Source organism: Aethalodelphis obliquidens, unplaced genomic scaffold, assembly GCF_003676395.1.
Source record: "Aethalodelphis obliquidens isolate GAN/ISIS:26980383/991018 unplaced genomic scaffold, ASM367639v1 scaffold93, whole genome shotgun sequence".
Taxonomy (NCBI): Eukaryota; Metazoa; Chordata; class Mammalia; order Artiodactyla; family Delphinidae; genus Aethalodelphis; species Aethalodelphis obliquidens.
Genome location: NW_020838037.1, coordinates 5200501 through 5272589, shown reverse-complemented (window position 1 = coordinate 5272589; position 72089 = coordinate 5200501). Strand labels below are relative to the sequence as shown.

The 72089-nt window shown below is 39.0% G+C and overlaps 1 protein-coding gene and 2 pseudogenes across 1 annotated transcript; all 3 read right to left on the bottom strand.

Moving 5' to 3' along the window:
- Positions 1-6582: 6582 nt before the first annotated feature.
- Positions 6583-7602, bottom strand: LOC113614315 (putative palmitoyltransferase ZDHHC4 pseudogene; annotated as a pseudogene).
- A 10415-nt stretch (positions 7603-18017) lies between these two features.
- On the bottom strand, positions 18018-69027 carry MMP20 (matrix metallopeptidase 20). Its single transcript, XM_027095691.1, has 10 exons — positions 68902-69027; positions 62345-62592; positions 58562-58710; positions 56283-56408; positions 55325-55486; positions 52888-53029; positions 33772-33908; positions 32633-32789; positions 19617-19720; positions 18018-18608 (listed from the first exon to the last, which is right to left on the bottom strand). Exons 1-10 carry the CDS (start codon positions 69025-69027, stop codon positions 18508-18510), a joined length of 1452 nt encoding a protein of 483 aa, XP_026951492.1. The 3' UTR covers positions 18018-18507.
- Positions 36104-37729, bottom strand: LOC113614299 (heterogeneous nuclear ribonucleoprotein K pseudogene; annotated as a pseudogene).
- Positions 69028-72089: the final 3062 nt, after the last annotated feature.

Genomic DNA, 72089 nt, shown 5'->3' with positions numbered 1-72089 from the left:
AGACATTTTCCAAAGTAGATATACAGACTGCCAACCAACACATTAAAGAATGCTCAACATCATTCATCATTAGAGAAATGCAAATCAAAACTACAATGAGATATCATCTCACACCAGTCAGAATGGCCATCATCAAAAAATCTAGAAACAATAAATGCTGGAGAGGATGTGGAGAAAAGGGAACACTCTTGCACTGCTGGTGGGAATGTGAATTGGTTCAGCCACTATGGAGAACAGTATGGAGGTTCCTTAAAAAACTACAAATAGAACTACCATATGACCCAGCAATCCCACTACTGGGCATATACCCTGAGAAAACCATAATTCAGAAAGAGTCATGTACCAAAATGTTCATTGCAGCTCTATTTACAATAGCCCAGACATGGAAAGAACTTAAGTGTCCATTATTGGCTGAATGGATAAAGAAGATGTGGCACATATATACAATGGAATATTACTCAGCCATAAAAGGAAACAAAATTGAGCTATTTGTAATGAGGTGGATGGACCTAGAGTCTGTCATACAGAGTGAAGTAAGTCAGAAAGAGAAAGACAAATACCGTATGCTAACACATATATATGGAATTTAAGAAAAAAATGTTATGAAGAACTTAGGGGTAAGACAGGAATAAAAACGCAGATCTACTAGTGAATGGACTTGAGGATATGGGGAGGGGGAAGTGTAAGCTGTGACAAAGTGAGAGAGTGGCATGTGTATATATACACTCCCAAATGTAAAATAGATGGCTAGTGGGAAGCAGCCACATAGCACAGGGAGATCAGGTCGGTGCTTTGTGACCACCTAGAGGTGTGGGATAGGGAGGGGGGGAGGGAGGGAGACGCAAGAGGGAAGAGATATGGGAACATATGTATATGTATAGCTTATTCACTTTGTTATAAGCAGAAACCAACACACCAGTGTAAAGCAATTATACTCCAATAAAGATGTAAAAAAGTCACCTTAGGGGATAAAAAAAAAAAAAGACAAGAAAGGACACTACACAATGTTAAGGGAACATTCCTAGAAAGAGATATAACAATTATAAACATTTGTGTACCCAACATAGGAGCACCTCAGTACATAAGGCAACTGCTAACAGCTATAAAAGAGGAAATCGACAGTAACACAATAATAGTGGGGGATTTTAATACCTCACTTACACCAATGGACAGATCATCCAAACAGAAAATTATTAAGGAAACACAAGCTTTAAATGTCATAATCGACCAGATAGATTTAATCGATATTTATAGGATGTTACATCCAAAAACAGCAGATTACACTTTCTTCTCAAGGGCATATGTAACATTCTCCAGGATAGATCACATATGGGGTCACAAAGCAGGCTTCAGTAAAATGAATAAAATTGAAATCATATCAAGCATCTTTTCTGACCACATCGCTATGAGACTAGAAATCAATTACAGGGGAAAGAAACGTAAAACACACAAACACGTGGAGGCTAAACAATACGTTACTAAATAACCAAGAGATCACTGAAGAAATCAAAGAGGAAATCAAAAAATGCCTAGAGACAAATTACAACAAAAACAAAATGATGCAAGACCTATGGGATGCAGCAAAAACAATTCTAAGAGGGAAGCTTATAGCAATACAAGCCTACCTCAAGAAACAAGAAAAATCTCAAATAAACAATCTAACCTTACACATAAAGGAACTAGAGAAAGAAGAACAAACAAAACGCAAAGTTAGTAGAAGGAAAGAAATCATAAAGATCAGAGCAGAAATAAGTGAAATAGAAATAAAGAAAACAATAGCAAAATCAGTAAAACTAAAAGCTGGTTCTTTGAGAAGATGATAAATAAAATTGATAAACCATTAAACAGACTCATCAAGAAAAAGAGGGAGAGGACTCAAGTCAATAAAATTAGACATGGGGCTTCCCTGCTGGCACAGTGGTTGAGAGTCCGCCTGCCGATGCAGGGGACACAGGTTCGTGCCCCGGCCCAGGAAGATCACACATGCCATGGAGCAGCTGGGCCCGTGAGCCATGGCTGCTGAGTCTGCGCGTCTGGAGCCTGTGCTCTGCAACGGTAAAGGCCACAAGAGTGAGAGGCCCGCGTACCGCAAAACATAAAAAATAAAAAATAAAAAAATTTAATAAAATTAAATAAAAATAAAATTAGACATGAGAAAGGAGAAGTTACAACAGACACCACAGAAATACAAAGCATCCTAAGAGACTACTACAAGCAATTCTATGCCAATAGAATGGACAACCTGGAAGAAATGGACTAATTCTTAGGTATATCCTTCCAAGACTAAACCAGGAAGAAATAGAATATAAGAACAGACCAATCACAAGTAGTGAAATTGAAACTGTGATTAAAAATCTTGCAACAAACAAAAGTCCAGGACCAGATGGATTCACAGGTGAATTCTATCAAATATTTAGAGAAGAGCTAACACCCATCCTTCTCAAATCCTTCCAAAAAATTGCAGAGGAAGGCAAACTCCCAAATTCATTCTATGAGGTCACCATCACCCTGATACTAAAAAAAAAAAAAAAAATTACAGGCCAATATCACTGATGAATATAGATGTGAAAATCCTCAACAAAATACTAGCAATCAGAATCCAACAACACATTAAAAGGATCATACACCATGATCAAGTGGGATTTATCCCAGGGGTGCAAGGATTCTTCAATACATGCATGTCAATCAATGTGATACACCATATTAAGAAATTAAAAATAAAAACCATATGATCATCTTAATTGATACAGAAAAAGGTTTGACAAAATTCAACACCCATTTATGATAAAAACTCTCCAGAATGTGGGCATTGAGGGAACCTACCTCAACATAATAAAGGCCATATACGACCAATCCACAGCAAATACCACTCTCAATGGTGGAAAACTGAAACCATTTCCTCTAAGATTAGGAACAAGGCAAGGATGTCCACTTTAGCCACTATTATTCAGAACAGTTTTGGAAGTCCTAGCCATAGCAATCAGAGAAGAAAAAAAATAAAGGGAATTCAAATTGGAAAAGAAGAAGTAAAACTGTCACTGTTTGTAGATGACATGATACTATACATAAAGAATCCTAAAGATGCCACCAGGAATCTGGTGCCACCAGGAATTCATAGAGCTAATTAATGAATTTGGTAAAGTTGCAGGATACAAAATTAATGCACAGAAACCTCTTGCATTCCTATATTTTAAGGATGAAAAATCTGAAAAGAAATTAAGGAAACACTCCCATTTACCATTGCTATACAAAGAATAAAATACGTAGGAAGAAAGCTACCTAGGGAGACAAAGAACCTTTATACAGAAAACTATAAGACACTGATGAAAGAAATTAAAGATGATACCCATAGATTGAGAGATATACCATGTTCTTGGATTGGAAGAATCAATATTGTGAAAATGACTATCCTACCCAAAGCAATCTACAGATTCAATTCAATCCCTATCAAATTACCAATGGCATTTTTTACAGAACTAGAACAAAAATTTTCACAGTTTGTATGGAAACACAAAAGACCCCAATGGCCAAAGTAATCTTGAGAAAGAAAAACGGAGCTGGAGGAATCAGGTTCCCGGACTTCAGACTATACTACAAAGCTACAGTAATCCGGACTATATGGTACTGACACAAAAACAGAAATATAGATTAGTGGAACAGGGTAGATAACCCAGAGATAAACCCAAGCACATATGTTCACCTTATCTTTTATAAAAGAGGCAAGAATATACAATGGAGAAAAAACAGTCTCTTCAATAAGTGATGCTGCAAAAACTGGACAGCTACATGTAAAAGAATGAAATTAGAACACTCCCTAACAGCATACACAAAAATAAACTCAAAATGGATTAAAGATCTAAATCCAAGTCCAGACACTATAAAACTCTTAGAGGAAAACATAGGCAGGACATTGTGACATAAATCACAGCAAGATTCTTTTGATCCACCTCCTAGAGAAATGGAAATAAAACCAAAAATATACAAATGGGACCTAATGAAGCTTAAAAGCTTTTGCACAACAAAGGAAACTATAAACAAGATGAAAGACAACCCTCAGAATGGGAGAAAATATTTGCAAATGAATCAATGGACAAAGGATTAATCTCCAAAATATTTAAACAGGTCATGCAGCTCAATATCAAAAAAACAAACAACCCAATCCAAAAATGGGCAGAAGACGTAAATGTACATTTCTTCAAAGAAGACTTAGAGGTGGCCAAGAAGCACATGAAAAGCTGCTCAACATCACTAATTATTAGAGAAATACAAATCAAAACTACAGTGAGGTATCACCTCACACCAGTTAGAATGGGCATCATCAGAAATCTACAAACAACAAATGCTGGTGAGGGTGTGGAGAAAAGGGAACCCTCTTGCACTGTTGGTGGAGTTCTCCACTGTTGGTGGAGAACTGTTCTCCACTATGGAGAACAGTATGGAGGTTCTTTAAAAAACTTAAAATAGAATTACCATATGACCCAGCAATCCCACTACTGGGCATATACCTAGAGAAAACTGTAATTCAAAAAGACACATGCACCCCAATGTTCATTGCAGCACTATTTACAATAGCCAGGAAGCAACCTAAATGCCCAATGACAGATGAATGAATAAAGAAGGTGTGGTACACATATACAGTGGAATATTACTCAGCCATAAAAAGGAATGAAATTGGGTTATTTGTAGAGACGTGGATGGATCTAGAGATTGTCATACGGAGTGAAATAAGTCAGAAAGAGAAAAACAAGTATCATATATTAACGCATATATGTGAATCCTAGAAAAATGGTACAGATGAACCGGTTTGCTGTTCAGAAATAGAGACACAGATGTAGAGAACAAACTTATGGACCCCAAGGGGGGGAAGTGGCAGGGGGTGGGGGGTTGTGGTGTGAAAAAAAAAGAATTAATTATATAGGCCTTAATAAATTGATATTGGAAACTTTTTTTCATTATTTATTTTAAATTTCAAGAACAATTATGAGACTTGAAAAATCGAGAAAAAAGAGAGCACTAACTGTTCTTTCAGTGGAGTAGTCCTTAGTGTTATCTAGCTGATCCTCCAGAGATTATTTGGTTGTATTTGATTATTTCACTGTCTGGTTGACTAATCTATTTCATAGCTGTTTAGGGATAGAAACTAAGTTGTAGAAAACCAATAACAATCTAAGTTTTTCCAGTCCACAGTAATGCAAACAGTCTTGTCCATAGAAATGCAAAGACTCTAAAAAACAAAACAAATGAAGAGGGACTTCCCTGGTAGCACAGTGGTTGAGAGTCCGCCTGCCGATGCAGGGGACATGGGTTCGTGCCCCGGTCTGGGAAGATCCCACATGCCACGGAGCGGCTAAGCCCGTGAGCCATGGCCGCTGAGCCTGCGCGTCCGGAGCCTGTGCTCTGCAACAGGAGAGGCCACAACAGTGAGAGGCCCGCGTACCGCAAAAAAAAAAAAAAAAAAAAAAAAAATGAAGAAAGAGTCTCATAGAAACAGTGAATAAACTGGTGGTTGCCAGAGAGGAGGGGGAGGGGCTTTGGACAAAATAGGTGCAGGGGATTAAGAGGTACAAAACTTCCAGATAGAAAATAAATGTCAAGGGGATACAATGTACAGCATATGAATTATAGCCAATAATATTTTAATAACTTTGTATGGTGACAGATGGTTACTAGACTTATCATGGTGATCAATTCATAGTGTATATAAATGTCAAATCATTATGTTATACACCTGAAACTAATATAATATTATATGTCAACCATACTTCAATTAAAAAAATTTAAAAAAGGAATGCAATGGCATATTGTCTCAGAGATAAAACTTTTAAATGTAAAATTTATATTTAATTGACCTATAAAATTTTAACCAGTTTTGCGTTTATTAGCAAAATCACTTCAATGTTCCTATTTGCACATATATATTCTCCAAAATCTCTTACTAGTACACTCATTAATTAATTGAATAAACAAATTCTTTGACATATGTTTATTTTATGTTTGTTTGAGAGTCATAATTTTACCTTTTAGAAAATTATAGTTTGGCAGTTTGGGAGGTTACACTGAGAAGCCCAAGTGGGCTGTCTTGGCAAAGTAGCAAGTAAACTGCATTTCTGGAGAAGTTCACTAATGTTTATATAACCTGGACACATCCTTTCTTGGCCTCCAGAGTGAATTCCAAGTAACGATAGAATTTTAGCTTTGCTTACTCTGTTTCTCTAGTTTTTCTTCTCTGTCTACTGATTTTTTTTTTCTGACTTTCCCATAGTCAACAATATATTCCCAAGTGGTTGCAACAGTGACTGGAAATTTGGTTTTATAGCATAACCATTTGATGATGTTTCTAGATGATGCAGATGAATTCTCTGTTGTGTGAGAAACAACAGAGAAACTGATTGGTTAGTCTTTTTTGTTTGTTTTTCTGTTCATCTATATTTTCATGAGCTCACATCAATTCAGAATTTTGTGCCCCCTGGGAAAGAGGATAACTCTTTAAGATCGAGACCAGTTTGTCTTTGTATTTCTGTGTTTATCCTCGACTGGGCTGAGGTGTGAGACTGAAGCCATAAGTTCACATTCTTCCCATCCTTATTTCTTCTTTCTTTCATAATGTGCAGCAGCAGGTAGAGAGATCTCTTGAAGGTTACTCCAAAGCCCATGGAAGTGAATGTTGTGGTAAACCTCGGGCTCTGCTGATGGGGGCCAGGCCATCTAGGAGCAATGTTGGCACCAGGCTCGGTCACCTCTCTACCACTTGTGGCGGCTAAGTACAGACAGAACACGGGTAGCTCCCCAGAGGAAGCTCAGCACCACAACAAACCCCAACAAGAAGACAATCCTTGGGAAGGTCAGGAACAGGTGCTGAATAAGAAAGACAGTGTCAACAACCTGCAAGTGTCCAAGGTCATCGACGTAAGTCTCCAGGTACAAGTCAGACACCACCAACTGGTCCAGAAACAGTGCTCTCCACAGCCGTGGTGGCAGCTTAGGCTGTCACCATCAAGAGGAAGAAGAGGAAGTACCTGGTGTTCCAGGCCCCAATGCAGTTGTTCACCCACACACAGTGATGGTCAAACTGATGTACACACCAGTTATACATGCTGCAGTGCTTGGATCATGCTGGTTTCCTTAAATCACATGTGGAGCGCTTCACGTTCTTTGGGAACATCACTTCATCGAATTCATAAACTTGAAGAAACAGTAATTCGTTTGCTTTTGTTATGGTACCGGGGTTGGTTACACAACTTAGGGCAAAAACAAACAAAAAAAACAGGTTTACAACCAGCAGCAGATAAGGCAGAAAAAGGTAATACAAGGAGAACTCCAGCTCTTGACAAAGGCAAAATATTTCCCAGGTGTATTTGGCATAAACTATCCCTTGCAAGATGAGATGCAGGATAACGAAGGTGTGGTTCCATGTATGAAAGTGGTAATGAAGCAATCTTACTATGGCTGTCCAAAAGCATTCTGGAATCATACAGGAAAAAGAATCTGTGCTCCTCCTCTGACCAGGCCTTTCAAGCAATGGGTTTTTGAGCAGATGCAGATTGTAACAACACCAATCAGCACCAAAGCCAGGTAGAACAAGAAGAGAACCAGAAAGTCCATCCTGCGGGAGGTGATTCAGGGTCCCCAGCCTACATATATCTTTTGTTTGGATAGTTTTCAGCTGGTAGCTCTGGCATTCCTCCTCCAAACATTCACAGAGAATTCAAATGGCGTCTCCTCTTGTGCAGTGGCATCCTCCTGGCACAACAGGTGGCACCCAAAGCTGCAGGACATGGTTCCTCTAAGACAGCGGTCCCTAACTTTTTGGCACCAGGGGTCAGTTTCGTGGAAGACAATTTTTCCACCGAAGGTGGGGGAGTGGTTCAGGAGGTAATGCGAGTGATGGTTCAGGTGGTGATGTGAGCAATGGGGAGAGGCAGATGAAGCTCCACTCACTCGCCCACTGCTCACCTCCTGCTGTCCGGCCTGGTTCCTAACAGGCCACGGCCTGGTACTGGTCTGCGGCCCAAGGGTTGGGGAACTCTGCTCTCGGATGCTGGATCTGGCACCGGGATCCTTACATAATCTTAATATGTCCCAAATTCACAGAAAATGAGAAAAGTAGTTTTAATATAGAAAATGTATTATTTTTTTAAATTCTTTTTTACAGATACTATTAACTCAGAAACATCTTAAGAATTTAAGTTCACATAATAACGGTAAGTCTCTGGCAAATCAGAATGGTTTAATAATCTTGGTTTTATGAAAAAAGCTAAGTCTTCTCTGATTTATTAGTGTTAAGTATAATACAAGAATACACTTTATTTTAAAATAAGAAGTGAGTTTGTTTTCTCATGAACATACTAGTTAATTTGTACTTTCTCAGTGAGTCCTTCCCTGACTTAGAACACTTCAAGTTAAGAACTACACCTTAACCCCTGATTCCCAATTGCCTGACACTGCCTTACAAGTATTTTTCCTATAGAACTTATCATCTTCTAACATACTATATAATTTAATCACTTATTATGTCTACTGTTTATTGCCTGTCTTTCTCAGGCACATGGGAAGCTCCATGAGGGCAAGGGCTTTTGTTTCATTTGCTGACATAATCCAAGAGCCAAGTAGATGCTCAATAAATATTTTTGAATAAATTAATATGGAATTGAGGCTGAATGCCAGCAAAGATGGGAAGTCAGTAACAGGATATATAGTCAGCCTGACCAGTTCCTGAAAAATAACTTCTCTCACTCCTCCCCAGACTAGACATTAGAAAATTACAGAAATAGCAGCAGCCCTCAGAAATTCTCAGAACCTGATGTTGAATTTCTGAGGTGTCCCTGAGGGGAGGATCCACTGATCAGGTTGAGATATGAGAGTGGCTGAGTCCAGACTTCCAACACCAAGCTTCCTGTCCTGAGGTGCTTCAATTTCTTCCTGGCCCCTAAACTAGGCAAGAAGGCACAAACTAAGATGAAGGCCCTCATCCCTCCCCCAGCTAGGGACACTGATAATCCATGAAAATATGAACTCACAGAGCAAATAAGTGAGGCATCTGAGGAGAGAAAAGATGTCCAAAAGAAAGTTCACATGCTAAAAACCTATGTCTGTGAGATAGGCTGGGACCTGGGAACTGGGACCTTTACTGGAGTGCTTGCACCTGGGAAAATGTCTCCTCCAGCAACAGAATACAAAGAAACCTATAAGGGACTAAAAATAATTGCTTGCATGTGCAGTTGGGGCAAATTATGAACAATAAGATACAAAAAGGCCAAAACCCAACTGCCACTTCTGAGGTGTCGGGAGCAAAAGCAGGGTACTGTGCATGATCCCTGCACACAGCACCACCAAGACCACATAGAGAAATATTGAAAGACCCCAGAATCAGATTGCTAGAGTTTTTCATGTGATATACTTTCCGGAACAGCCTTTACTTTCTGTAGTAGTTTGAAGCCTGCTTCAAATACAGTGAAATTTCCGTTCATATGCATGTAACCTATTTAGGTTTCAGGCTTTCAAACTAAATTTGATCTGGCTGAAACTTATTCACATATTTTTGTGACTAGCCTATAATTAGCAAAGAGCGAGAGTAGGGGGAGAGAGGGAAGGAGAGAGAGATACAGAGAAGGAGATTGATTATGTAGTTGTGTTTATGGGACGTGAAAGTCCTGGCAGTTAAACCTAACCACTTTCGAGTATTAATATTATGAAAATAACAGAATTGAACTTCAGGTTCACTTGTAGGAAGGAAAATCTGAGACTCCTTTTCTCCTTTTTTTTTTTTTTTTCCGGTACGCGGGTCTCTCACCACTGTGGCCCCTCCCGTTGCGGAGCACAGGCTCCGGACGCGCAGGCTCAGCAGCCGTGGCCCACGGGCCCAGCCGCTCCGCGGCATGTGGGATCCTCCCGGACTGGGGCATGAACCCCGTGTCCCCTGCATCGGCAGGCGGACTCTCAACCGCTGTGCCACCTGGGAAGCCCCTCCTCTTTCCTTCTTTCTTGCCACCTTTTCCTTATTTGGGTTTCTGTAGCATGTGTGGTTCGTGCTACTTGCTTGGCAATTAGTTAGCATTGATCTTACTCTCTGTACACATTCATGTACATTTCTAGTCTTACCCTTGTGACCGTGGAAGTAATAATACCTCTCAGGGTTACTGTAAGTCTCAAAGCAGATTAGGTATGTAATGATGCTTGAAAAACTATGGTACTAAATATAATTCTAGGACACCAGCCAAGGGATCTGGGGGTTCAGCCAAAGTAGGGTTATGAATCTGTGTACTGGGAACAAACACTGAGGCAAGGGCCTGTTTGCACACACTGGGTTAGGCAGAAGAAGGTGTACATCTCTGGATTCATCCTAACCCTTAGTATACTGGTCCACTGGAGAGCAAGACTGGCCCTTCTGATATGAGCGCCACTGATGGCTGGACTGAGGTTCCAGGCATAATGGTTGTTTTGAAGATTGACTTGGGTACTGGGGAAGGCCTTGACTGAGGTAAAGACAAATTGACTCTGGCTTTCAGGCAAAGACAGAAGAATGTTGTAGAGAACTTGCTAGTCACTTTCTCTGTAAGGCTTGGTAAGATTAAAAATAGAAGTGTTTTCACTATAAGAACAAAATGGAGTTTTTAAAAAAAATCTTGAAACTTCTTTTTTAACCTTTTAAAGAAAGTCCTAAGCTACCAACAACTTTCTTCCAGAAGAGCAATCCTTAAGATTTTGTATTTTGTGATTTATTCTTTGATTTTTGTACCAAGAAATGTAAATATCAAGGGAGAAAACCCCTCAAAACCTCGAAAATTCTTGTTGAAAATTAAACCACATTCTTGAAGAGGAGAAGAAGAATGGATTAGTAGACTGAGCACTGGATGGTGATTAAAAAACTTGATTTTATCAGCTTCCATATTCTTTTATAATCCTTTTTCCCCGAGTTTCCTGGGGGAAAGGGACTCAAAACATTGTAGATAACAATATAAGGGCTATCTATGACTCCCAAGTTTCTAGCTCCAAATTCTTCCTTGAACTCTGGCTTTTATATCTACTACCTAATTGGACATCTTCTCTTGGATGTGTAATAGGCAACTCAAACCCAGCAAAGTCAAAATTTCCCCCTTGATTTCCAGCCCTCATAAACCCATTCTTCCTCTAATCTTCCTCATTTCACCACCTTTCTCCCACTTGCTTAGGCCGAAAACTTTGGAGTTATTCTTGACTCTCCCCACCACCTTTTTTCCCTAAAATCCCACAGGCACTTCAGGAACAAATCCTGTTGGCTTTACCTGGAAGAATTTCCTCGATCTGACCATTCTTAGCATCTTCATTGCTCCTTCCTTGGTCAGCACTGTCATCATCTCTCCCTTGGCAAATGCCACAGTCTGGTGTCCCTGCACCCGCTCATAAGCTTTTACAATCTCTTTGCCACCTGGCAGCCAGACTGACCCTTTGAAACCTAGCTGAGATCATGTTATGTACCTGCTCAAACCCTTCTCATGTCATCAGCATGAGGTCGATCTCCACAGGTGGCCTGCAGGCTCTGGGTAGTTTGGCTGGCTTTCTCTCGGACCTTACCTCCTTCTACTTTTCTTCTCCCTCGCTGCCTCCAGCCATACTGGCCTTTCCGCTGTGCCTCAAATGTGCCCGACCCCTTCCTAGCTCAAGGCCTTGCACTTACTGCTTCCTCTACCTGAAACCCAGAGACACCATGTCTCCTTCCTTCCCTCACTCACATCTTTGCATAAATTTCCCTGACTCAGCATATCCTTTCCCTACACATGCTTTTATAAAATGGCACTCCAACACCCTTTATCCCCTTCCCTGCTTTATTTATTTTTCACATCATTTTTAATGTCTTTCATTGCATCTAGATTTATTCATTCATTTGAATATTGAATGTCTCTCCCATTAGAATGTAAGCTCCTTGAGGGCAGTTTACACTTGAAAGCAACTGAGCCTAGACTGGTGTCCACATAAAGTAAACACTTAATAAATATTTTTTCATGCATTAAGAATGAGTACTGAGGGTGATGGTGGGATAGCTAGGGCCTTCAAAAAAGGCTGAATTATTTGTGGAGATAAAACTGTTTCAGGGAAGGGGTGAAGTCTTTCAAAATAAATGGTCAAAAATTTATTAACTTCCAGAAATTGTCAGTTCATACATGCAAATATGCCTAAAGTTTAGTAAAGTGACACACTACAGTTGTTGGGCAGCCTGCGATTCATGTGGAATGTGCTCTAATAGGACTTTTGATATCCCATCCTCTACCGAGGCAGCTGTGAACAACCAACCTCAAAAGCTCACATTATTTACATTGCATTACAGGCCTGGGCTTTTCCAAGAATAAACAAGTTGCTAACTATTCACACAGACTTGCTTTTTTTCCCCCCACTGCAGATGAGCTAAAATGGATTTGAATGTTACATTTCTCAACTGGTCTTTTGCAACAGTTTTTTTTTCATCCTTCTATCCTTATCTTTTCTGATGTCTCCCTCTACTCTTGTAGGAACAACATGCTGCATTGTGCAACGAAGGTTTAATATTATCCCCAACCATTTAAAATGATACATTGAATGAAAGGAAAGTGTGTTGGATTAAGATTAATGGAGAAGAGATTAACATGAGGATATGTGCATTAGAAGCATCCTCTTTTGGACTCCAAAGTCACTCACTAATTTCCTACTCTAACTTATTTACCAGCAGGCTTCCCAATTCTGCTGTATTTCAATTCCAAGAGTCTAAGTGGTGGAACCAAGGCAGAGATTATGGCATTTTGAGTATAATAGATGCCTTTTAGCCTTGCCATGTTGACAAGCCACTTGGGGATGGGAATGAGACCAAAGACAGGGTCAGCAGATGGAAGATAATCAGAAGATGCTGTTTAGGCCTACTCAGGCCTGTAGGAGAGAGATGCAGTGAATCTTTTGACCTAGACTTTTCTATGATCCATTATGGGATTCTAAAACTCCAACCTGTTGACAAACATTATGCATTTCCTCTCAAATGGTACTTTGCTGGGTAATTTGGCTATAAATATTCACAAAAAACCTTCAATATCATTGTACATATAAATGAAAGCACTTGAAGACCCTGTGATATGTTTTAAACATATCACACAGAATTCCAAATAAAAAACGGTAGTTCATTTGTGACCTACCATGTGAAATGGAAGTCCAAGGTGTTTCCAAAGAAACATTTGAAAAAGAACAGAGGACCTAGAAAGGTGGGTCTGCCATTTCACACCAGGCTAACTGGAAGAGAGCTTGGTCCAGCCACAGAAAATTTAAGGCTGAGCTGTTAGGGAAGCTCCTCACCTAGGTGAATCCATTTGTCCTTCAGTAGCCTTTCTGGTACTTTCCAAATAGTTATCACTGAGGTTAATAGGACAATACACAGAGGTCATCAGAAAGCAAACTCTGTTCTGCTTCCTCTTGATCTCAAAAGAAGCAGTCAAACCACACTTTGTTCAAAACTGTTATTTAACTGAATATTTTTGCACTGTTATTCTGAAAACAAGTGAGGAGCATATGTTATAAATTATTTCTGCACAAAATTCCTCTTTCAGACGAGCATATAAATGCTCTGACTGAGTTCTGACACAAACAAAATCACTATTTCTTGTGCTTTAGAGAGACTATATCTTTCCAAAATACATACAACTATATCTGGAAGCCAGTTCTCTTACTCAACAAAGGAATAAGGATTTGTAAGAATTACTTTCAGGGAATGGAGGTTAACCACAGTCAGTATATTATTTGATTGTTGATATAATTTGGAATTTGGAAAAGAAAAATTTCAGGTCACTGGTTATCAATCCTTGTGGTACTATAGCTCAGCTATCTCAAGGGATATACACAAATTCTCCAAAGCATCTCAAAACAAAATTAATTCTAATTGTTTCAAAAACAACAATTATAGAGCCCTTATAAGGTACCAGGGACTATCTAGAGGTCTACATATTTTGACTCATATATTTAAGCCTCTAAATATCCCTAGGAGGTAAGAACCATTCTTACTGTAATTTTACAAAGGAGGAAACTAAGACAGAAATTAGGGAACTTGACCAACCTCACAAGGCTAAAAATAGCAGATCTGGGGTTTAATTCAGTCAGGCCTCAGAGCACATGCTTTTTGCATCCAGTAACATTCATTTATTTAGTGAAGTGTTTACAGTGGACATGCCCCTTGGCTAGCCCTGGACATAAGGAGGACATCTGGCTGGTTGTGCTTGGCACCAGATGCCTTCAGGCTGATGTTTCATTGCTATGGGGTCTCTGTCACAGCTGACCAGATTGCACGGCCTGCACAGATAATTGCACCACCTTGATCTCCTTGCTTATTATTTAAAACAAATAATAGGTTTATTGAAATATAATTCACATACCATACAATTCCTCCATTTAAGGTGTACAATTTAATGGCTTTCAGTTATTCACAGATCACCTTTAGCATGTCATCCATCACCTTTAGCCACCATCACCTTTAGCGTGTCATGCCTACTAGTAGTCACAGCTGCCCCCTCCCTCCAGCTGCTGACAAGCAGTAATCAGCTTTCTGCGTCTATGGCTTTTCCTATTCTGAACATCTCATATAAATACAATCATACAATATGTGGACTTTTGTGTTTGACTTCTTTCACTTAGTGTAATGTTTTCACATTTCATTCATGTTGTAGCATGTATTAGTCCTTTTCTAAATTGCCAAATAATGTTCCAATATGTGAATTTACCAGGTTTAAAAAAATCCATTCCTCAATTAATGGCCATGTTTCTACTTGTTGGCTATTATGAATAATGCTGCTGTGAACCTTTGTGTGCACTTTTTTGTGTGGACATATGTTTTGATTTATCACAGGTATACACCTAGGAGTGCAATTGCTGGGTTATGTGGTAACTCTATGTTTAGTGTTTTGAGGAGATGCCAGACTGTTTTCCCTCCTTGCTTATTGATACTAAGAAGTTTTCCTCAGCTGACTGTTTTTGCAAAAGTGACTTTTCTTACTCTGTAGAATCAGTTGACATTGGAAAGCAGGGATGCCAGATTTTGTCTTCAACAGTCAAAGATTCAACATCTGGTTGGCTGTAAATAGCCACTTTCAGTAACAGAAACAAAATGGAAAGTTTAGAGTAACCTTGAGTAACTGCTCCATCCTTTTTTTTTTCAACATTTTAGTTTTTAAAAAATAATTTTCTACTTCTTATACTTTATTTATTTTATTATTATTATTATTTTTGGCTGCGTTGGGTCTTCATTGCAGTACATGGGTTTTCTCTAGTTGCTGTGAGCTGGGGCTGCTCTTTGTTGTGGTGTGTGGCTTCTCATGGTGGTGGCTTCTCTTGTTGTGGAGCACAGGCTCTAGGCACATGGGCTTCAGTAGTTGTGGCACGTGAGCACAGTAGTTGTGGCTTGCTGGCTCTGGAGCGCAGGCTCAGTAGCTGTGGGGCACGGGCTTAGTTGCTCTGCGGCATGTGGGATCTTCCCGGACCAGGGCTCGAACCCGTGTCCCCTGTATTGGCAGGCGGACTCTTAACCACTGTGCCACTGAGGAAGTCCCCAGTCCCTTCCTAATATTGTCTTTTTAGTGAGTGTATGAAACAAATTTAATAAATGATGGCAATAATTATAGCTAATATCTGTTGAACACTGTAGATGTTCCAGTCTATGAAATATGTTAAATGTATTTTATCATCTAATTGTAGAAGTAATGAAAATTTATTTTAATTGAAATGTAGTTGATTCCCAATGTTGTGTTAGTTTCTGGTGAACAGCAAAGTGGTTCAGTTATATGTATACATATATATATGTTCTTTTTCATATTCTTTTCTGTCATGGTTTATTACAAGATATTGAATTTAGTTCCCTGTGCTATATAGTAGGTTCTTGTTGTTTTCTATTTTATGTATAGTTGTTTGTATATGCTAATCCCAAACTCCTAACTTATCCCTCCCCTCCCTTTCCCCTTTGGTAACTATAAGTTTGTTTTCTATGTCTGTGAGTCTGTTTCTGTTTTGTAAATAAGTTCATTAGTATCATTATTTTAGATTCCACATGTGACATCATATGGTATTTGTCTTTCTCTTTCTGACTTGCTTCACTTGGTATGATAATCTGTAGGTCATTCCATATTGCTGCAAATGATATGATTTCATTCTTTTTTATGGTTGAGTAGTATTCCATTGTTTATATATACCACATCTTCTTTATCCATTTTTATGTTGATGGACATTTACGTTGCTTCCATGTCTTGGCTATTGCGAATAGTGCTGCTATGAACATTGGGGTGCATGTATCTTTTCAAATTAGAGTTTTCTCCAAATATATACCCAGGAGTGGGATTGCTGGATCATATGGCAACTCTGTTTAGTTTTTTGAGGAACCTCCATACTGTTTTCCATAGTGGATGCACCAATTTCATTCCCACCAACAATGTAGGAGGGCTCCCTTTTCTCCACACCCTCTCCAGCATTTATTATTTGTAGACATTTTAATGATGGCCATTCTGACCGGTGTGAGTGATACCTCATTGTGATTTTGATTTGCATTTCTCTAATAATTAATGAAGTTGAGCATTTTTCATGTTCCTTTTGGCCGTCTGTATGTCTTCTTTGGAGAAATGTCTATTTATGTCTTCTGCCCATTTTTTTGATTGGGTTGTTTGTTTTTTGTTATTGAGATGTATGAGCTGTTTGTATATTTTGGAAATTAAGCCCTTGTCAGTCTCATCGTTTGCAAATATTTTCTCCCAGTCTGTATGTTGTCTTTTTGTTTTGTTTATGGTTTCCTTTGGTGTGTAAAAGGTTATAAGTTTGATTAAATCCAATTTGTTTATTTTTGCTTTTACTTCTATTGCTTTGGAAGACTGACTTAAGAAAATGTTGCTATGATTTATGTCAGAGAATATTTTGCCTATGTTCTCTTCCACGAGTTTTACAGTGTCATGTCTTATATTTAAATCTTGAAGCCATTTTGAGTTTATTTTTGTGTAGGGTGTGAGGGAGTGTTCTAACTTCATTGATTTACATGTGGCTGTCCAGCTTTCCCAACACCACTTGCTGAAGAGACTGTCTTTTCTCCATTGTATATTTTTGCCCCCTTTGTCAAAGATTAATTGACTGTAGGCATGTGGGTTTATTTCTGGGCTCTCTTTTCTGTTCCATTGAACCATACATCTATTTTATGCCAATACCATGATTCCTGTAGCTTTGTAGTATTTTCTGAAGTTTGGGAGGGTTATGTCTCCAGCTTTGTTCTTTTTCCTCAGGATTGATTTGGCAATTCTGTGTCTTATGGTTTCATATAAATTTTAGGATTATTTGTTCTAGTTCTGTGAAAAATGTCATGGGCAATTTGATAGGGATAGTGTTATATCTGTAGATTGCTTTGGGTAGTATGGCCATTTTAACAATATTAATTTTTCCAATCTAAGAACATGAGATATCTTTCTATTTCTTTGAATCATCTTCAATTTCCTTTATCAATGTTTTATAGTAGAACTACTAAAATGTAAGATTAAAAAAAATAAGAATGACAGACAGCTGTATTTTATCTGTACTAATGAGTAGGTAGGAAAAAAATGGTTTAGCTTGAAGTGAGAAAAACTAAAACAAAAGATAAACTTCCCTAAATGGAAAGCTGTTCAGAAGAGACCCACTTAGATGGGTTAAAGATAGTTTCATTGAGGGCATTTTATTTTCGGGAAGAAGGAAAAAGAGTGAATTATGAGTATTTTTTCTGGGTCTGCATACTCATGATACTATACCAAGGTTTGAGTTTTCTATAGGTACACAGAATTTGTTGCCAAAGTGTGATAGAAGCTAGTAAACATTAACGAAAGAGAAATGAGGAACTATTCTTATACAACATTTTTATTGGCTTTTGTTAAAAGCCTTCCTGTTGCAAAGTGCCCACCTCTTACCTAGTATGAAAATCCATTTGAGTAGGTTTGCCCACTGTAACCTACTTCAAAGACCAGTGAGCACACATAGAGTCAAACAAACAAACACAAAAACAATGAGAAACAAAACTTTTACAGTATGTTGTCTGTGATATGTTTAAAGTAAAGGCGGATACATTTATATTCATCATAACAAATGTTAAGGTCAAAAAAGCCACTGCTTGTAAAGAATTATTATAATTTGTATAGTAATGCTATTTCCTATTAAAAGAATTATAATACATGTCAGGGAGTCCACAAGTAGGCTTCTTCCTGGAAATAAAAACCAAACTTATCAACTTGCCTCAGTGTATTAGGTAAGAAAAAAATGACCGGTGTCTAACTGAAGCATGCATTGTGTTGATTCTGATTTTGTGTAAAACTGACCATATAGGAATTTTCCATTTGGATTAAAATTCTGAATCTAAAACTAAGAAACAGTTTAGAAGCATAATTATTTTCAACAAATTCTAAATTTCCCTTAGAATTGAAGGCCATGGGAAGAATACATAACCTGAGTTCTGATTTAGTCCTTAAGATCCGGTTACCAGCTGCTCTCGGTCATCTTCATTCCTTAGGAAAGACTAGACTTTTCTATTTAGCAACCAATCCAGGAACTAGATTTCAGCACACTAACCACATCTTCCTTCTCTGTATCATACTTGTACGCTTTGGGTCCTGAAAATAAGTAAATGTAGCCTAAAAGAGACAAAGTTGAAATTATGATTACTGAAAATGACTTGCAAATTTATAAATGGGATTGTCTTGTAGTTGTAACTTTCTTGAGGTAGCACCAAATGGGGACTGAGAACGTGTCAGGTGGCAGTTAGCTAATCCTCTTCACAGCTCTCTCTGAGCCCTAGAACTTGACACCCCTAACATGTTGATCATCTCTCATCTCTCTTCTCATGCCAGAGGTGGTTTTTGCTTCTACTCAGGCTGTTCCCCTCCAGGAATTCCAGCCCCCACTGTTTTCTTTCCCTAATCAAACCTCTAGCCATTCTTTAAAACCCAGCTGAAGTCCCACCATGAAATCTACAGCACCTGATGCCTGTTTTGATCTTTTCTTCCTCAGATCACCTCTTGCAGTTATTGTGAAGACTACCACACAATTCAATACTAAACTATAGATTGTCTTGTTTTCTAGTAATTTCATCTGTGTTGGATAGAGGGTCATTTCCCGAAGAGAATAACCATTCCACAAGTGCAGAGACCATATTAAACTGTATTTGCATTTCTGAACAGTGTCCAGCTCTGTGCTATGTACTCAAGAAGAATGTTTTGACCGATTCAAAAGATCCAATTAAACTTATTCAACCCAGTTCAATTCAATTCAACTTTCCCAGCTATGTGTTAAATTTCAGGAGTTGGGTGATGGTGTGGGGAAAGCCCCTGGGAAGGTTGAGAGTATGTGCATTTTAAAGATGAAAAAGGTAATTTTGACTGGATGGCCTTTATGTTGTAGCTGACTAATGCACTGAAGTTATACTTTTAAAACTTTCCATTTGTAAAGAGAGAACCATAATGACAGACTTTTTATACTCTTCCTGGTGGTTAATCTTTTTAGCTAAATTTATAAGGGACTCAGGGACAAAAAAATGAGAACCAAGGACTCCCATTTGGAAATCCATCTTCTTCTATGTTACAGCAGAGACCAGATTTCTTGTTACAATTTCTACAAAGAAACTTTACAGTGGAAACACTCACCATTTAACTCCATAGCAGCATCTATTTGGCCATTAACTCCTGAAAATTCTTCTTCAGTATTCTTTGGATAGTCTTTTTCCATTTTCCTTTTTCGTTCATCATAGCTGGAAGAAATATTATTTCATAAATAATATAAACAAGAAGTATTTATCGATTGTAGAAGACACTGTGCTATCAGGCATATTTAGCCAGGGCTGATTTATGATTTACTATAGATCTCTCTCTGTCTCTCTGTCTCTCTGTCTTTCACACACACACACACACACACACACACACACACACACACATTCTGCCATTTCTCTCCCAGTTTCCAGAGATTCTGGGAACACTAGTTTGGGAGTCATTTGCTGTAAACATTCTGTTGTTAAAAAATTTGCCAGATATATTGTTTAGAAATAGTTATATTGTTTAGAATAATAGGATCATATTTCTATAATTAAAAAAATACTACCTTTCAATGGGAACTCTGAATATATTTTTAGTGCTTTATTTACTGTTGCAATTTCTGTCTCTCTTTTGTTCTCTATGTATGAATTTCTTGGCTTACCAAACAGTTAAAAGCCCTTCACAGAGGCTTTCATTAATGAGCTTCTTACTGTGTACCCATAGAGGAGGGATTGAACAAATAATGCACAGCGAATGAATAAATACATGTGTGAATGCTCAATAGATAAAGACAAGAAATGAGAAAATCTGGAATAATGGAGACTTTGCCTTTTAAATTGTTTCAATTGAATTAAATTTTTTTGTTTCCTAGAAAGATTATACAACGGACCAAAGAGTAGATTAGGTTTTTTTTCTGAATCCACAACTACCGTGCAATGATAACTCTGAAGATTGGTTAATACCTCTCTTTGTGATCTAAATTACCCCTTGTAGAAAAGACTGTGACTTGTATGAATCAGTATGACTTGTATGAGTTCAGCATGTAGGCAGGGCAGACTCTTTTCCCTTCAAGAAGTTTTCATTTAAAGTGTGAGAAAGTCCCTTCTTCATTAGCGTAGAGCTCCCAACGCGGACATTCCCAAGGTGGACACGCCACTGCTTTCCCACCCAAAGGTCAATTTCTCCTGTGTCTGGGCCACTGAGAGTTTCCTGCAGCAGCAGATCACATCCACCTTCTCCTGAAATGTGCCTTTCTTGTAACTATGACTGCACAGGCCAGGGGACAGATCTCTCATGATACTGAGCAGATCAAACGTTGGGAAAGAAGTATTCAGGCTGAAACTGACTAGTGGACTGAGGTGCTTTATGGGGTGTTGCGGATAGGAGTGGAAGCTAAATCCTAGAAGTATCAATAGGAGTCCAAACTCCCTTTCCAGGAGAGCTATTAGAATCTTCCAAGTAGGCCAAGGGGAAAACCAAGCTATATGAGTTACTGTAAGCACAAATAAACATGGAAGCCATTTACCATATTTTGTTGTCATCAGAAGTGCCAATAAAGAGTGGGGACAGGACACCTGTATCGTATTAGAAGCAGTGGTTGCAAGGTATCAGGACTGTAATGAGGGAAAGACTGGAGAGAAAGAACAGCCAGGCATATTGCCTCTCCCATGGCTTAGACTTCTTTTGTTCTGAAATCTAGAGTCAGACACTGAAAGTACAAGTTGTTTACATATTAATCTTTGTTCACTAGGTTTTCTTCTCTCAATTCCCTGAGGCAGTTGTACTGGGAAAATGGATGCTTTGAGTGAAGGGAGTGAGGAAGATAATTCCAAGGCTTAAAATATTTGGGGAGAGGGATGCAAAAGGAAGAACAAAGAAGTGACCAAGAGACATTTGGTGTCTGTAGATATAGAGGGAAATGTGGTGGGGGGATGCCAGAGAACATGACATTTTGAATTCTTTGCTTAATGTCGACCCCTAAGCTCAGGGAAAACGGTGAAAAGCCTTTCATGTCTTTATCCTCTTTTGTCTGCTCTGAATAGAGGATTAGAAGCTGAGCTATTATAATTAGAGCTATGCCTTACCTTTGTGTTCATTAAACATTTATGAGTGATTTTGAGAACTTAATCACCATTTATATTGTTTTATGGCAAAAGGTGTTCTCAGTTCCAAACAAGTGACTGACTAAAGAATATCTATAGGGAAACCTATTACAAGTTGGGATCTGCTTGTATTATATTTAAATTGGATTGAGAAATCTGGAAAGTATGAAAGGAGAGAGTAAAGATCTTTTCTGAGACTAGAAATACTGTTTAAATAATATAGGAATAAGTTTTAAAGAGAAAATGATGACTATTAATCCAATAGAAAAATCTGAAAAAGAAATCTTTCTCTTTTTATCTGTCTGTTTAGTTTGCTAAGATGGGTGATGGTGACATCTAAAATCTTATATTTTATATATATATTTTTATATATATATATATATATATATGTTCAGAGGATAATGGAGGTAATAATATTATATGTAAATAAAATTTCAAAAGAAATTTTAGAGACACAATGTCTGGCTGAGAATTTTAATTTTCAATTGCATTTATAAAAATGTAGGCAAAAATTTTGGCAAAACTATGAAATCATTTTTTTTTCCTCCATCCCTTCTACCACTTATGTATTTAATAGTCCCTCTCCCTTTCTGCCAACCCCCTCTCTGCCCTCTTGCCTCTTATCCTACAACTGCTTTCCAAAGAGTATTACTCTCAATAAAATCTATCTCAAAGTATCAGTCTGACACATAAGTCACCATTTTAAGATTAGCTGATAACATGTATATTTCATTTGGACCTTTTACGTAGTCACTGTGTAGATGGGCCTACATAATTAACATAGGGTTACCTACTTTTCATTTTACCAAGTAAGAACATTACCATCAACCCTCAAAATAAAAATTACCACCTATTTCCATTATCATTTCAGAAAGAAAAGAAACTTTAATACTAAAAAAGGCAGAAAGGACATAATCTCAGAATAAAAGATGGTTCTTGCCAATAATACTGACCCAGATCACACCCCCCTGTGTTTATTATATTGTGCTATTTTTATTTTTCTGTGGACTGCTGAAAACTTTGTGATGATCTAGCCCTTGGTTTTTGGACAGATATTTGAGGATTTCTGTTATAGAGCAAGAGTGTATAGTCAGATGGTTCTGGGTTTGAGTTCTGACTCTGTTACCTGCTGGCTCTGATCAGGGGAAAGTGTTCTGAGCTCTGAACCCTGGTTTCCTTATCTGCAATACAGTAGTCATGAGGATGAGAGAAATCACACACACACACACACACACACACACACACACACACACACACACACGTGCCTGGTACATGTTAACGTCAAGGTCTGGCCCAAGCTATAAGACTTTGTATTTTATTTTGGCCCCAAGAACCAATAACTGACTGGCTAGTATGACATTTAGTGGATGTTGCGATTTGATCTGGGATCCTAAGTCACCAAAGAGTTTAGTCTTTACCTAATTTTTTAAACACACTTCATTAAGGTAACATGCAATAGTAGGCAAGGTTGAGAAGAGGAGAAAGGAGGGCTAGAGAATGTTGGAGGTAGTCCAGAGACCTCAGTAGAAAGGGGTTGGGAGGTCTACTAGAATGTTGAGGATTTGGCTGAGGGTAAAAGAAAATAAAATTATATGACAGGATGAGAATTATGGGCATGGGTATTTTAATTGACAGTAAATAAATAAATCAATGGTGAAGAGAATAAAAGGTGACTACGTATGGTAGATGGGACGGATCTCTGTATTTGGATTCAGAGGGCATAAAATATATCCTCAGATGGACTATTTTTAGCTGTGTGACCTTGATCTAATCACTTAATCTCTTAGATGCTATATTTTCAACTATGAAATCGAGATAGCAATACCTACTTCTCAAGATTGTTGAGAAGGCAGATGGGAAAATGAGAGAATATGAGAAAATACTCAGTGTGATTCCTAACACATAATAAACCATCAATATTTGAATACTAAGAAAATATTTATTGTAAATATACTAGAAACCTGCTAAAATCGTTGCATATGTTTTCTCATTACTGAGGTCTTTTTTGTGAAATCTAAATATCAACTAAAAATGATTCACCGGTAACTATGTTTATGTCCTTTAAGGGTATTTGTTTAATCATTTAATATTGATCAATGGGTATAGATATTAACTAAATCATTACTGACAGTGACACTTTACTAGTGATATTGCCATAGATATCTGATGTGGTTTTTCATATATATTATCTTACTCTCTACCTTTGTAATCTAAGAATTTGGGGACTATATTGGTAAAGTACTTGCATATTGTTTAACTGTATGCTCAGACCTTAGATTTGTTAGGAATTTCTGGTGTTTTCATTGTAATGATTTCTAACTTATGTCAGTGGCAAAACTTAACTCCATTCTGCCTTCTTTGAAGTACTGAATAGGGAGTTCAGTCTGCTAAAAGAAACTTAAAGAAAATGTGAGAAAGGATGGCAAAAAGAGGAATTTATTGATAAGTATTTATGGTATATGTTTCAGGAAGTTTCTTCAAGGAGACCTTTCTAGTGAAATCTAGTGGAATTTCTAGTGGAATCCCCTTTGAAGTTAATAATCCACTCCTAGCCAGGAATCACATGGCTTTCACGGAGGAAGGGACCTTTGTGATCTCACTAGAGAGGGCAGCCGGGAGAGTGGTCAGGAATGAAGAGAAGGGAGAAGAGTAAGAAGCTGCCATGTACCATCCTAGATAAGGGTCAGGAACCAGGTCCCCATGAGGAAAGTGACTGTGAGAAAATTCTGAAACAAAGAATTAATAACAATGTTGAAATGTATTGATGGTCTCAATTACTATCTTACTGTATGATGAAATGCAAATTTATATCTCCAGCCTGAATTCTCTGAATTCAAGACCTGTATTTCCAACTGCCTTCCAGACATATCCATTCATCGGTCTCACTAGCATTTCAAACTACATATGTACAAACTGGAATTCCTGTTTACTCCTTTAATTTTGCTTTACTTCTTAATTTTATTCTTTCCCTATTGAATGGCCTTAGCTTCCTTGTAAAAAATCAACCGAGCATAGATATATGGGTTTATTTCTGGACTGTTAATTTTATTCCATTTACCTATATGTCTATTCTCATGTTAGTTTCACATTGTCATGATTACTTTTGCTTTCTAGTAAATTTTGAGATTGAGAAGTCTGAGCTCTCCAACTTTGTTCTTCTTTTTCAAAATATTTTGGCTATTCTGGGTCTTATGAGTTTCCATATAGATTTTAAGATCAGCTTGTCAGTTTCCCTGAAGAAACCAGTGATATTCTGATAGGGATTGTATTGAGTCTGCAGATCAATTTTGGGAGAAACTGCCATCTTAAAAACATGAAGCCTGACCCATGAACATAAGATATCTTTCCACTTAGATCTCGTTTAATTTCTTCCAACAATGTTTTGTAGTTTTCATATTACAAGTTTTCTACTTGTTCTGTTAAAATTTATTTCTTAGTATGTTTTTCTTCTTGATGCTATTGTAAGTGGAATTGTTTTCTTAATTTTATTTTTGCATTGTTCATTGAAGTGTACAGAAATACAATAGATTTTTTCATTTTGAACACACTCTGCAAACTTGATGAACTCATTTATTTGTTATAACAGTTTTTTTTTTCTTTTGAGGATTCTTTAGGCTTTTCTATGTAAAAGATTATACGACATACAGATAAAGATAATTTTACTTTCTTTCCAATCTTTTCTATCATTAATTTTTTATAGCATTCATTCTTGCTTAATTGCCCCACTAGAACCTCCAGTAAAATGTTGAATAGAAGTGGTGAGAATGGAAATTTTTGTCTTGTTCCTGATATTAGGGGGAAAGCATCCAATCATTCACCACTGAGTATGATATCAGCTGTGGGTTTTCATAGATGCCTTGTATTAGACTGAAAAATTTCCTTCTATTCCTAGTTTGTTGAATGTTTTTATCATGCAGTGGTGTTTGATTTTGTCAAATGCTTTTTCTACATCTATTGAGATGATCATATGGTTTTTAATTTTTTTATTCTATTGGTATGGTGTATTATATTAATTGATTTTCAGATGTTAAACCAACCTTGCATTCCTGGGAAAAAAAATTTCCCCTTGGTAATTCTTTTTATATGTTTCTGGATTTGGTTTGCTAGTACTTTTGGAGGGTTTTTGCATCCACATTCACAATATATTGGTCTGAAGTTTTATTTTCTTGTGATGCCTTTGTTTGGTTTCCATAGAAGGGCAATGCTGGCCTCATACAATAAGTTGGGAGGTATTCCTTCCTCTTCTATTTTTTGGAGGAGTTTGTGAAAAATTGGCAATAATTCTTTAAATGTTTTGGTAGAATTCACCAGTGAAACATGTAAGCCTAGGTTTTTCTTTGTGGATAATTTTTTAAATTATGAATTAAATCTCTTCACTGGTTATAGGTGCATTCAAGCTGTCTATTTCTTCCTGACTCAGTTTCATCACTTTTTATATTTCTAGGAATTTGTCTGTTTCATCCAAATTTTCTAATTGATTGGCACATAATTGTTCATTCCTTTATAACCCATTTTATTTCTGTAAGGTTTGTAGTAATGTTCCCTCTTTCATTACTGATTTTAGTAATTTTGGTCTTTTTTTTACTAGGTCAATTTAGTGAGCAGTTTGTCAATTTTCTTGACCTTTTCAAAGAACCAAATTTAGTTTTGCTGATTTTCTCAAATTGTTTATATATTCTCTACTTCATTCATTTTCACTGTAATCTTTATTATTTCCTTTTTTCCTGCTTATTTTAGGATTAATTTGCTCTTTTTTCCAGTGTCTTAAGTGGAAAGTTAGGTCATTGATTTGAGTTTTTTCTTCTTTTTAAACATGGGTATTTACAGCTAGAAATTTCCCTTTGAGCACTGCTTTAACTTCATCAATAAGTTCTCATATGTTGTATTTTAATTTTCATTCACCTTTACGTATTTTCTAATTTCTCTTGTGATTTCTTCTTGTCCCATTTGTTGTTGAAGAGCATGAAGTATAATTTCCACTTATTCGTAAATTTTCCAGTTTTCCTTCTGGTATTGATTTCTAGCTTTATTCCAATGTGATCAGAGAAGGTATTTTGTATGATTTTAATGGTTTTAAATTTACTGAGGCTTGTGTTTTGGTCTAACATGTCATCTGTACCGGACAATGTTCTACATGCACCTGAGAAGTATGTGTAGTCTTCTTTTGTTGAGTGAAGTGTTCCATAGATATCTGTTAGGTCTAGTTGGCTTATAATGCTGTTCATGTCTTCCTTTCCTAATTGCTCTTGTTGTCCAGTCGTTCTGTCCATTACTGAAAGTGAAGTATTGAAGTCTCCAACTATGATTATTTCAGTTGTGGTTTTCTCCCTGCATTTTTGTCAGTATTTTTGCTTCATCCATTTTGGGGCCCTGCTGTTAGGTTGTCTTATATTCCTGGTAGAGTAACCCTTCTATCACTATAAATTATCTCTCTCTATTCCTAGTAATACTTTTTATTTTAAAAGTATTATTTTAATATGTTTTGTTGCCTGATATTAGCATAGCCACCCTGGCTATGTTATGGTCATTGTTTGCATGATGTATATTTTTTCCATCCTTTTACTTTCAGTCTATTTGTATCTTTGAGTACACAGTGACATCTTGTTTTTTTATCCAGTCTGACAACCTTTGCAATTTGATTAGATTGTTTAATCTATTCACATTTAATATTATTGATATAATTAGATTTATATCTGCCATTTTGCTTTTATTTTCTACAGGTCTCATATCTTTGTTAGTTCCTTTTTTCCTCCTTAATGCTTTCTTTTGCTTTAGTGAAGAGTTTCCAGTGTACCATTTAAATTTCTTTTATGAGGTTTTTACTTCATTTAATAAAGTTATTTCCTTAGTGGTTGTTATAGAGCATACCATATATATATTTTAACTTAACATAATCTGCTTCAAAGTTTATATATAAATGTATATTATATTTCTATATGTTATAAGCCCAGCCATACAATTTATATATATATATATATATATATATATATATACACACACACACACAGCTTTATACAGTTAATTTTAATTAATTTAAAAATCAGTTAAGAGAACAAATACACATTTATACTGTCTTTTATAATTACATAATTACATTTACTGGTACTCTTTTTTTATGTGGATTCAAAATTTCAAATAACTGTCTGGGGTTACTTGCTGAAGCCTGAAGAATTTTCTTTAGTACTTCTTGTAAGGAAGATGCTAACGACAAATTCTCTGTTTTTGTTTATCTGGGAATGTCTTTATTTTGCCTTCATTTTTGAAAGATAGCTTTGTGCAATATAGGATTCTTGGTTGAGAGTTTTTTCTTTAAGCACTCTGAAGATGCTTCCCACTACTTTCTGGCCTAACTAGTTTGGCTGACTTCCAGTCTTGTCCCCCTCTAATCCAGTCACACTGCTGCCAGAGTGATATTTTAATAACACAAATCTTAATGGGTTACTTCCTTGTTTAAGACATTTAGAGATATCCCTCTTTTCTATAAATTAACACTGATCTCCCTAGAAAGGCATAGGCCCTCCATGATCTCCATCCTTGGACCAAATCTCTCATTCTAGCCCACGTTCTAATCATACTGAACTACTTGAGGTTTTCCTCCTATACACAGGCTTTTTTATGCATCAGTGCTTTTGCTTCAACTGCTCTCTCTGCCTGGAAGCGCCCTTCACCTCCTGTTTGGGAAACTCCTACTCAACTCTCAAGATGAAGCTCAGTCACTGTTTCCTCTAAGAACTCTTTCTTGACAATTTTGCTAGAATTGGCCATTTCCTCTTTGTTTTGCCCCACTGATCCCTGTGCAGTCTTTTACGAGGCCACCTGGATTGCTTTTAATTACTTATCTATACATTTACCCTCAACTGTAAGACTTGTTGAGGGCATTAATAACACCCAATATGAACTGAGTACTTACTATAGGACAGGCATTTCACATTTTCTCATTCATTTCCACAACTCGATGAAGTAGTTACTATTTCTGCCTCCATCTGCCTCCATAAACTAAAACAGAAAGGTGATCCAGGTTGCCAGATGACTGCTGTTAGAGTTGACATTAACACTCTCTTACTCTTGTCTACACTCTTATAAACAGCAAACTTTGTGCCTTCTCATGTGTCAAGGTCCTAGTACAGATCCTGACATGTAATCATGCCCAATATATGTATGTTGAATGTGGTAGTTTGGCAATATATTAAAAAAAAAAAGATTAAAAAACCAAGATTTTGAACTCCACCCATCTTTTAAATTTTTATTACTTATTATTTATTTCTCTATGGTGACTAACTATAAAATCCTTAAATAAACAGATCCAGTTCCAGTATTCTTGGGGTATCTAGGAAGGAAAGAATTTAGAAGACTGTATCCTATTTTGCATCAATCATGCCTCCATATATATAGAAAGAGTGATTTAGGAGTGGAAAAGGGCTGGAACCTGTAGATTTGTAAGTCACTTTACACAAAATTTAGAAAACACTGACCATGTCAAAGAATGATGGAGTTGATAGCGCCTCCCCGTCCCCCCGCCCCCCCCACCCCCACCCCACCCAGTTCTCAGGAACTACTTGGTGTAATCACTGCTCTGGTATTAGTAGGCAAGGGAGAACATCTATTGGGAGAAATTAACCATAGGTAGTAGAAGTAATGTAAAGAAAAAAACTGGCTGGATCATTTAGGCCTTCTAGGAAAAGAAAAGGAAGGAATGAAAGCAAACAAATGTATGGGGAAGTAGCCCTTGTTAGTAAAGTTTAACCAGTATGTCATTTGGTAATGTAGCATGTGATGGCATCAGCATGGCAGAACCCCCTTTTGGATTTCACTTTGTAGTTCTGTGAGCTGCTCCTCTGTAAGTTACTATCAATATTACACTGACATGTGGGTTCTTACTCTTACAGCCTGAATCAACCTAGCCCCAAGCCAACACTCAAACCTCAGTGGAGGAATTCTTCAGTAGTTTTCTCATGCCATTTCATTCACTAAAACGGGTCCCCAGCCCTAGGGGTTCATGGAGAATTTCCCTGACAACCTGGACATCCAGAGACTTTTCTTCCCTTGGCACATTACTTGTGTCACAGACTGAACTAGCATGAGGACCAAAGAAGAACTTGAGGAATGACTAAGGAAAATAAATCCTAACACAATGTCAATGGGTGTCAATAGTAAAATTATTCATCTGTAACTTGAGGCTTCTGTATTTTTTGAGTGTGTCCATGTGCTTTACCTATAGAACTTCATTGCCTCCTTTGCTTTTTCCTTCCAGCCCTCTTTCTTCCTATTTAGAATAGGATGTAATGGCTGAGGCGCCATTGACCACCTTGAATCCTGTGGCAACTATGAGAGTGGAAGCTACCTGTTAATACTAGAGCAAAATGCCAGAAGGAACTTGGGTCCCTAATGGCCATGGACCCACCTTACCAGCTCTAAATCTGATAAACTTCAGACATTTTACATATATGAGAAAGAAAGACCCTTATGTGTTTAAGTCACAGTTATTACTAGGTCTCTCTTACTAGCAGCTGAACATAATTTCTAACCAATATAGGCTTTACAAGACAATAAGATGTCATACTCATGTGTGAAATGTGTGGAATTCAGGGGGATTTATTAATAAAGATGATATGTTAGCTTTTCCTGAACTTTTTTTTTTTTTTTTTTGCGGTACACGGGCCTCTCACTGTTGTGGCCTCTCCCGTTGTGGAGCACAGGCTCCGGACGCACAGGCTCAGCGGCCATGGCTCATGGGCCCAGCCGCTCTGCAGCATGTGGGATCTTCCCGGACTGGGGCACGAACTTGTGTCCCCTGCATCGGCAGGCGGACTCTCAACCACTGCGCCACCAGGGAAGCCCTTTCCTGAACTTTTGAGGTTATTTGAAAATAACCTTTTCAAGGTTATTTGTCTTATTCCTTAGTATGTAAACCGGTGTCTGTGTTGGAGAGTATGAAGTAGAAGACTCCGATTGCTGAAATGACTGTCTCTGCCTTGCCAAAAGCAGAGACTTCAGTGCAATTTCAGGGCCCTTCAGTATTGAAAAAGGAAATCCCTTTTGACCAGCTCTTTGACTGGATTGCTATTTATAGGAATACTGAAGTTTAAGCAATCATTTGTTAATTATCACAACTTTTAAAGCAATTATTTGCTAATTACCATATAAGTTCCTACTGTTACTGAACAGTCACTCTTTTTGAGCACCTATTATATGCCAGGCACTGTGCTAGGTATGTACATGTATTATATCACTTAATACTCTCAATAATCTGGGGAGGTTAATATCAAAAGTGCCTACTGCAGTTTCTTTTCCTTTCCAGCAAAAGGAGCTCTTTAATATTTGTATTAGTGCCCTAGGCCAACTTTTTAATGAATTTGTTTTATCTAGATTACTAAAGACTTTTCCTTAATAGACATTCACAGAGGTTCAGTTGGAAAGGTTCAAAATTATTTTCTCAGGGGGATAAGGCATCGTTAAAATCAGGGACCCTCCCCTCCCCATCCCTAAATTTATGGAGTATTATAAACCTCTCACCAGGCCCCTTGTGTTAGCCGTTAAGCCTCAGTCCTGCCTGGTTGGAGGTCCATGCTTTACTGCGGGTGCTGGTGGGTGGAAGATTAGTCCAAAGACCAGGTGATGAATGGAGAATGGAAATAGTAAGAGAGTGGATAATCCCCCCAAGGAGAATCGGGCTATGAACAGGCTTTGACAAGTAACCAAATAATCATAACTCATACTCTCACACACTTGCTCATACACGCATCTCTGGATGCCATTCTCTGAAAACCTAAAATGGGAGTTGGATTTCTCAATATCTATCTTCCTGTATGTCAACACGGTGATTACAGCCACCTTACCTTAAAGAAAGACTTTGGAGAGTATGCCCAGCAGATATTAGGGACTTAATAAAGGAATAACTATTGTTATTTCATAAAGGAAGTTCTGAAAGAAAATTAGTTGGCTTAGTGGTTTAAACATTGGACTGGAAGTGACAACTCATGACAGCAAGTAATACTTTGAGCAATGCTACCAGGGCTTTCAGTGGCCCAGAAAAGTCAGCAGGGTCCACATTTTGACATTCATTTTTATGAAATAAATTTTTCTTTTCATGAAGTATATCTGTGCTTCAGTTATATTACTTTCTCAGCTCTAAATTGAAGAAGATGACAGATACTTATTTATAAATTTATTTTATGCCACAGAAATGGTTATTAAAATAGATAATAGAAAATAGAATGAAAACCCTTGGACCAAAGCTGGGTCCTCTGCCAACCAGACCCTAACAGGGACCTAAAGTGTTTAGCACAGTCACCTGTTTAGAGTCTGTTTTGGTTTCTTTCTTATAGTTCAGAAAAACAAGCAATGCTAAAGTGAGAACTGTGAATAAAGAAGGAGCAGAGGCAGCGCTTGACAAAGAGCTGCACTCAGTTCTCAAACATGAGTCAATTAAAGTGGTAAGATGAGGCAGGAGAGATGAGGTGTGACCCTGTGTGCAGTGATTGGATCTGCTTACAATAACCTCCTGCAAGACGGGCATGGAAATGATATGTAATCCTCCTTGGATAAGAAGAATCTTCATGTTCTGGGTTAAAGGACTTAGCAATAAGGCCTTTGTCTTTCAGTAAAAATTTCCTTCAAGGAGCCCCATAGTCATGACCACATTCATTTTGCACAAAATCACAGACTATGCTGGAATGCATAAATACTCAACAGGAAATCAGTTCTTCTTTCAGGCATTCCCAGTGGGTAATTATATACTGGGAGTGCTATATCCACTCTTTTAGGCCAGTGGGGGTCCAGTTAATGAATGATTTGAAAGCTTTGGATGATTCATGTGCTAAAGACCAAACAATGGGATTATTGAATGAATGTTTCACTTATTTGGATGGTTCAGTACCTTGAAGACAGTATCAACCATCAGTAAATGACACCCCAGTGGCTGAGAAGAGTCAATGGGCCTATAGCAAACTTGCCATGCATTCTTTTCTGCAAAAGCATTTTTCCTTCTCACTGAATACATCTGGACAATCAAAAGGAGAAAAGCCATACCTGTAGTATTCATCTCCCACAAAGAAAAGGGTCTTCTGTGCATCCTTGAGATAGACGGCAGCATCTATTCGCTGCACGTATCTTGGGAACCCAAAGTCATAAATAGTCCGAGGAGTACCTTGCATTTGGAATCCTCTTGTTATCCAGTAGTGGGGTCCTGGAAACAGAAATTAAAATTTACAAAAACTCTGTACCATTTAGTGATGCTCTTTACTCATGAGGATTTCTATGCAGGATCACAAATAGGGCTAGTTTATCGGATATTTACCATGGCTAAAACCTAGTAGGAGATAAAAGCCTCTATTCAATTCGGTAAAAGACTTAAAACTTGCTCTGGAGGCAAAATCCCTAGTGATGCCTTAAGAAAGCAAGAATATTGATACAATTATGTTTTAAATTTAACACGTTCAATTTTTTCAAGATAACTTTCATCTGTATAATCTCATTTCAGTCTTATGTATGTATGAGAGACAAGGGGCAAGCAACTCACAAAAGCTGATTCTTGCTTAAATTGGCACTAACCTTCTACCCTTAGCCCTCAGCATCAAGAAAATACAAACTAAAACTGATAGTTATCACTTATTGGACAACTTCCATTGGCTAGCCACTGTTATATCTTCAAGGTTGTTATTATTATAATTATTTTGCACCGAAAGAAATGAAGACTGAGAGCAGTTAGATAACTTCCCAAAGTCACTCAAATAGTAAAGGTCTGGAGCCAGAGACATATTGTATGCGTCCACCTCCTGAAGTTGCAGGCGTCTCTCCTCTCTCAGCTGCTCGTATTGTTCTCCTGAGGGTTCCATGCTGATTTTTGTGAATTAGAAGCTCTCAGAAGAGTATACCATGTCACTCAGAGCAGAGGTCCAGGGGACAGGGACTAGGTTTCTACCTCCCTGGACACTGTCACTTATCACAGTGCCGCACTAGACGACATCTTGGGCTCTGAGAAGAGTTTGAAAGTCACTGTCACTCCTGTCATGGTCACAGTACAGAAGAGGGGTTTTTCATCCCCAATCTGAGGAGGAGTGACTGGAACATGCTCTGTGATAGCTAACAAATGCTGACAGTACTAGGTGTTCCAAACACACCAGGCACTGTACCCTGCCACTTCTTTCTTTGAGGGTCCTTTAGGGTACCTTTAAAGAAGTAAGCTGTGCCCCTCTCAGCCACTTCATAAGCTGCATCCACGTTGGACATAAGCTGGGGAAAGGAGCTGGTGATGGTGTTGGGCCGGATCCCTGACATCAAGTGAACCTGCCGACGCCAGAAAATCCTATTGGGCAATGGAAAAGAAATCAAGATCAAGGGTTGACTTAGATCTTCAATTGAACCTGGGCTGAAATATACTGCAAACCACACTTCAGAGGCCATTTCTAAATGCCTCTTGCTCTTGCCTTGTTTTTAAGGAGAACATAATTTTTTTTAACATATCTGGGACAGTCATAATCTAACCAAGTTTGTTTTATTTATTTATTTTTGATTTTTTTAAACATCTTTATTGGAGTATAATTGCTTTACAATGGTGTGTTAGTTTCTGCTTTATAACAAAGTGAATCAGTTATACATATGTTCCCCTATCTCTTCCCTCTTGCGTCTCCCTCCCTCCCACCCTCCCTATCCCACCCCTCTAGATGGTCACAAAGCACCGAGCTGATCTCCCTGTGCTATGCGGCTGATTCCCACTAGCTATCTATTTTACGTTTGGTAGTGTATATATGTCCATGCCACTCTCTCACTTTGTCACAGCTTACCCTTCCCCCTCCCCATATCCTTTTTTGACTTTAGTAAACACTTTCTTCTCCCTTTTCATTCTTTTAGCATCTCTGTAATCCTCTTTCCTTCATTTATTTAAGGATGTTCAAAACATGAAAGGATAGCAAGGGTTGACATCAATAATTTATACACTTAAGCTGTGCACCTTCCTATTCCAAGTATCATTTGCTACAAATTTCCCTTTCCACTTCTGATCTTTTAAAAATTAAAATCTCATAAAGATAAATACCATCCAGGTGCACTTTATGGATATTATATAAATGAGCCAAACTTTTGTGGTTGGAAGAGGCTAATTATTTCCTGTAAAAACTGCAAAAACATTAACAATTATAAATGATGTTGCCTATGTATTTATCTACTGAAAATGTTTATATCTTTGGACCTAATGGCTACTTCAGAGAAACTCTGGTACACATACATTAACTTAAGATTTATCAACTCAACCACCCATCTATCCAGTATTATTTACATAAAATTGTGGGAGTATACAAGAGGGTACTGGGCTGAAACCTTCAATGCAAATGAAGTCCACTTTGAATTTTGGAGATGAAAATCATTCTTATAAAATACAAATAGTTTACTTGACTCCACAGAAGCTAGAATCAACACATAAAATTTTTTGCAGACAGGGAAATTGTAATAAAGTTCTGACATTTAATTTTCCATATGGTAAGTTTAGGCACTCCTCAAATCTTATGTTGAGTTTTAGTTAATTTAACAAATATTTATGGAGCACCTATCAGCAGGCACTGAGGTAGACCTCAAGGATGAAACACTGAACAAGACCCAGGCTCTGCCCTCAAGAAGCTATAATCTAGTAGTAGAGGCAGATAAGTGATTAGACAATTATAATTCAGAGCAATTCGTGCAATGAAGAGTCAAGCTCATGATGCTCTGAGAACATGGAGTGTATTCCACAGGAGGGATGTGTCATTCCATCTAGGGGGCTGGCGAAGCCATCCAGGTGAGGCACTTTAAGCTGATGACAAAATCTAAAGGAGAGCTGTACTGAGAGAGAGAAATACTTCATGTTCCTAAGCAACATCAAGAGGCAAAAGGAAAAGCACATCATGTTTTAGAAGCTTGTAAGCTGGAGCTGCAATTCCAATGCTGACCAGTATCTCCAAGTTTGTTTCATAATCTCTTTTTTTTTTTAGGTTCACTAAATTTATTTTAAAAATCATAAAACGTTTCTTACAAAAGAGTATTACATTCTGCACACTGCTCTGAATAGATGCCAGGGACATATGGACTATTGTTACTTTTCCTCCCTGTCCCCCCCCACCCCACAATGTTACAGTGACCACAAAGTCAAAGTCAAAGTCATAGTCATAATTACGTGGGGGAATTTTTTTTTTTTTTCGGTACACGGGCCTCTCACTGTTGTGGCCTCTCCCGTTGCGGAGCACAGGCTCCGGACGCGCAGGCTCAGCGGCCATGGCTCACGGGCCCAGCCGCTCCGCGGCATGTGGGATCTTCCCGGGCCGGGGCACGAACCTGTGTCCCCTGCATCGGCAGGCGGACTCTCAACCACTGCGCCACCAGGGAAGCCCAATGGGGGGATTTTTTTTAAAACCACCAACAATGAACAAAAATTAAAATTCACTCACTCTGCTGCTGTTTCAAAATTTCAATGTTAGTTTCTGCACACCCTCCCCTACCCCCACCCCTGTTTGTAAGGAACTAAAACATTACATCTGGTGAACAGCAAAGATTTCACTGCATCTCAAATGCAGGACACCTATGAAGCAGAGGAATGTTGGCTTTTTAAACAGAAGCAGATAAAAAAAAATGATGCAGGACTCCTTCAGTTCTTCACTAGTCTTAGATAAACTTTCCAGAATACTGCTTCACACTATAAAAAAGAAAAAAATATCTTGCATTAGAATCCTTCAGCATCTGCATACTGCTTCACACTGTCCTGCAGCAAATATTGTGCATTCTGTATCTGGTCCTGTGTTCCTATAATGGTAATGATCTGATCTTTGGACCCTTCTAAAGGCTCATCAATTTTGATCGAAGCTCCTGACTCATGACGTATTTGTTTAATCTGCTTACCAATTTTGCCAATAATAGATCCAGCCATAGATCCAACTATATCTTTGGGAATAATTACTTGTGTAGTAATAATAGGTCCACCAAGAGCACCATATGAGTCACGACCCCCTGCATAGGAATAATCATATCCAGAGCCACCCTGTGGTTCATAAGTCATCTGCCACTCTGATGGGCTCCATGTATCTATTGCAGAGCCCCAGGTTTCATCAGCACTGAAACCAACCATGCCATCATAACAGTCTCCAGGTCTTTCTCTTCTGTCATAGGCCATTAGATCTCTTCCTCTAGGTGGCGGTGGAGGAAGAGGAAGATTCCGAGCTCTGCCACCACCCCGGCCCCCTCGTCCAGGAGGAGGTCCTCGACGAGGGCTCCTATCATCATAATCTCTTCTGGATGGAGGCATGGGACGCCCACCCCGACCAGGAGGCATTCTGTCAAAACCACCTCTTCCCCACATGGGAAATCCCATGGGACATCCGGTGGTCATTGAACATCATTGAACCATCATAATCATAGGTTTCATCGTAAAAATTGGGATCATAAGGCTGAGCATGTCCTTTGATGGGAGACTCTGATATAAGATCAAGGATGATCTTTATGCACTCTACAACCCTATCAGGTTTTCCTCCAATAAGAACAACTCTGTCAGTGGATTGAGGACAACATTCCTGGAAAAGCTTGATTGATGTCTGAGTGTTCTCTCGAAGTTCTTTGATTTTAGCACCTTTGACCCCAATAATTCCTCCAGCCAGACTCTGATGGATCAACAGTCTCAACTCACAGTCAAAGTCGCTTCCTTTATAGTGTTGGTAATTTAAGCATTCCACAGCATCAGATTCGAGCGGGAACTGGCTGGTTGCAGTGGGTGATGGCAACTGCAGGCCCTCTTCCAAGGTATGGATGATTTTCTTCAGAATTTCTCCAATTGTTTCAATATCAGCACTGATACTCAATATGTGCTCGGGGCCACTGCTGTCTGGGACTCAAACACTGGCATTGTAGTCTGTACAGAGAGCCTTAATATTCTTGCCTCCTTTTCCAATCACTGCCCCAGCATTCTTGCTCTGAAGCAGAATGCGTAATTCAACCATCTCATCAGTGCTTCTAGATCTTTTAAAAGCTTATTCCTCTTCCATATCTTCAGGAGGGCGTTTACCAAATTTGCCATTGGTTTCGGTGTTGGGAAAGGTTTCCTCTGGCTGTTCAGTTTCCATTTTCTTGTATTAAATAGACACACCAATCTATTATTAAATATATCCTTGCAGGGCAGAACTGAAGTGTTCTGCTGCAGTTGCCAGGCAAGGTTACCATCCCTATGCTGCCGTGCTGCCTCAGCCCTGTTTCATAATCTTGTAAATGCAAATAATAATAACTTGCCTATCTCCTGAGATCCTTATGCGGATCAATTGAGATAAAGCATATGAAAGTGCATTATAAACTGTAAAGTGCCACTTGGCTGAATATTGTCCATTTTTAAAATTATTATCTGGGCATCTACCATAGACAATACTCAGTGTGGCAGGAGGCCATTGAGGGTACACTTCCTCTCCCCAAGCTTTACACATCACAGCCTTATCTAGACCATATGTATTAACAGATGGAAAACTGAGACCCAGAAAAGCTGATGGGCCCAAATGTCAGCAGTGGTTAGGGGCAAACAGAGCCGATTAGACTCCAGCTATGTTGATTTTCATCACATGTCCTAACTAATCTACTTGCTCCTTCCCAGACTGTGACCTCCAGTTTTTCTCTGTTTATAACTTGACCCCTTACCCAATGAGACCTAGCCTTTGCTGAAGGCCAGAGGGACTGCTTTCCCCCTCTCCCTTCTCTTCACCATCACAGAAAGAGCACAGGTTTGGGTATCCAGAAGAATCAGGTAATGAAAATAGAAAAAGAGATCATGTTAACAGTCCATAATCTCATCTTTGATAAGGAGGACAAAACAATGGATTAACTGGGAACCTGATGAAGAATCCAAAAAACAAGTGTTTTACAATTAATTCAATTTAATACATACTTCTGAAATGCTGACTCTGCTCCAGTCACTGTGCTAGATTCTCATTAAGGCACAAAGCGTGGCTTTCAGGCAATTATAATAGTGGGGATGAAGAAATGAGAAAAGTGGGCAGGGGGAGCAATGCTACTGGAGTCTAGTGAAGACAAGGGGTGACATTTTAGTTTACATCCTACAATGCACAGGACAGCCCAACATGACAAAGACCAGTCTGGCCCAAAATATCAGTAAGTGCCAAAGTTAAGAAACCTTAGTTAAAACACTTAGACATATTATAATGTATACACTGTATGTATAAGGTAGTAATAAACACTACCTATATGTGATATATGTGTGTAAAGTATCACAAATTCCAAAAGAATCTGTACTCATGAAAAATTTCAGTACATTAATGAAGAAAAATTATGTCTACTGGGTAATAAAGCAATAGAACACATATTCAGAGGATTTACAAACTTAGAGCTATAGATTACAATAATTAATAAATTAAAATTGACAAAAAATGTATAGCAAGTAACCTCCTAATACAGCTGTAAATGGATTTAAAATATAAGCAAAATGAAAATCTATAAAACTGTTGTAAAGGAACAGCTAAGGGGGATGTAAAAATGTATTCTATGCAAATGGAAATCAAAAGAAAGCTGGAGTAGCAATACTCATAAGAGAAAAAATAGACTTTAAAATAAAGACTGTTACAAGAGACAAAGAAGACACTATGTAATGAGCAAGGGATCAACCCAAAAAGAAGATATAACAATTGTAAATATATATGAACCCAACATGGGAGCACCTCAATATATAAGGCAAATGTTAACAGACATAAAAGGAGAAATTGACAGTAACACAATAATAGTGGGGGACTTTATTGCCTCATTTATGTCAATGGACAGATCATCCAGACAGAAACCCATAATGAAACACAGGCTTTAATGACACATTAATGACAGATTAACTTAATTGATATTTATAGAGCATTCTATCCAAAAGCATCAGAACACACATTCTTTTCCAGTGCACATGGAACATTCTCCAGAACACATCACATGCTGGGCCACAAAGCAAGCCTCAGTAAATTTAAGAAAATTGAAATCATATCAAGCATCTTTTCCTACCACAATGCTATGAGATTAGAAATCAACTAAAAAAAACACAAACACGTGGAGGCTAAACAATATGCTACTAAACAACAATGGATCACTGAAGAAATCAAAGAGGAAACCAAAAAATACCTAGAGACAAATGAAAATGAAAACATGATGATCCAAACCCTGTGAGACTCAGCAAAAGCAATTCTAAGAGGGAGGTTTATAGTGATACAAGCTTACCTCAGGAAATGAGAAAAATCTCAAATAAACAACCTAACCTTACACCTAAAGCAACTATAGAAAGAAGAACAAACAAAGCCCAAAGTTAGTAGAAGGAAAGAAATTATTAAGATCAGAGCAGAAATAAATGAAATAGAAAGGAAGAAAACAATAGCAAAGATCAATGAAACGAAAAGCTTCTTTGAAAAGATAAACAAAATTGATAACCCTTTAGCCAGACTCATCAAGACAAAAAAGGGAGAGGGCCCAAATCAATAAAATTAGAAATGAAAAAAGAGACGTTACAACTGACACCACAGAAATACAAAGGATCATGAGAGACAAGCAACTATATGCTGATAAAATGGACAACCTAGGGGCTTCCCTGGTGGCGCAGTGGTTGAGAGTCCGCCTGCCGATGCAGGGGACGCGGGTTTGTGCTCCGGTCCGGGAGGATCCCACATGCCGCGGAACGGCTGGGCCCGTGAGCCATGGCAGCTGAGCCTGCACGCCCAGAGCCTGTGCTCTGCAACGGGAGAGGCCACAACAGTGAGAGGCCCGAGTACCGAAAAAAAAAAAAAAGGACAACCTAGAAGAAATGGACAAATTCTTAGAAAGGTACAATCTCCCAAGGCTGAACCAGGAAGAAATAGAGAATATGAACAGATCAATCACAAGTACTGAAATTGAATCTGTGATTTAAAAACTCTCAACAAATAGAAGTCCAGGATCACAGGTGAATTCTACCAAACATTTAGAGAAGAGTTAACACCTATCCTCAAACTACTCCAAATAATTGCAGAGGAAGGAACACTTCTTTTTTAAATTTTTCTATAAATATATAACTATATTTATTTTGAATATTAAATAGTTTTTAAATTAAAAGCAGTTTATTGAATCACACTATGCATCAATATACAGTAAAAATCTTACAATTTAAAAATGTACACAATTTAAACTGAAAGTTCATTAACTATTATATTGCCGTGAACCTCTTACAACTGTGTTAAAGCACAACAGGGAAACCTCGGAGGTGGGATGGCCCCACGCGTCCTCATTTGCGGCTGGAATGAAGCAGTGGGTACTCACAGCGGGTCGCTGTTACCGTCTATCTACGCCTGTGCCAACTTGAACTTAACCATGTTCCAGCCATTCAAATAACAGGTTGTTGGCGATTCAATACTGTCCACACATCTTTTAAGAATTAATTTACATACTAAAGAGTGTTTTACTTTTTGATAGCCAAAGCTTGGGCCAGCCCCATTACTAAGGAACGTTGTTTTTGAGACTTACACCTGAAGTAACTGTGTACATCCATTCTTATTTTAAGGCTACTTCTCCTAAGGCTAATATTTTGAAGACCCTCATAACTGAAGCCCAGCATCTCCAGCCTCACACTTGGTTCGCTTCTGGAATTTTCAGATGACGGGCTGAGTAGAGTAAAACCAGGAGCTGCCTCCCTTGCACCTGGGCCCTCAGAACAAACGTACAGAAAGTCATTAACCGCACGAACACCCTGTGGAAAGTGTTAATAAAAGAAGTAGGCTTTGAAAGGGGATTCAGGGCAGCAAGACATAACAAGACCTTTCTTAGATAAACCCATTTTCATAGAAACAATTGCCTGTACACTCAAAAATAGAACAGATACTCTGTTCTCCATTCAGCTGAACTCATTCTATGAGGCCACAATCACCCTGATACCAAAATGAGTAAAAGATACCACACAGAAAAGAAAATTATAGACCAATATCATTGATTAACATAGATGCAAAAATCCTCAACAAAATACTAGCAAACCGAATACAACAATACATTCAAAGGATCATACACCATGATAAAGTGGGATTTATCCCAGGGGTGCAAGGAATTTTTGATATCTGCAAATCAGTGTGATATACCACATTAACAAATTGAAGAATAAAAATCATATGATCGGGCTTCCCTGGTGGCGCAGTGGTTGAGAGTCCGCCTGCCGATGCAGGGGACACGGGTTCGTGCCCCGGTCAGGGAAGATCCCACGTGCCGTGGAGCGGCTGGTCCCGTGAGCCGTGGCCGCTGAGCCTGCGTGTCCAGAGCCTGTGCTCCGCAACGGGAGAGGCCACAGCAGTGAGAGGCCCGCGTACCCCCCCCCCAAAAAAAAAATCATATGATCAACAGACACAGAAAAAGCTTTTGATAAAATTCCACATCGATTTATGATAAAAATGCTCCAGAAAGTGGGCATAGAGGGAACCTCAACATAATAAAGGCCTTATATGACAAACCCACAGCTAATAACATCATACTCAACAGTGAAAAGCTGAAAGCATTTCCTCTAAGATCAGGAACAACACAAGGATGCCCACTCTTGCCACTTTTATTTAACATAGTTTTGGAAGTCCTAGCCATGGCAAGCAGAGAAGAAAAAGAAATAAAAGGAATCCAAATTGGAAAGGAAGTAAAACAGTCACTGTTTGCAGATGATATGATACTATACATAGAAAATCCTAAAGACACTACCAGAAAACTATTAGAGCTCATCAATAATTTGGTAAAGTTGCAGGATACAAAATTAACACACAGAAATCTCTTGCATTCCTATACACTAACAACAAAACCTCAGGAAGAGCAATTAAGGAAACACTCCCATTTACCATCACATCAAAAAGAATAAAATACCTAGGAATAAACCTACCTAAGGAGGCAAAGACTTGTACTCCAAAAACTGTAAGACACTGATGAAAAAAATCAAAGATGATACAAACAGATAGAAAGATATACCATGTTCTTGGATTGGAAGAATCAATATTGTCAAAATGACTATAATACCCAAGGCAATCTACAGATTCAATGCAATCCCTATCAAATTACCATGGCATTTTTTTGTAGAACTAGAACAAAATAATTTTTTTAAAAATAAATTTATCTATTTATTTTTGGCTGTGTTGTGTCTTTGTTGCGGTGTGCGGGCTTCTCACTGCGGTGGCCTCTCCTGCCGCACAGCATGGGCCCTAGGCGCGCGGACCTCAGCAGTTGTGGCGCACAGGCTTAGCTGCTCCGCGGCATGTGGGATCCCCCTGGACCAGGGCTCGAACCCACGTCCCCTGCACTGGCAGGCGGACCCTCAACCACCGCGCCACCAGGGAAGCCCAGAACAAAAGAATTTTAAAATTTGTCTGGAAACACAAAAGACCCAAATAGATAAAGCAATCTTGAGAAAGAAAAACAGAACTGGAGGAATCAGACTCCCTGTCTTCAGACTATACTACAAAGCTACAGTAATGGTACTGTTACCAAAACAGAAATAGAGATCAATGCAACAGGATAGAAAGCCCAGAAATAAACCCATGCACCTATGGTCACCTTATCTTTGATAAAGGAGGCAAGAATATACCATGGAGAAAAGACAGTCTCTTCAATAAGTGATGCTGGGAAAACTGGACAGCTACATGTAAAACAATGAAATTAGAACATTCTCTAACATCACACACAAAAATAAAATCAAAATGGATTAAAGACCTAAATGTAAGACTATAAAACTATAAAACTCTTAGAGAAAAACATAGGCATAAATTGCAGCAATATCTTTTTGGATACATCTCCTAGAGTAACAGAAATAAAGACAAAAATAAACATATGGGACCTAATTAAACTTAAAAGCTTTTGCACAGCAAAGAAAACCATAAACAAAATGAAAAGACAACCTACAGAATGGGAGAAAATATTTGCAATTGATGTGACCGACAAGAGATTAACCTCCAAAATATACAAGTATTTCAATATTAAAAAAACAACCCAATCAAAAAATGGGCAGAAGATCTAAATTAACATTTCTCCAAAGAAGACATATAGATGGCCAAAAGACACATGAAAAGATGCTCAACTTTGCTAATAATTAGAGAAATGTAAATCAAAACTACAATGTGGTATCACCTCACACTGGTCAGAATGGCCATCATCAACAAGTCTACAAATAATAAATGCTGGAGAAGGTTTTGAGAAAAGGAACTCTCCTACTCTGCTGGTAGGAATATAAACTGGTACAGCCACTATGGAGAATAGTATGGAGGTTCCTTAAAATACTAAAAATAGAGCTACGTGTGATCCTGCAATCCCAATCCTGGGTATATATCTGGAGAAATCCATGATTTGAAATGATACATGCACCCAGTGTTCATTGCAGCACTATTTTCAATAGGCAAGACACTGAAGCAGTGTAAATGTCCATGGACAGATGAAAGGATAAAGAAGATGTTGTATATATATACAATGGAATATTACCCAGCCATAAAAAAGAATGAAATAATGCCATTTGCAGCTACATGGATGAACCCAGAGATTATCACACTAAGTGAAGTAAGCCAGATGGATAAAGACAAATATCATATGATATCATTTATATGTGGAATCTAAAAAATGATACAAATGAACTTATATACAAAATAGAAATAAACCCACAGACACAGAAAACGAACTTATGGTTATCAAAGGGGAAAGTGAGGAGGGATAAATTAAGAGTTTTAGATTAACATATACACACTACTATATATAAAACAGATAACCAACATGGACCTACTGTATAGCACAGGGAGCTATACTCAAATTTTTGTAATAACCTAGAACAGAAAAGAATCTGAAAAAGAATAGATATACATGTGTGTATAACTGAATCACTTTGCTGTACACCTGAAACTAACACACGTTGTAAATCAACTATACATCAATTATAAAAAAAACAGCTGCAGGATGTATTGGAACTGGTAATGAAAATAAACAGATCATATCAACAGTCTGTAACCTGCTCTTTGATAAGGAGGGCAAAACAATGGAGTTTATTGATATTATAGACCTGCTGATAAATATTTAACTGCACTGTTTATCTTTGTGTAGCCAGGAGCCACTGCTGTGCCTGGCAGATAGTCAGGGCTCAATAAATATCTGTTGGCTAGATAAATGGGTGTCAGAGGGTTGTGTGGAACTCATCTAATGATCAGTTTTCATATTCTCTGAAATTTTCATTCTCTTTTACTAAAGAACAGCAATTAAATCATCAAGTTTGAGATGAAGTCACTGGTAACATTCTTGAACCTCTTTGCCAGTCCTGTGAGCTCCTTGGAGCAAGGTCATGTATGATTCATCTATGTATTCTCAGGCTTAGCAAGTGCCTGGCACATCTGGGACTTGATTCATATTTGTTGAACTTTTCTTTTTTTGTTTTACCCCACTGTTTTCACTCCCCATTTGCCTAAACCGATCCCCTCAGTCTTTCATTTTCAGGAGAGACATTCACCTCTTCTTTGCTGACTGTCAAGGTAATCCAGCAGGAGCTGATGGGTGCTTTCATTTTCTACTGTCTTCACCCCTTACTCTCCTTGACTCTCTTCTTCTCTGTCACTCTGTTCCCTAGTTTCAGGGGAATAGGTGTCTTTCTTCTTTTTATCATTTTGATGCTCTCAGTTGAACTGATGCTTCTCTCCCCTGAGACTGGACACTGTAGTTCAGTGAAAGAAGAAAGGGGTGCTGGAGACCTTGTTTTATTATTGGATGTGTGACCTTGTATGGGTTACTTAATTTTTCTGGGAGTCAGTTTCTTTCTGTCAAATAAGAATGATAATAATAATAAACCTGTGCTAATATTTCAAAGGATCAATTGAGACAATGCATATTAAAGCATTTTATAAACTCTGGACTACTCTTACAATTATTTGTAAATACTTTAAAGAGACATGTTTTTACTCTACAAATTTTTTAATTATGTAAAACTTAGAGTTTATCAGTAGAGATAAGTTTCCTTCTAAATTTGTCTCGCTGATATAAAATTTTGTCACTGGAAAATTTGAAGTACAGACAGTCACATCATTGGCCAAGAAGCCATTCATTTGAGGGGAGCTCACTAACCAGGGCTGTTTATATGAGGATGTTTCAGAGGCCAAAAATCAGACATGAATCATCCATCTCACTGAACCCACGAGAAACAGAGCTTATAAAATTAAAAACCCACATGTAGACAGTGGTTAAAATAGCCAAAGCTGTGCACAGTGTCCTTAAATTAAGTGTTTATACCCATCTGAGGAGCCTACAGAGATCCATATTTATAAGCCGTAACCTGTGAAGATGTAAAGAACCTCGTCCTTAGTCAGAAGGAGGGTGTTCAGAAGAAATGGCAGTGAATCAGCAATCTTAGTACACCTTCTGCCTCTTTGTCTGAATTTGTAGTACATAACAGAGAATCAGTCTAAGTAAATACAATGCCTGTGTTGACTTTCAGTGATGCAACCTTATAGCCAGAAAAGAAAGATCCCCAGGGAGACTGAAGGAGGAAGACTTCCTCTTTAGCTGTGCAAGCTTTCCTCAAGCCCACGGAACCCTGGGAAATGCTAGGTTCCAATGGTGCCATCTAATAGCAGAGGTTACTGATTTTATTGTCCCTCCTTCCCAAAGTGCTTTGCATTTCTTTTTCTTCATTGGCTCCTTTTCATGTTTTCAAATGTGCCCAGGTATTTCTCATCTTGAAAAAAATCCTCATTTGACCCTGCTGCCTCTTCCAGCTATTATCTTAACTCTTTGTTATTAACAAGATTCTCAAATGAATGACCTACATCTACCATTACCCTTTGCTCCACACCATTTGCCTTTTCACTCCTCGGGATCTGGGTTCATTCCTTACTATGCCACTAAAACTACATCCCTTCATCATCCTGGCCAGTCAGTCCTGTTCTTCAGTCCTCAGTCTGGTGACCTCAGCAGCATTGTCCACTATTGATCACTTATAGAAAAGATAATTCTCTTTTCCCTGGTTTATCTGGGGCTCCATTATAGGGATTCTGCCTCTGAAGTCAAGTAGACCTAGGTTAAAAATTCTAGCTGGGAAAAAAAACAGTGTGGATTAAATGAGCAGATGTCTATTAAATGCTTAGCAGAACACACAGCACATTGTAAATGATCATAAAATGTCAGCTATTGTTATTATAATTATTAGAGTTTATTTTCAAATCTTTCAGTGCCTCCTCCATGTGGGAGATTCTATAACCTATGAAGCCTCCGACTGTGATCTCTCCCCAAGCACTGGCTTATTTCTATAAAACCCCACTAGAATTGTCATCACCTTAAATTCGACACATCTAAAATTGAGTTTTTCTTCATTTGTCCCATAAGTCTTTTGGATTTTCCTATCTATGTGGGCCATGCTGCTTCCTTTTCCATTGTTCTCACCAAATCAGTGTCCAAGTCCTGCTGGTGACTCCTTCAGGATGCCTCTTACATTCGCCCTTCTCTTCAATCCCTACTTGCATGACTCTTAACCATATGTTTCTTTCCATTCGAATCTAGTATACATAACGTCTTTCAAATGTGACAATTAGTGATTGACAGATGTTTTTAAATAAAGAATCCTATTTTGAGAATAAAACAGAATGTGGAGAAGCCTAGCAAACATTTTTGGGAAACCTGGATAGTCTAGAACCTCCTCCTTCTTTACCCTGAAGGTTGGGTAAAGATTGTGGCTCTTTACCCAATCCACAGGCCAAGGGCCCAGGAGAACAGGAGATGCCCCAAAGTGCTTTTCCTACTCACTCCAAATGCATTCCAGTCAAAGAGCATTCATTCATTCAAGTCAAAATTCAGCGTTCTCTTCGTAGTTCCATTGCACAGTCAGAGGTTATCTATGTGAGTGATAAGATAGACTCAGCATCATGAGTCAGCAGACCCGGGTTGCAGTGGAGGGTCTGCTGGGCTGAGAGACCTGGGCCTAGCTTTCTTATCTCCAAAATGAAGGATTAGGACATGATCAACCTTTATGCTTATTCCATATGTAAAATGCTATTATTCTTCTAAGGTCTATAGCTGATTGTGATATTCTTGATTTTATCGTTAAATTATATCATGTAAAACCGAGAATAATCAGAGAGATGCAAATATCATTTGGGTATGACTGGAGTTCCAGTCACCTCGAGGAAATCTGGGATAACTTTAATATTTTGTCATCTATTATAAAGAGAAATCTATATGAATTAAATATACACATATATTTATATATATATGAAAGTAATATATACTTATGACTTTCAACTTATTATAGCTGAAGTTTATTTCTCTTCAAACAGAACATTTGAATGTACCAATGTACATTTATACACTGCAACAATCTCACGGTGACTTTAAAAGACACTGCATTCCATCTTGCTTTGGAAACAAACTGTGTGGTTATTACATCCACAGCCTGAAATGTCTCATCAACAGGTTATTGTTGGTGATGGGGAATTCCAGGCTGGCAGGTGGGAGAGAACAGACTGGGAACTCTTTCATCATGGCCCCCAGGTTGCCATGATGGCTGTGGCTTGAAAGAATTCTTTGTTCTTTGTCCAGGCTTAGCAAGCACTTGGGGACTTTTGGTGACAGCTGGTAGGAGATCAGAGCCATGGGATTCTAGCTCTGGACAGCACCTTAGGAGGTGGTTAGGCAGGGAGGTTAGGAGCATGGGCTCTAGCAGAGGACAGTGTGGGTGTGGGTGTGAGCTTGAACCAGTTATCTTTTCTATGTCTAATAAAATAGGAATAATAATCCATACCTTACAGGGGTGTTGTAAGGAGTTGATAACAAAGAGCTTAGCATAGTAAGTACTGGACACACTGAAGTCGCTATGAATATCAGACAACACCTCATTTTAAAGAGGAGAAATAGAGGTTCAAAGTCCCAAGTTGGGTCAGTGGCAATTCCATTGTTGAAAGGGTACCACTGCTGGCTCCTTCTAGCTCCTCCTAGACCTTTGGTATTACCTGCCCTACCGCAATAGCTCATCAGATCAGAAATGGGAGAAGATGACTGAGCAGATACAAGTTCGCTTTCTTTAATCCCTTCCCTAACCACTCCTTTCTAAATGTCCCTTATATCTATGCCTCCCTTTCTATTCTGTTACCACCCTCAGTATTTACAGTCAAGATTTAGTCAAAGGATGTATTATCTTCACTTAGTCATGGCAATTTTTGAACGCTCACAGTTTAATAAACAGAAGGTTAAAAAAATTTTCTTTTGCTTTTTTAAGAAAACAATTATAATTGCATGAAAGGGCATAATACCTTTGACTGCACTGTCTCCTTTGCCTCTATCACAAACATTGATATTACCAAAAGAGTAAGCTGTGTGCTGCACTGGGGCACAAGTGCTACATGCACTTGTATGGGCAGCAGAGTCTGACAAGGTTATCCCTCAGATGAAGCTGATGTCATCTTGCACGGTGTCCAGGATTCCTGCTCTGTGCCTTGCCTATCACTCCTGGGTCAACGTTTACTGATTCCCCTTTGGTTTACTTTTTGGTTATAAACAATAAAAATAAAGTAAATAATCAATAAGTCTTAATAAAAAAGATAATAATTAAAAATACCTCAGGTTGTTTCTAATCCCTAATCTGTTGTACATGTTTTTTGATTTCCACTCCTAAATATAGTAACTGCCTTTTATTGAGTGCTTACTGCGTGTCTGGCACATTAGTTGCCCAGTGTCACCTGATCAGTAAGGAGCATGGCCAGATTTAAACCAACTTAGCCTAAGTCTAAAGCCTGAGTTCCTGGGCTTTCCTCTCATTTGCCTTTGAAAATCCGATGCCCATTCATTATTGAAGCTGTTCCTAATTTTTAAAAATCAGAAACAATCCAGATGTTCATTAATTTGGGATTGTTTAAATAAGTTAGGACAGATCTGTATATTAGGATAATATATACATACATAAAATAAAGATGAAAATTAAAATTCATTGACATGGAAACATGAGAGATAATTGAGTGAAAAAATGTACAAATCAGCACATCCAGCACATTATAAAATCCCACTTTTGTGGACATCCCTGTCTCCCTCCCACATTTACAATAAATCTCTACCCAGAGAAAAAGTCTGGATGGACATCCAATAACATATTTAACAATGTGATTACTCTGTGTTATGAGCTGAATGTTTGTGTCTTCCCGTAATTCATCCCAACCCCCAATGTGATGGTGTGATGGTATTTGGATGGGACCAGTGGGAGGTAATTAGGGTTTGATGAGGTCATGAGTGTGGGGCTGATGGGATAAGTGCTCTTATAAAAAGAGACACCAGGACGTTTTCTCTCTGTCTAAATGTGCACATGAGCACACAGATGGCAGTGCTTTTTGAATGTCCCTCTCCCTCATCTAACCCTGAAGTGTACAAAAGCAAGGGAACTATTGATCCATCTTTATAGCTTCAGTCCCTACAACAGTTTTTAACACTCTGTATGAGCTCAACGACCACTTTTCCAATGAAGAAAAAATAATAAAAAATAATGTCACACATGCATATGCCTGAGCCACCTCTGCTTATTCTGATGTGGTTGAATTCAGTCCCCAGTAAGGGGAGGAGTGGAGGTGAGAGTTGGGATGTTTCTCTTGCTGTCCAAGGAGAGAAGTAATTATGCTCCCTGAGAAGCCACAGAACGAGGAAACAAGGAACAATTTAATTTAAACTCATGAGATTTCCAACACATCTTCATGTTTAACCTTGGTCATTATCTGCTTCTACTAAGGGGGCTTCCAGCTTGGCCTCGCCCATGACTTCCCTCAGCCACAGGAAGCCCAGCAACAGCCTCAGCATCATTCAAACACCAGAGTTGAAACAGGTGTCTTTTTACTAATTTGTTTTACCATTGATAAAAAATAATAAAACTATTCAAAACACTGACACTCTGTCTAGGTGCTATCACCACACTAACTATTCACAGCAAAATGACATCAAGCAGACTGTTGTCTTCTCTACTTCAAGCCAGTTAGGCCTAATAGTTACCATTGGTATTACCCAACCATACTTAGCACCCTTCACATCTGCAACGTGTATTTTTAAATTCCATGTTATTTATATGCTCTGGGTCTATTATTTGTAACTTAATGAAAGAGACACCTGAAAAATAGGCAGCTTATTTAGAGCTTTACCCTTTACTTCAACCTCACTTATTATCAGAAGCCTAGAGCTCACAGGTAGGCCTTCCCTTACAGGCTTTTACTCCAAAGCCTTAATTATCAAACTGCTAACACACTGTACACCAATGCCTGAGCCCTATTATTTACTCTTGTTGCTACTTCCCTAGCAGCTGCCTATAGTGTTCAAATTATTTTCTTCACCTGTCTAGCACAACCTCATTTTTCAACACTAATTCTAATGAATGAAAATAATCCTCTCCTAATCGATTCTATTAAACACCTTTCAATCAGAAGCATTTTCACTAGATTTTTTACTTCCAACAAGATTACCCCAACAACTATGCCCTACGACCTAAAATGAGCAGCTCTCCCTGTAGCTGTTTCAGGTTTTATTCTAGCACTTGAACTTAACTTTGTAACACAAAACCTAAAATTTAATTCCCCTTTGCACCTGTATAAATTTTCCAACCTCTTCAGGGTTTTTCCGATTATTACTCACTGTCTGTCACCATTCATCAACATTTCAGCAAGCCAAAAAGTTAGCATCATTAATATTACATTTAATTTTGCTAGAAAACTTTATTCCAGAAACTACTTCTTATCTTCAGATAAAAACTTCCACATTGGGACTTCCCTGGTGGTGCAGTGGTTAAGACTCCGTGCTCCCAATGCAGGGGTCTGGATTCGATTCCTGGTCAGGGAATTAGATCCTATATGCAGGCCGCAGCTAAGAGCTTGCATGCCACAACTAAGGAGCTGGCAAGCTTCAACTAAGGAGCCCACCTGCCGTAACTGAGACCCGGCACAACCAAATAAATAAATATTAAAAAAAAAATTTCTACATCAATTTCAAACCAAAAATGTTTAATTTTCCTCTTTTTCCTTATTACACTAATGTTAAACTTACTTATTTTACTTTTTTAAAAAAAAATTTTATTTATTTATGGCTGTGTTGGGTCTTCGTTTCTGTGCGAGGGCTTTCTCTAGTTGTGGCAAGTGGGGGCCACTCTTCATTGCGGTGCATGGGCCTCTCACTATCGTGGTCTCTTTTGTTGTGGAGTATAGGCTCCAGACACGCAGACTCAGTAATTGTGGCTCACGGGCCCAGTTGCTCCGTGGCATGTGGGATCTTCCCAGACCAGGGCTCGAAGCCGTGTCTCCTGCATTAGCAGGCAGATTCTCAACCACTGCGCCACCAGGGAAGCCCCATACTTATTTTACTTTTGATGAATAATCTCCATAACAATAAAAATACTAAAAAATAAAGATCAACCACCTACCACCACTAATCATAGCTGTATCTGATACTATAGCTACTCCTATAGCTCCTATAGTATCTTCGCTAAAAACCCAGGATCTCTAGTGTCGTAAATTACTCAATCTCCTATGCTATTAAAGTTAAATACCAATGCTATCTCATCATTCTTTACAACTCACAGAACTACTGAAACTTCTATTAGTAAGCCCAAAAGAAACATTCCTGAAACAACAGTAATAGAAACTCAAACCTCAGGGTATTCTTGAGTAACTAAAGCTGTAACTAAACACCCACCAATATTCCCTCCTTCTCTGTGCTTTCTGACAGCTGATAGTTGAAAAGTCAGGAGGCCTTGAGAAAGAAGGGTTTAGGAAGAATACTAACTTTAGAACCATACACCCATCTATCTATCCACCTGACTATCCATCCATCCATCCATGAATCCATCCATTCTTGCAACAACCTCTCTGTCCATCTTTCCATCTATCCAACCCCCATTAACAAATATTTATTGAGAATATACTATGTGCTCTCGCTAGGGATACAGTGGTGAACAAAACAGACATCAGATAAATCTGGGCTGGTGTCATAACTCAGCCACTTAATACAACTGTGTTACTTTGTGAAGTTACATGTTCTCCTGAGCTTCTGTCTTCATCTGTAAATTTGGGATTCTAACTCTGCTTCACAGTGAAAAAGGTTAGAAGGAACACTGTGCTCATACCAAAAACAGTACAGTGGCAAGAGCACAGTAGGTGCTCTTTGGGTTTTGGCAGTTCCATATCTCCCCAAAGACTCCTGCCTCCCATCCAGATGCCACACAGGACAGCACTTCTGCATGATTGCCACCATGGCAGCAACAAGGTCCTCTAGAGTGACGTGTGTCTGGATACGGAGCTGAGTTCTGATAAGAGTTGGTGGCATGTCTTAATGCTTACCGGTCCCTGAAGAACAGGAGCTCCTTTCCCAGCATTGTCACAGCATCAAAGGCTGAGCTGGAGTCACAGAGGTCGGGGATAGAAGGATTATGAGGGGGGCTGTGGGGCACAGCGGGCTTCCCTGGGAATGTCTTCCGAGGTCCTAGGATTCAAAGCAACTTGGTCAAAATGGTACCAGGAATGTAGAGTCTGTGCACTTCTGCTCCAGGGACCTGCTTTCACTGTATATGACAAGGTAATAAAGAGCATGGCTGTCGATGACAGGCAGACCTGGGTTTGAATCCCGGCTTCATTAGTTGCTGACTTGTGTGATACAGGTGAACCTCTCTAAGCCTCCGTTTCCTCATAGTAAAATGGGGCAATAATGGTACCTACCTCAGAAGGTTTTTGTGAGAATTAAATAATGCCTAAAAAGCACTTAGTGGAGTGCTGGGCATATAATAAAAGTTCCCAAAATGGTAACTATTATTTCATTACTATGCATAATTTCTTTGATAGCTACGTGTGTTTCAAATTAGGAATCTATTTTGAAAATTGCCTCTGATTTTTTTTCTTTTTGATAATTAAGTACTCTTGTTCTCAATAAGATTATAACTTTCTTGTGTGTTTTCTTATTGTTTTCAAACAACTTCTGGGTGTCCTTCCCTGTGCACAAGCCTTTTCTTAGGCACCCAGAAGAGACTGAGCGAATTCTTGGGGCACTGAAGTACCTTGGAAGTGTTTGCCGTTTAAAGTTATCTTCTGGTGGACCCTCTTGGAATGTAGGACCCGCCCTTTAGGAGAGGTGCTGGTGAGTTTTCATCCCCCATCCTGTTCCTGAGGACTGTCTGCCAGCTACAGAAGAGTGAGCTGGGGCTGCCTGAGCCACTGCCCCTCGCAGGTCTCTGTGCTTGATGGAGTCTTGTTGTGACCAGAGCTGAGGATCAGGGAAGGAGTGAAGCACAGGGAAGGGTCCACTAAAAGTGAGAGATGGGTGAGATCAGGGTGGAGAAGGGTCAGCAATGGGGCGAAGATCTGAGCTGGGGTGCAGCTTTGGGAAAAGATCAGAAACTGGAAATTGGTCTGATCAGAAGTGTGCTGCCAGGCACTCTACCAAAGATCAGGGTGCTCAGGTGGTCAGGGGTGGCTGATGTGTGTGCTTCTTGGCAATATAAAACCATGTTTCTGCATTTTGTTCACCTGTGTAAAAATAGCCATGTCAAAATATATGCTGCAGCTCCTGGCCGAGTAAGAGTGGCCATCAGATGGTGGTGACTCTCTAGTGCACAAGGACCCATAAAGGGCAGGCATGGATTTGGAGTGGGTTCTTCTTGGTGGCCACAGGAAGTGTTTCACATTGGAGTCCTAGGGCCAAATGTGTTATATGGAGAGATTCACAGTATTTTTTCTTCCTGTCAATCAAGGCCGGAGCAGGACTGCCATATACCCCTCTCTGAAGGGATACAGCTGGCCGAACACTTTTGGGGATGAAATTTGTCTTTTATGCCTCAGGTAAAATCTGACTGCCCATTTCTGTGTCCCCATTTCTGACTGCCCAAATCTGTGTGCCCATTTCTAAGCAGCAGATGGGCTGGCTGGCATGCAGGAAACATGGGCGAGCTGGGCTCTACAGACCCTTTTCTAGGCTGAGAGGAAAAGGAGGGACTCCTATAACTAAAGCCTGAATAACCAGGCTCTGAGGCTTAAGGAAAAGTCAGTTTCCTAGATTCTTCAGCTTTTATCCATCAAACACAAAAAAATGTCAAGGTCTAATGATGTTTCAAGATTTCATCTCATGGATTAACAGATTTTTCTTTCTGTTAAGCAAAATTGGATATAGAGTTCCTAATAATCCTTTATTACCTTTGAAAGAATGTTAACGCTTGAGATCATTTTGAATATTTTGGGATAGTTACTGTCTTTGAGCCTCAGCTTTCTCAACTATCGAATAAGGAAAACATTTCACACCCCACAGGCTGATCCTGAGGATGGTACGGAGATGACTCATATGAGCATGATTTACAAACTGAAGATTGCCTATATGACTGAATGGTACAGTTATTACCATCATCATTGCTATTTTTAGGAAGATAAGGTCACTTATCTGCAAATGGATAAGTGTGATATATATGAACTATAAAAAATATCCATCTTCTCCCAATGTCTGACTCCTGATCGACACTCAAAATACACACAAATGATTGTATTTTCTATGGCCATCAAGGGACCAAAATGCTCCGGAGGAAAGATGTAAAATTTAATTGTACATCTTACAAAAGAAAGCAATACTCATATCTGGTAAATAAGCTCTTCATAAGAGGGCATAGCTGGGGCTGTAGTTTCTAGCTTAATCTTCACTTATGTAGGTAACTTCTGACAAAGTATACTTTCTTTAAGTTGGAGACCAAATGCCTGTCACTTTCAGGGTTTGTGGTCAAAAAAAGTGTAGTGATTGTACCGTACAGTGCCTGGATCCCTTTCACATCATCCTTGGGAAGGTGGAATCCATAGGGATGCTGATACTTATAAGTTGGGTACATCAGTGCTGATGGGTCTGTGGAATGGGCCAGGCCCAGTGCGTGGCCAAATTCATGAGCAGCAACGGTGAATAAATTGAAACCTAGACAATATGAGAGAGAAAAAGACAGCATCAGCACAAGGTTTTATTTTCAACATTTCCTGTCTTCACAGGAGAATTTATGCCCAAATCACAGTTTATTCATTTTCTTTTCATAACTGGGTTATTCAAAGGTTGGTAGGTTGTCCTGGCACTTAACTTTGCTGACTTTAGTCCAGTTCTCCCCACCTTGGCTAGGAAGGGCTTGGGGGTGGGAGAAGATGGAAATGTAAATCAGTTCATTTTGTTCATTGTCAATGGTGCTCAGTAGATTGATAAAGAAGGGCCTTAGATCTAACAGTGGCAATAATACCTAGATTTAGGCCACAGATGCCTTACTAGTTCCCTGCCTACTCCCTTTTATCTACACAAGTTTCACACTGAAGATTTCCACATGACATGCATGATGTTCTAGAACTTTTATACCCATCCGCATCGTACTTCTCAGGAAAGTACTGACTCCCCTCAGGTCATTTCTGAATATAGCCTATTTCCAAGTACAAGTAAGAATCAAAAAATATTATGTAGTTGAAGAAAAATTGAGCTGTGTGTTGAGTAGGGGATTGCTGCTTCTTGAGATTATACACTATGAACCAGAGATCAGAAAAGTCTACAGCACATTTGAGGGTGGATCTTTTTCCCTTACGGTGTTCCCTTTTGGATTTTTGGCTTACTTGTTTTTCCTAGCCAGCCCCCCTAGTTAAAGGGTGGCTTGGGACGTTGAACCTCAAGGTTTCATGATGGAGGCCCAGAAGAAGGTACAATATTTTCCAGGTTATGGTGAATTGTGCATATATACCATTCATTCCCATAGTCCACTTCTCAGCATTGTCGAAATGTGTATCTCCTCCCAGGCCTTCTCCAGGTGCAAATGCATGGGCTAGAGTCCCCCGAGGCCCATCGAATGGATAGGAATCCCCGTGATCTAAACAAGTGGGGAGAAACACCAACAGGATTTAGTCTTTCTAGCAATTTTTGAAGGGTACCTAATATCACAGTGAACAGAAAACTTTTTCAATAGCATTGACACTTCTCATACAAATAGGTTTACTTTTCAATATTCATTTTTTTATAAGAAGAAGCTCACATGCCAATGAGTAACCTATCCATTAAAAAAATAAAAGGGTTATTTTGTATTTTAAAGATAGTAAGCATTAAAAATAAAAAATGTTCTTTTGATATTGTATTTGTTGCAATGTCTATTAATTGGCACAAGGCATACTGTAGACTATGACCATGCCACAGATTACAAAAGGAGAAAGAGCGGATGGTCATTCAATCGCAACCTCGTCCACTGACTGGAATGTGAACACGTTGGCAGAGTGCTTTCAATGTATGATTCGGGGTTAGGTGGGGAGGGATAAATTAGGAGTTTGGGATTAAATATACACACTACTATATATAAAATATAACCAACAAGGACCTACTGTATAGCACAGGGAACTATACTCAATATTTTGTAATAACCTATAAGGGAAAAGAATCTGAAAAAGAATGTATATATATATATATATATATATATATATATATATACACACACACACACATATATATAACTGAATCATTTTATTGTACACCTAAAACTAACACAACATTGTAAATCAACTATACTTCAATAAAAAATAAAATTAATAAGAAAAACAAAAAACCAAACAAAAATATGATTTGACTAAGACAATTATAGTAAATTGAACAAGTGTGTGCTTTCTGTTTCTAGAGCACAATATAATTTAAGGAAGCATCAAAAAAAGAAAAAGAAAAATTCTCTGTAATTTTGATATACTTTCATGCATAAAACTCATGAAAGCAATAAAGGTGTTTATAAAATTACAACTTTCAAAGCTTAATATGCTTTTGTATTATTATCTACATTTAATTAAAAGTTCATTACAAATATAATAGAAAAGGAGGAAGAATAAAACGAGATATTATAGAAACTACATTTCACAGTTTTTCAGGATTTTCGTGAGGATACCTTGTTTTATTAAAAACCAACAAAACAAATTCTGGTGTGCCATTTCCCAGGTTTCAGTGCAATGTTGTTTAATCAGATTACATGCCCTGAAGGCCTGGTTAAATGGCAGCACAGTCCCTAGTTAACTCTGTTTTAGGGAACAGAGCACAAGCTTGGAAGATCAAGAGACAGCCAGATGTTAACTCCATCACCTCCAGAGCTGCCCTGAGCCCACTGCCCTGCTAGTTCACTGGGGGGTGGCCTTGGTCCTCTGGGAGAACAGGATCTGCCATGGACCAGGCCACACCCAGGGCCACCTCTCAAGGGGTCACACTCAGGACTTACTTGATCTTCTCTCTCCCAGCTTCTAAGCATGTATTTCCCCAGTGACATCAGATTAAAATTAAGATAAGGACTTGAAATAGGACACTTAGAAATGTTATCTGTGAAGGGGAAGAGGCAGTGATACTCACCTTGACTCTGAGGAAACTGAGAGGGGAAAGGAATTACATGGTCTTTCCATCATCTACTACTAGACATGCTTCTCTGAAAAGGGCTCCACTCCTCGCTGCGGGGAGTTGGGGGATGGAGAAGTGGGCAGGTTGGAGGCAGGCCTGGCATCTCCAAAAGATGGTATGCAAGTGTGGACAAGACGGCAATGCCAGTCACTCTCCTAAACATTGCTGCACGGGAAAGCTGTCAGGGCTCCTGTGAAATTAATCCTCAGTGAGGATTCAAGGTGGGACATCCTTGGCTAATATGGGAGGGGGTATATGGCGATGGGTATCATCATGGGAATAGAATGAGGTCAGATGACCTTCTAGCCAATGGGAAAGTTAAATCTGACAGCATTTGTCCCTGATGGGGCAATACCACTATGAAAGCTGATTATGCTGAGTCCATTCTACAGCTCAGTCTAATGATGTCAAGAAATGCTGAGAACTCCTCTGGTTTTATATTCTGGCCAGACGAAGATTGTGACTTTGCCATGACCTTGTCCTCTGCCCTTCACAACTGTGTGAAGGAGGATTGTGCTGATCACATGGATTAAATACTGTAGAAGGAAAAGTGTTGAAACATTTCTCCTCTGATTAGTAGACAAAATCTAAGAAGCACAACAGTACCTCCAGTTTCAAAAGATATCATAATATCTGCTTCTCCTGAGTTTATTCTGACAAAGCTCAGAGGGACGGCACTACTCCAGGCCTGCAGGGCCATCTCCACTGCTTTGTCCACTTCTGCAGAAGTCATGGAAGGTGTGTATTTGGATATTCTGTGAAAACAGAAGGAACATGTTTTGCTTTCAGTAAGTGCTCCTAAGTGAAGAAAGCAAGAATTACATCAAGGTTGTATTAAAAATAAAAATATTGAACATAAATCTACAACTTAGATTTTTTTCTCCAAAATAATAATTCTTATTTTGCTTTCATATTTGTTAAATTACTGAAACATGTTAAACAGTAAGAAAAATGAAGGGGAGAAATGAAAGAGTTGAGATAATCTGGTGCTGAAACAGTTTGGCTTTCATTGTTATTATATATCACTAACTTTAAAGAATAATACCTTGTGTAACTTTAAGAGTAGCCGGAAGTCCATTTTCCCTAAAGTGGTTTTAACTGAGAAGGGACCTCTTTCCCCAAAAGGTACTGAAAATTTTCAATTGTAAAAAATAAAAACACAGAGTTTTGAGAGTTTTCATATTCTTGTTCAGAGACCATCAGGATTTCTCCAGGGCCATGGGGGAATGTTTTTTCTTAAAATAATATGTATCTTAAAGGGGAAGTGCTAGCTCCTCACAATGATGCTCACTTGAACTGAAAAAGGCTTGAGTCTTTCATTAAATCCTGGCCTGGCAATGACATCAGAAGGCAGAAAAGTACAGAGCATTTTGGACAAACAGTGGGCAGAGACAGTTGGTGTTTTTCTAGGACATGCCATGCTGCAGGCCAGGGGCTGGGGGCTCTTGGCAGTATGTAAAAGAAGGGCGGGAGAAAGGAACTGCCATCCAGAACCTTGGGCTCAGATGGAATCATGGGTGCAGAGTTAGAAGTGAATTCTGTGAGAGTCAATCTTGAGAGCAGACACCTAGCCAACTTTCTCTTTCTGTAGCTCCTAGTCCAGGCCCTTGCACATAGTAGGCACTTAGCAAACACTTGCTAAGTGGATGAACTAATGAATAAAATCTAGCGTTTTTTAGGGCCTACTCAGTAGTTCTCAAAGTTTAGGACTTGTGATAACTACTTAGGAAACTTGTTAAACACACATGTATGATCCAGAAATCTGCATTTAACAAGTATTCTAGGTTATTCTGATGCAGGTGGTGCATTCTCAGCCAGAAACCAACAGTGGTTATCCTGGGAGTCCAAAAGGAAGGGACCATGTCCCACAGAGAGGATGGGAAATAGCTAAACCTCAGTAATGGGAAATAGCTAAACCTCAGTAATGGAGAGAGAAGGATCAAGGAGATCTCTAACTCCAGGGACTGGGGGAGGGAGGTAGAGTGTCTGGGGGGAAACCAGAAGAACCCTTGAAGGGACCATTAGTGTTTTCAGAATATGCTACGCCCACTGCATAATATGAAACTGTGATTTATCATGGCTCTGTGTAGTTGGTATCTCGAAATTCGCTCACATTATAGACAAGCTATCCATTCCCACAGAGCTGCCTGTGTGTTGGGCTGGAGAAGACAGAGATGGAGAAGGGACGACACCAGAAAGGAAGAGCACATGGACAGAGGTCCTGATCCAGGGTCTGGAGACCGACACAGCAGCAGTGATGACAGCTAATGTTCTGTGAATACACACTACGTGCTGGACCTTGTTCTAGGCACTTTTAAATGTGGTACGCACTCTAACGCTCACAGTAACCTTCACAGATGATAGTAACACTCTACGTTTTATGACTAGTCAGGACTTGAGCCCAGTTCTTTACGACTCCAAAGCCTATGCACACAAGCACTATGCTATATTTTGTCTTTTGCAGTCCTTTGGGCTATGTTAAAAGGAGTTATTCTGAGATCCAGTAGCTATACAGACAGAGTACTAAGATAGTCTCTAGTTCCTTTTTGGGTGGGGCGGGGGAGAAGGAGAGTTGTTTGGAAGCAACTGGATGGGCAGTGTGGAGGGTGCTTTTGGGACTGCCCAAAATATTATCACAAGAATATTATACTTCTTTAAGTCCCAAATTAGCTTGATCTCTCCCCTTGTCTTTGCTGTGCATAATCACTGACTAAAATTCTATGATACAGTTTATTTTAAGAAATGACAGAAAAAACTTCATGAGTTTATATAAAATATTTCTGTCTTGCCCTTAATCATCTCATAATCTTTTGGGTGTTTAATTCTTTATAGGGTGTTTCTTCCCCAAATGCTTTGATTTTTGTGGAATTCTTATGCTGGAGCAGAGGCTAATAATTGTGTTCAGCACCAGCTTAATGGACTCTTAGGCTCATAGCAACTGACAAGTGGCCTAGAGGAATCATCTGATCTCTCTTTGGGTTTGAGCCCCCATTTGATCACAGGGAATCACTGGTGTGCTGCTACAGTTTAACAACCAGTTCTATGACCAAAACTCCTCATCTGTAGGGTTTGCTGATTTCCATACCCTAAGTACCCTCACTATGGCTAATTTCAACAACCAACTTGCCATGAGTGAACGTAAAGTTGGGAGGAGATGAGTAGCAGCACATCATTTCCATCATACAGATAAGAGATGTAAATGACCTCGTGAATATAGATAATAGTAAAATGTAGTATAATAATTAGGAAGCACCATGGACGGTCCAATGGAGGAGGGTGGACCAACCTGGGAAGGAGGCCTGTACTGGCCCCACAAATGGATGCAGGCTGAGGGGCTGGAATTCTGGCCTGAAAACCCAGAGTACAGTGAGGGTGTAGATTCTGGTTGGGTGAATGAGTCCTCTTGGATCATGCGGAATCCTTGTTCCGCCTGGGACAGGAGGAATCCAGAGGATGGCCAGGTGGGGGCCAGGCTCAACTGTGGAGGTGGAGGGGGGTAAGGTGGGAGATGCGAGAGCCTGGGGCTAGGGGCTGACTGGCTCCCGCTTTGCCTACAAGTCAGGCTCAGATGTCACTGGCCAGTCCCTGGGTGACTTGGTGGCTCCCTCCATGTGCTGCCACAGTTCTCTGCTTAGACCTGTAGTTTCACACTTCTCACCCGGAGCTGCGACTGTTTGTATGCGTGTCTCCCCCAAAGAAGAGGAAAGGTGATCTACTCACCTTTACAACTCCAAAATTGAATGCCTATGGTAGACATTTAATAAATTGTCAATAAATTATTATTGGAATTAATAAAAAATTAATTTATCAGTAGGTGAGTTTATTTACTTCTGATTTAAAAGATTGTTTTAAGAAAACTGGTTGGTACCATCAGGTTATTAATCCTAGACTAGTTTATTTTTCTTTAGAGAAAAATGTGTTGTCTCTGATAAAATTGTAATGCCTAAAACGGCCAGCCATTATGATACTCTTGAGATCATATTTTCTAGTGAATTCTCCACTGTCATTTTCTCAAGATTAGACCTAAAAATTGCTTATGCTCTCTTATGATTGTGATGAGTCATGTTTTTTTTTTTTTTTTTTTTTTTTTTATGGTACGCGGGCCTCTCACTGTTGTGGCCCCTCCTGTCGCGGAGCACAGGCTCCGGACGCGCAGGCTCAGCGGCCACGGCCCACGGGCGCAGCCGCTCCGCGGCATGCGGGATCCTCCCGGACCGGGGCACGAACCCGTGTCCCCTGCATCGGCAGGCGGACTCTCAACCACTGCGCCACCAGGGAAGCCCGAGTCATGATTTTTATACAGATCAGAAGGAAGATATTTTTAAATGAAAAGAAAGAAGGAGAGAAAGGCTCTTTCTCTCCGAATTTGGAAAGACTCGATCTCATTACCTGTATGTCAAAGTATTTTTTTTCCATTTGGGTTCACCTGGGAAGAGGCGATAGTTTGCCACATCAGGAACTCCACAGCGAGGCCTCTTGATCACATCCATGGTGGCCCGGTCTAACTTCCCGGTGACTCGGAGGCCGAAGAAAGCCTGCAGCTCCTTAATGTTTTTAACCATGGAATTGCCTCCTCTTGCAATCATCTCACCAATCTGGTGCCCTCCTTTCTTTGTGTAATATTTGTCAAGGTATGCCTGAAATGGAGATGCAGGCTGACATCCACAGCACAATCTCTGGACAACACTTATGCTCAGGTAAGACAGGGACGGTATTCTTGATATGCTAAAGATAGTGTGCAGAGCATATTCCCACTTTTGAAAAAATTAGATATATTTGCATAGATGAAGCTTAGACAGATATATGCCAAGTTATGAACAACAATTGTCTTTGGGTGGTGGGATTTTAGATTTTTTTATGTGCGTGCCTTTTATACTTTTTCTACAATGAATAGTTGTTTGAAGAGAAAAAAATAATGGAAGGAGAATAATGTGAACATTTCCCACGGACCATTTATTTGTCATTGAGGTCTTTACCAATTTGTAAAACAAAGACTCTCCTATTTTTCTAGTAAGCAGTTATTTGTGTCGTATTTTCATTATACATTATGCAAGATCAGTATGTTCTTAACTCTCTGCGGCTTTATATTGCATCCTCTCATCTTATACAAAGGCAGCAGGTCAATCTGTTTCCCAGCTGAGACTTTTAATTAATTCAGGTGTGTTCAATACATGGGGTGCAAATTGTTTCCAAGGGGCATGTTTCCTAGGACTGGCTCTTTGCCCCTTGAAGCAAATGAAATTAGCCATAAATTATAAGGCTTTTACTTGCGCTTAAAGGCTTAAAACCCTAATGTACCACTCAAAACACTCTGTATGACTTCTTGGGTGAAGTGAGTGAGACAGGGTCGTGAAAATGCAGGGTCAGAGCCTGCTGTTGGCCCAGGAATTTCACCCACCCAACTTATTTCAGGAAAACAAAAAGCAGCTAAATCTTTATATCTATATTTTATTAAATATAAAATTTTATATTTGTATATTATTATAAGGTACTTATTTGTTGTATATAAATAATATTATTTATATATTTTTGAAAAATATTTAATGGCATGGAGTAATGAAGTCAATATAATGGCAATATACTGAGAAAGTTAGAAGTAAAATATTTATACATAATTTCATAAATAAAATTGTATAATGTAAATATATTATATTCATGTTTATTATATCTGTATATTAATATAATAATGTTAACATCTATATTAACACTTAAAATTAAGACATTAATCAAGACATTGATAATTAACATATATATAATTTATAATGAACATAAGTAACATAAATAATGGAAGGAAATAAGTCTGAATATTAATCTTGTTTATCTCTGGGTGTTAAAATTATGGGTGACAATTTATTCTTTATCCTTTCCTATATCCCAAAGTTTTCTGCTATGAACATGAACTGTAATTGTTAAGGAAAAAAAGAAAAGGAGTAAGACTCGCTCACTTGTTTGGACAAGGTGTTCTGTGTCCTTACTGTGGGGTCAACCAATCCTTACTCCTTGCCCTGCTTATGAGAGGAGCTCACTTCCCTGGTGGTCGTTCTTTGTAAAAATCTTACTGAGATGAGAGCCCAAGAGGAGGAAAAGGGCGATGGAGCCCTGAAACAAAGCCCTGCTCTTTGTTTCAGGGCAGGTGCCCTGAAACAAAGGTGTAACTATTTGCTTTCATTTCCATGTCTGGTTAGGCCATTTTAAATCAACATTTTATGTTCCTGATCTTTTTGGCAGGATGACGTTGATTCTCTGAGCCATTCTGTTTGCTCAAGCTGATGCTGAGATAACACGATGCTCATGGTAAGTCTGAATTACTCTCTTCAGAGGTGAGCTCTGTGCGGAAAGCCAGATGCTTCATATTTTCTAAGGCCGTTTTGATTTCAAATATTTTATTCCCTTGTTAGGTTATGTGTTACACTTACACTCTAAATTCTAATTTTGGTTTTATGAAATATGGTCATATAAGAAGATGCTTCTGATATATTAAGTGAAAAGAGGTTTACAACTATTATTATAGTACAAGCCACCTTTGTAAACAGAAGTCTGTGCATATTAATACACACAGATATATAGTCCTAAACTAGGACTAGGATGAGGAAGTGGGTGGGGGTTTGCCAAATACTCAATGATCAAGAAAAATAATGTTTAATGAAATATTTTTGGAAAAAACAAAAATTAATGCATAAAATCTGTGATGGACAAAATATCAACATTTTAAATAAAGACAGGGTCCAAGCTTGTGTCACTCCTTCATGTTAGTCCCAGCACTGAGTCATAGAAAGGGTTTTGAAATATGTAAACTAAGGGATTAACCGTGGTTATATTTTAGTGATGGAACTGAGAATAATTCATTTTTAGTTATATATGTTTTATATATATATTTTTCAAAATATGCTTAAGATGCTAGACCTGCAACTCAAAAGGTTTAAGGCAAGTCATAGTAAATAGGATTAAAACTATCTTTAAGGAAGTAAAGATAAAATCAAAAACTATTTCTACTTAAAGAGACCACAAGGATTGGTTACTGCAGTGACACAGGTGAGTTGCTCCCTACTGGGTGCTCCCACGGAATGTGGTTCTTAGACTAGTGAACACCTGCCACCTTTTACCATAGTCTACCAGCTTCTCAACACTCTCACCTTTGGTTTCTCAGGCTGGGGATCGTGATGCCTTCACAGATATGGCCCCGGCCTGACCCAGTTCTAGGTGCAGAGTAGATGTTCAGTTACCATTTGAGCTATTTTTCTTTAGGTAAAATATAGAAAATATGCTTCTTTGAAGAATTATCAAGCTCTCTGAAGTACAGAGAGCCCAAATTATTCTGTACACTTTCTTGCCAAAGTTATTGATGAAGTTTTAGCATACTTTTCAGAGTCAAAATGTTCAGTTAGGCACAAAGATGCCCACTTAGAACTGTGTTTGTGTTCTATTCTAACACTTGTGTGCTGTTGGCTCAACACCTAATTGTGGGCCTGGGTCAAAGATTTCAGGACTCACCAGAATTGTCCTACGTGCCTCACCACCCTCCGTACTCCCCCACTGTTGAAACCACAGGAGTCTAGGGTTGGCAATATGGTGGTCCCCTCTCCGTGTCTCCAACAATATTTGACAGATAAGAATAGCAGAGGCCTCGAGGGCAGTCCCAGAAGCTAGTGGCCCAGGTCCCCCTCCCAACTCTTCTTTCAGTGCCCTTTCCTAGTGTCCTTCCTGAGAGTGAAGAGCTTAAAGTTCAGATTTAAGTGTGCTTCAGGACAAGGTGAAGTTCAAGATATGGTTCTTCAATATTTCTTTCTGTTTTGGCTAAGCCACAGGAATGGAACTGTGGGAACTTTTTGTTGTGTGACAAATCCTAGGTTCTAAAAATCTTGGGCAATTCCTTTTGGTGTCAGGTTTCTCGTCTATAACATGGGGCTGGTGTCTATCCTACCCATACCAGTATGAGGATCCAGTGAGATCCTTAGTGTGAAAATACTTTGAAATGTATCAAAAGACTTTAAAATGTATATACCTTTTTACTCATTAATTACACTTCTGGAAATCTATCCTGAAAAAAATAATCCTTTAGGTTAGGCTGATGTACAAAAATGTTCATAGAAACATTATTCATATGGAAATATTCCATGTATCCAACAAAGGAAATGGCTAAATAAATTATAACTCACTTATATTCTGAAATATTTGTAACTTTATAACATGATCTTTATGAACATAGTATAAAATCAAAATTTTATTGTGTTATAATAATAAGAAAGGTAGGAACCAAATTTTGAGTATAATGACAATTAAAAAATATCTTTATGCACAGAAAGTAAAATGGTCGTAAAAGTACCTGAATTTAACAGTTTGTATTTGGAAGGTTTTTTGTTTATTTTCTTTAATTATAAGCTCATAATAATGTGATTATAAAAGCTCATATTATTTTAAGAACAATTTAACAGCCTGTATTAAATGTTGTATTGATATTATTATTTTAAAAAAAAACAAACAAAAAGTAGAATAAAACTCTGGATTATGAGACTAAGTATGTCATCATTTTCCAAGCCTTTATGATAATTAGCCAATCAGAATTTAAAAGATACAAGTGGGCATTAAATCAACTAAAAACCTGTTTATCTTTTCAAGCATAGATTATCGTGTTCATGGGTTTAGGAAGAAGCGAATAGTATTTGGAAACGTTTCCTGCCTCGAGTTTCCAGGCACAGGAAACCATTTGTTATCTCTTAGTGAGCGATCTAGAAAGAAGAGAACAGTGTAGAAGGGGCTTAACCTGACCTGGACCCCCAGGCCCCAGGTGTATGCTGGTCTGGCCTGACTCTGGGACTCAGCCAGTATCTTCTTGCCATGCTAGCCCGATGCTCCAATCCAAACTCTTTCAGTCCCCGGCTGCTGCACTCGCTCTTTTCTCTGCCTGGACTGCTCTGTCTCCAGATCTTCACACGACTGTGAAGTTCAGGTTCACGTAGCTCTTTATCTCAAATATCACTTCCTCAGAGAATCCTTCCTGGACTACTCAAGTGAAAATGCCCCCCAGGGTCCCAGTAACTCACTATCATCCTAATTTATTTTTTAATATCACTTGGGGACTTATTGACTGACTTGTTTGTCTCCTCCCAGCATCTTCCCACTCCTCCATCATCCCCATGCCAGCGCCATAAGAACAGGGACTTGACTTGTTTTGTTCACTGATGTTTGTCCAGTGCTTAGAACAGGTCCTGGCACATAGCATACAGTAAACTTTCAATAAATAATTGCTGAATGAATGAACTTAAGCTATTTTAATGAAATAAGCCTATTTTCATGTCATTTCATTTGTTGTATTGTAAGGCTGCCTAAGTTGTTAAATATTTCTATAAACTATAAGATGGGACAGTAATTCTTTCTAGGCACTGGGATCCACTTGAGAGGTTTGCCCTGATCATTCCAGCTTGCTGCCATGGCCTCAGCATGACCCTCCTTCTGGAGGTCCCAAAGCCTCTAGTTTCTGAATCAGGGTGGCATGAGGCTGGGTGATGGAAGATTACCTTTGGGGAGAAGGGATTCAAAGCTTGGTGCCACCAGCAAAATACAATTTGAAATAGACCCCCAGTATTGTGAGATATGTTATTTGGAATTTAGTTCGTCTGAAAGTGGGCTCAAGTCAAAGGAGGTTCAATTCAACAGGTCTGTGCTCGGCATCCACTGTGCTGTTTACATGCAGGGCTGATGTTCAAAATGTTTAACGACTGGTGTGGCAGGGGGATGGACCAATTAGAATGGAAGAGTGGTGTAAACAGTCAGTAGGGACACGCCGGTGTGTACAGGTGAAAATCAACTCTGCAATGTGTACCCAGGTGTAGCCTGGCAGGTAGGAAAGCAACCCTGAGGCAGGGTTGGCAATCACAGATGTGCTATCATTTTGCCAGACACTTGAAACAAAGGCCCTGGTGCAAAAACATCTCACTTACACACCTTTCATGAATGTTGGAAATTCCTTCATTGAAGACTTTTTCTTAAGGTTAAAGTTCGTCACTTCCCTTTAAATGTTAAAAACAAAACACTTGGAAGCAAATATACATCGAATCACTTTGAGTCACACTTAGTCTTTGAAGAAATTCTGATATGTATTATTTTATCAGATCCTCTCCGACAGTCAGGAGAGATTTTAAAGGAGGGGAAGGTACAGAAATTGTAAGTAAATAAGGTACTTGGTGAATATGCTTTAGAGAGGAGAGACCCTCACATGAGAAGCAGGTAGCCACCCAGCAAAATCTTGGTTCACTTCAAATTTTTTTTTTTTTTTTTTTTTTGTGGTACATGGGCCTCTCACTGTTGTGGCCTCTCCTGTTGCAGACGCGCAGGCTCAGTGGCCATAGCTCACGGGCCTAGCCGCTCCGCGGCATGTGGGATCTTCCTGGACTGGGGTACGAACCCGTGTCCCCTGCATTGGCAGGCGGACTCCCAACCACTGCGCCACCAGGGAAGCCCGGTTTACTTCAAATTTTGATCAAGTTTGCCCTGAGTACAAGAGCCATTTTTCTAAAAAGTGAACACAGGAAATCTTTCTGTTGCGACTGTTAGGAATCTTAGCACTAAGTTTCCGACCCACCTCTACTGTGCAAATCTTACACTTTGATTTTTATTTTTCTGCCCTTATTTTTCCTCCTACGTTGCTCCTCAAATACTTCTTTTGTCTTTTTTTGTAATGCATGTATTTTTGCTAGCCGCCTCAAATTCTGTGTGCAGCAAGATACCTGGATAGACATTCATTCATTTATTTATGCAATCATGCAACACAGGCACTCAGTGTGTACCAGACACCAGCCTTAGCTGTACAGGGGATCATATCCATTAGACTTTAGTGGACTTAGAAGATGATTTCAAAGCCATAACAGATTTTCCTTATTTTCTCATTATCCCCTTTAGGTTTTCTGGGGCAGGAGGGGGAAGAGGGAATTGTGCAAAGATTCACAAACCTGTGCGAGGTGGTAGCTGTTCCTTGAGGTCCTGGGAGTGGCTGCAAATAGGGAGGGGGCTGCAGTGGAAAACTTCAGAGCCGTGACGAGGAGGACAGCAAGGCCAGATGCAGGGAGCACCTTCATCTCCTCCTGGTGGCTTGGTAATTATAGCAGCCTGGGGGATGGCAGACAGTGCACGTTTGCACTTCGACCTTGAGCTGCCTTTATAGAGTCAAACAGGTCTGGGCCCTCAGAGCAAGGATGATTCATGTCTCAAAAGGTAATTATACAGCTCCTTTCTCCACTGATGACGGGGTAACACAGCAGTACACAGGAGTCAGGGAACCTTCACTCTTTGCAATTTACCAAGTGGCAAAACGAGAAAAACAGTCACTTTTAATGCAGTTTTCAGCTACTTACATGAATTGGAGTAAACGTGATTAATTTGAACCCACATCAACTGAAACATTTGATGAGTCTCAGTTTGGGGCTTTTCCATTCTGCTGGCAGAGAAGGTAAATGAGTAGAATATACTTTAACTTGACTTCTACCTCTGGGCTCCCCACACATCTACCCCATTCACCTTCTTCTGTATCCACTTGGACATTTCTCAGAAACAAATGCTGTTTATAATGATGGTTCTGGGACACGTAAGATCCTGAATCATCAAGGAAACATTACATTATACCATGCTGACTTAGGGTGGAAGGTGCACTGGTAATTGTTAGAAAGCTTTTGAATAAGTTAACATAAGAGAGATGTTCTTCATTAACCGAAACCGTCAATTCCCCATTCTCTGTGCACTCTGGTTAACTGGAGTCATACTCTTGTTCCTGGCTCTGATTTGGATGGATCCTGATTTAGAGATAGCATGGAGAAATGGTGTTGTATGGTGGAAAAAGTACTTTGGCATCAGACAAACTGAGATTAAATTTTGTTTAAGATACTTCCTAGCTGGATGACTTTGGGCAAGTTATGTAACCTCTCTGAACATCATTTTTTTTTTTTAATCTGCAAAAGACTGACAGTAATACTGTGTGTAAGCCCCTCATTTTACAGAGGTAGCATAGCATGTGACATGGTGTCTGTGGGTGTCACTTGCATCCAGTAGACCTGGGTTCAAGTCTTAGTTCTGACACTTGTCCATATGACTGAGCAGGTTACTTAATCTCTTTCAGCTGTGGTAATTTTGCCTGAAAAATAGGGAAAAAGGTACCTACTTTGAAGAATTGTCATAAAGGAGTAAATCAGGTCATAACAAAGCCCTCAGCAGAGTGCTCAGTAGACGTCAGCTCTTACAGAATAATGTTCAATTTATCTTTTTACTTTATTACCAGGCACCAGGTAGGCTTTTTTTTTAAATGAATTACTTGTTCTTAAATTATTTCACTCTGGAGTTTTTTTTTTAATTTTTGAAATTTATTTAATTAATTAATTTATTTATGGCTGCGTTGGGTCTTCGTTGCTATGCATGGGCTTTCTCTAGTTGCGGCGATCAGGGGCTACTCTTCGTCGTGGTGTGCAGGCTTCTCATTGCAGCGGCTTCTCGTTGCAGGGTATGGGCTCTAGGTATGCGGGCTTCAGTAGTTGTGGCATGCGGGCTCAGTAGTTATGCCTCGCGGGCTCTAGAGCGCAGGCTCAGTAGTTGTGGCGCACGGGCTTAAGTGCTCTGCGGCATGTGGGATCCTCCGTGGCATGTGGGATCTTCCCGGACCGGGGCTCGAACCCATGTCCCCTGCATTGGCAAGCAGATTCTTAACCACTGCACCACCAGGGAAGTCCCACCAGGTAGGCTTTTAATTAATGTTTTTTGAATGGATGAGTGGATGACTCAATGATTCTCAAAGTGTAGTTCCTGGACTAGCAGCATTACTATTACCAGGGAACCTGTTGGAAACACAAATTCTCAGGCCCCACCCAGACTTACTGCATCAGAAACTGTGGGAATGGGGCCCAGCAGATGCATTTAAACAAGCCTTCCAGGTCATTCTGATGCATGCTAAAGTTGGAAAACCACTGGAGTAGATGAGCAAACAGGATTATGAAGTATGGGATGAAACGAAAATATATACAAAGTGCCAAGAACATCCTGGTCACAGAAAGTATTCAGTATTGCCCTTGCCATCTACAGCAGTGTGTCTTAGTGGTGACATACCTGGTATTTAAAGTCATTTGTGAAGTCTGTTGCAAATAATTTAATACTATTATTTGTTAAATGATAAAAATACATAAATGTCTTACTTTCGCACTTAGGCTAGATTCAAAGTTATTACTATAGTGATCTCTCTCTCTCTTGCTCTGTTTGCATGCTGACACATTTTCCTGCATGAAGAGAAAACAGTGGGGTTATGGCCATGTATGGTGTCTAGTGAATAACCTCAGGTACTCAACGAGAGTTTGTCACACATGTGAACATCATCTCTGTTATATGCTGTGAGGCACACAAAACATGATCCTCAGAAGAAAAAAGAAAGAAAACCACAGATCTAGTAGACTAATTCAACTAACTGAATTATAAGTTCCTTGGAGAATGAATGATATAAAAGTCACGTAAGTTTGTTTTATAAATGAATGAATGAATGTACAAACATATACTCATTGTCTCTTTTTGGTCTAAGTAAAGGAAAATACTATGGCAACAATCTTTCAAAATTTGCATTTATATGTTCTCCTGTCCTCTGCAGTGCTACTACTACACTTTCACAGCAGCTGCCACAATTGAAAAACAAAGAATGAGTCCTTGAAATTTCCCTCTATTTGATCATCTCATTCCCCCAATTTCTCCCCAAACCACTGTTGCAATTCATCGTGATGGCCCCAATGCAGGCAGGGAGTGAAGGAACGATAGCAAGAAATTCTCGGACCTATAGAGAGAAAATACTCTCACCTCCAGAACTCCAAAGAATTTGCTAAGTCCCATTTTTGGAAGTAGACTGAAGTAAATAACTGCTTATAAGGTATGATCTAGATATTTCTAGAAGATTCCAGTATCCACTCTTCAACTGCGTGAATGCAATGAATCCCAATATTCCCAAGTATGACACTTCGATTGTTAAGCGCAAAAACTGAAGAGGAGTAGCAATTTATGTTCTCATAAGTCATTTACACATTAATGTGAGTAGGTATTACCTCAAGGCCAGTGCTAGGCAACACCTTTGACCCTTCTAAAGTGACAAACTCAAGCTGGTAATTTCTTACTAGGTGTT

What these genes read in the sequence shown, in the direction of transcription:
- MMP20 (XM_027095691.1), bottom strand. Translation starts at nt 69,027, where the DNA reads ATGAAGGTGCTCCCTGCATCTGGCCTTGCTGTCCTCCTCGTCACGGCT. An exon ending in AAAAATACTTTGACATACAG is followed by an intron (nt 58,711 to 62,344) that starts GTAATGAGATCG and finishes CTGTTTTCACAG; the next exon opens with AATATCCAAATACACACCTT. An exon ending in GTGGGAGATGAATACTACAG is followed by an intron (nt 19,721 to 32,632) that starts GTATGGCTTTTC and finishes TATTTCTTCCAG; the next exon opens with CTATGATGAACGAAAAAGGA.